Here is a 72,089-nt window from a genome sequence, read left to right on the forward strand (position 1 = left end):
AAATATACTATGATGTACATCTACTGTAAAAAGATACTATACTGTAATTATACTGTAAACAGATATTATACTGTACTTCTACTGTAAACAGATGATATACTGTACTTATAATGTAAACATATACTATACTGTACTTCTACTGTACACATATACTGTACTTCTACTGTAAACCGATACTATACTGTAGTTCTACTGTAAACAGATAATATACTGTACTTCTACTGTAAAAATATACTATACTGCACTTCTACTGTAAACAGATACTATACTGTACTTATACTGTAAACATATACTATACTGTACTTATACTGTAAACAGATACTATACTGTACTTATACTGTAAAAATATACTATACTTCTACTGTGCTAAGACCCTATAGGGGAGAGTGGGGTGAGTAGTGCCAATTTTTACTTAAAGTGCCTTTAAAGCAAGGGGATTACAGTAATGCCCCCAACTAAAATATGTACACATAGTTTAGGATGTTGTGCATCCCTGGGGACAATCACTTTGAATCTTAAATAAACTGTTTCAGATATATAGCTTTAGAAAAAAAGGTGGTTTTGTGGCACAACTTGCCCCCGGTGCGGGGTAAGTTGTGACATTAGAGAGAATACACTGGGGTAAATTGTGCCATTGATTGTAAAACAGATAATTTTAATCTCAAAAGCGGTAAAAGCTTCATCTCCTTTCCAACCTGACGTATAGTCTTCCCCTGTTGCACCTCTTTCACTGCTCTTTCCAACTTCTCAAGAGGAGTTGAAACCCTGTCTGTCTTCCGTTTGTATATCTGCGTGGCATGATGGATTTTGGTCTACAATTAAGAATATCACATAGTTTTAGTGATCAAATGTAAGAATACAATGTACAATAACAATACAATACAATAAAGTAATATATATATAGTTAATAATTATAAGCTGGGGCAACTTAACAAACAAAACATCTGGCACAACTTAACCCAGGCACTTTGGCACAAATCACCCCAAGCCTACCATTTTGAAAAAAAATCATCCCCCAGCTGTTTTGAGCTAGCATCATGCTAACTGTATAGACGCATGGTGTAGCTTACTAAAGCACTAAAACATGTGTGAACTGTTTTCAAAGTTGTCTATAATTGTTCAAACACAGCAATCAAAAAACCTTGATCATACAAATTTTACTTGAACTTAAATGTGCTTACCTCTCAAGCCAGGGCCCTCATTCATCAACGTGACGTAGAAAATGTTCTATTTCCACACGTAAGCACAGAATTTAGAATGTGTGTACGCACAGAAATATTGGGATTTATCAACCGTGCGTACACAGGTCCTATGCTCCTCCGTGTTGATAAATATGACTTTGATCCTACGTTTGAGCTCGTGCACTGTTTTAAGTATTTGCATACCAGAACCGCCCCGATTAACCATATACGGTAATGGAATACCCCCATGAAATGTGGAAAAATGGACTAAGCCGAGGGAAGCGTGTTATGTGACAGGCTGACAGACGTGTACACGTACGGTGATGTCGGATATTATATCTATTAACCATTGCTGCCTGGGCAGCGCAAACACTAATAAAGACCGTGCTGGAATATGACTGCCTTTTCCCGTTTTGTTTGATTAATACCCAGGGATTAAAGTTCTCCTCAATTTTATTCCAAATCGCGACGGATTTTCCGTCAATTTTCTACCTGCTGCATATGATTTCTAGAGGCATACAATCTATTTTGATGTCAGTATTGGGTAGCCTATATAAACAATAATACGAGAGCATATACAAGAACAATGAATCTCACTGCCATGTATGATGTAGCCTATACGACATGTGTAGCCTGCCTATATGTGATCAATACAAACTTGAACTTGAATTCCATCATGTCTGTGTGCGGGTCACTGCGGGAACTCACAAGGCTGTTGTCACAATGTAAATAAGAACGTGCACTGAAAAGTTACAGTATGTAGTTGGTTGATTATTTGTATGACAGTCAGTAAACCCTTGCGAAAAGTATCCGTTTTATTTAATGAATTGAAAACATGCAGCATGCCTTTCCTCCCGGCATGCAGCAACTATCAGGCAAATGCGCATCGCAACATTGACTGAGTGGAATCCCTTTCTATTCACATAACTGCATTTGTGATGGAGCTTTGACAGCTACAGTAACAGTCTATTGCTCGATCCATCTCCAATATGGAGAGGACTTGAATGAATTCCATCATCATTATATGTTGTGTCTGTCCACTATGTTTGTTACTTTGTTATTCCCCCCCCCCCCTATCTATGTAAAGCGACCTTGGGTCTCTTGAAAGGCGCTATATAAAATGAAGCTATTATTATTATTATTATTATTATTATTATTATTATTATTATTATTATTATTATTATTATTATTATTATTATTATTATTATTATTATTATTATTATTATTATTATTATTATTATTATTATTATTATTATTATTATTGTTATTATTATTATTATCACATCTGTGCGGGAGCTCACAAATAGACTGTTAGTCTCAGTGAAGTTTCAACGGAGGTCATCTATTCTAACCAACAAATTGAAGTAGAAAGCATTTCGTGGCCAATCTTATTTGGAAACATGACACACAAAATAATTTGCTTTTTATTTGAAACAATATTTAATCGCGTTTGGAGGTTGGTGTTCTGCGTCTGCCCCCCCGTGCCAAACAAGCAGGCCAACCTCTTGTTCGCGTGTGAGCCCGTTATAATTACACTACTGTCGCTATTTCACAATGAACTATAATGAATTACGGGTCATACAGAAGTTGAACACGCCAGTGTTGAAAGTAATGCACGGAAGCTTATTTCCGCGTTGAAACTAATGCAGAACTGAGGAGCGCTTATGCCGTAGTAACGATGTTCTACCACTGGGCGTCAGCTACGCATGCTCCGAGCTGTGCGTAAATATAAGCACGAAGTCAAGTTCATGTTGAAATTGATGAATCCCACTCTTTGCTTAGAAATGGTCGTACGCACAGCTTAAGCACATATCTGTGCGTAAGTCACGTTGATGAATGAGGGCCCAGGTGTCTCCCTTCTTTGCAGGTTGAGTGAAATGGATGCCTCTTCAAAAATATGTTGTCACATGACCAACTTCTTCTATGGTTTTCTAGATAACAGGGGTGGCACTACTTGCCCCTTGGCACTGCTTACCCCACTCTCCCCTACTTCTACAGTGAAAATATATTACTATTAGGGCTGTCCCCGACTAAGGATTTGGATAGTCGACTGATTTGCAAAAAAAAAAAAAAAAAAAAAAAAAGAGTATAAAATATATATATTTTTATCATTCCATTTGGGCTGTGGGGGGTGCCTAATGTCTGAAGGAGTCGACTGAAGGCTTGTTGTCCTCTGCAAAAGCATGGAATTGGTCCACTGATGGATACATCTTGATATTTGTCTAGTCTAGTGTGTTCATTAGATGGGTGAAATCCTCTTTCAGTGCCTCTGTGCCTGTTTTCTTAGGCAGTTGGCCGCTGGTATGCGTGCCATTAGCGTTAGCCACGCTTCTAAGAGGTTGGCAGTCGACTACGGCTCCTTTCAACCGATTAGTCGACTATTCGACTAATAGGGGTCAGCCTTAATTACTACACAGGACAGAATGTTGCTTACTGTTTACTCATCAGATATCTCTATACTCTGCGTCCCACAGAGCCCTCTTCACTAGCTGGAGCGACTCAGAGAAAGCAGTCTACCCGGGTATGATGTCCCCGGGTATGATGCAGCTCATCATAGAGTACTCCTACACACGCTTTGTGCTGGTGACAGCAGAGAACGTGGAAGAGCTTCTGGTGGCTGCAGACCAGCTTCTCGTCACTGGCATAGTAGGAGCGTGCTCTGACTTCCTAGAAGGCCAGCTGTCTCTGGAAAACTGTGTCGGCATCTGGAGGTTCACGGACATCTACTGCTGCCCTGACCTGAGGCGCAAGGCCCATCTCTTCATCGTGTGCCACTTTGAGGAGATGTTTTTTTAATTAAATTTTTATTATTTTACTTTTTCTTGTTTGTCTGTCTCTTGCCAAGGTCATTATGATTCATGTTACTGTTATTATTGTTGTCATCGCTGTTGTCATGTTATTATTATTATTATTATTATTATTATTATTATTATTATTATTATTATTATTATTATTATTATTATTATTATTATTATTATTATTATTATTATTATTATTATTATTAATTATTATTATTATTATTATTATTATTATTATTATTATTATTATTATTATTATTATTATTATTATTATTATTATTATTATTATTATTATTAGTAGTATTATTAGTAGTATTATTAGTATTATTATTATTATTGTACTGTTATGTTCTGTTTTATGTATGAAAATAAAATAAAATAAAAACATTTATTAAAAAGAAAGAAAAAAATATTGTATTACTGTGCATTACATTAAAACAACACTAGGTTCCCTAGTACAGTGGTTGTCAAACATTTGGGTCCAAACTGTTCCCTAGCAACAGAAACCGTCTACAACCGATGTCTAAGTTGTACCCGCTGTCTGCTTGTCTCTTCCCAGGTTCGCATGGGCTTGATGAGGCCTGACTACTTCAGGAACAACGTCCAGAACAACCCTGTGGTGAGGGACAGCCACGACTGCAAGCCTCTCATCCTCAGCGTCCTGAACCCCTCTGGCTCCGACAGGCTCCCAAACCCCCTGACTCGCCCACGCCTGCCCAGGGAGGTCCTATTGGCCATCGGAGGCCAGGGTGGCGGCAGCATGACCATGGAGGCTTACGATATCCGAGCCGGTGGATGGATGGACGTGAGAGTAGAGGCGGAGAGTCCCCGGATGTACCACGGCACCGCTTATCTCCAAGGTCTGGTCTACTGCGTCGGCGGCTACGACAGCGGGGAGCCTCTCAGCAGTGTGCGCAGGTTCAACCCCGTCACTCGCAGCTGGCTGCAGGCGGCTCCCATGCACTCACACCGCTCTGAGCTCAGCGTGGTCGCGTTGGACGGCTGTATCTACGCCATGGGAGGGTATGACAGACGCGTGTATCTGAACACCGCCGAGCGCTACGAGCCTGAAACCAACCAGTGGACAGTGATCTCACCCATGCTGGGGCACAGGAGCGCCGCAGGGGCAGCAGCCCTCCAGGGCAAGGTGAGTGGAACTGAGGGACACAGGGTGCTAGATGAACACAAGGAACGTTAGATCAGAAATCATAAATGTCTTTATTGCCAAGTAAGCTTGCACATACAAAAGATGTGTCTGGGTCCTTTGGTGCATCAACATTAACAGACAATTAAAGTAGAATGAAATCAAATGGAATATATAAACTAAATTAGAATATTCTTTATTATTACAGGTTTACATCTGTGGTGGCTTGAAAGGGGAGGAGGATCTGTCCACAGCTGAGTGATACAGCCCAGACACCGACCAGTGGACTCTGATCGCCCCCATGAGCAGCAGGCGTAGCGCAGTGGGAGTCGCTGCGTACGGAGGACAAGTCTATGCGGTAGGTGCACACAGAAACAAATGCTTTATACTAGATATTTCTATGTATCATTTGACTTGCAATGCTTCTGTAATGCCCTCATTTCCCTAAATGGATTAATACAGTGTCTGCCTGCCTGAGCCACACACTAAAACATTCCTCTCATGTGTCCTGTCCTCAGGTGGGAGGGTGGGACGGTAGAAACGTCCTGCGTAGCGCGGAGGCCTACATCCCCTTGACTGACTCCTGGAGCGCCCTGCCCAACATGCTCACCCCCCGCAGATACTTTGGCATCGCGGTGCTGGACGACCTGCTCTTCGTGGTCGGAGGCATCACTGATGGCTACAGAACCATCTCCAACGTGGAGCGCTACGACCAGAGCAGCGACAGGTGGACTGTAGCCGAGGACATGAAGATCCAGCGCTGTGGCCTAAGCTGCTGCATAATGCTTGGTCTGCCAGTTTACATGAGCCAGTAGGCTGCTCCCCATGGAGGAGGAGGAGGAGGAGGAGGAGGAGGAGGAGGAGGAGGAGGAGGAGGAGGAGGAGGAGGAGGAGCAGGAGCAGGAGGAGGATTAGGAGGATTAGGAGGAGGAGGAGGAGGGGCAGGAGCAAGAGGAGCAGGAGGAGGATGAGGGGGAGGAGGAGCAGCAGCAGGAGGAGGAGGCTGAGGAGGATAAGGAGGAGGAGGAGGAGCAGGAGCAGGAGGAGGAGGAGGAGGAGGAGGAGGAGGAGGAGGAGCAGCAGCAGGTGGAGGAGGAGCAGCAGCAGCAAGAGGAGGATTAGGAGGAGGCCTAAGCTGCTGCATAATGCATGGCCTGCCTAACATGAGCCAGTACGCTGCTCCCCGTGGAGGAGGAGGAGGAGGAGGAGGAGGAGGAGGAGGAGGAGGAGGAGGAGGAGGAGGAGGAGCAGGAGGAGGAGGAGGAGGAGGAGGAGGAAGATGAGGAAGAGTAGGAGGAGGATGAGGAGGAGGAAGAGGAGGAGGAGGCAGCAGGAGATCCATCTAAGAACCTTACACATTTATTAGACCAAAAGAAATCCTAAGAAATTAATAAATTACTATCAGCCAAAGGTGGTGCATTTCTTTCTTCTAGTAATTCAGACAATATCGGTTTTTAGTTTGTGTACCCGTCGGGCTCTATGTGTGCATGTGCCTTCTCGCTGTGCCCTTGAGCAAGGCACCTCAGCTTTAACCACTCCAGTGTTAGCTGCTCAGGGGCCAGTAGTAGAATGCCTGACCATAGTGTCTTTATACCTGTATCACTGGACATATAAATGCATATTAAATCAAATCAAATTGATTTGTAAAGTCCGAAATCACAAGTTCTGTTTCGTTAAGGGGCTCTGCTTGGCATCACACTGCACTTCCTCGCGTACGTGCACGCGCACTGAATAAATTCCACAAATGTACCTTTAATACCAGTATTAGTCTGACCACACCCCTCATCAGCTTACCTTCATAAGCAGGTGTGTGGTCACCTGCTCTCCTCCTTCTCGCTTTCACCACAAGAAAGTGCCTCGGTAGTACCCCACTTGACGTGTTGTTAGTGGAGAAAATTTTTGTTTACAAGGAAGGAGATACGTTGACATCATATCTTTATTTTCTCTCTCACTATTTTCGAGAAAATACGGCGATATTGTCTTCGTACTGGAGTGTCTGGAAGATGTTGATCATTCTAAAAATCCTCCACCGGTTTTCGTATTGGGAGCACGTCGCTGCATGCTTCTCAACTGCAGTTCCTTGCTGTGTTTGTTGGGGTGAAACCTGTCAGGCCACAGCTGAACTGTCGGACATGCCGCTGTTGTGAGAAGCGGTGCGTTCCAGGTTGGGTGAGTAGTGTTTTGCTGGCAGGCTCCACTTGTCTGTTAGTGCTATGGGGGCTACTTGACAATGTTTATGGAAACCGGCCCCAGGCTAGGGTCCTTTGTTCAGCCACCTAGGCGACAGAGGGCCTTGGTCTGAAGACCATTATAGTTTTAACTAGTGGGCCGCGACCATTAACACTGGTGATCCCTGTGTGTTTTGGACGAGTGGATTCTCTCTGTCACCGTGTTAAGGCCCCATCTTTCATATCCAAATGAGAGTATTCCTTCACGAGGGGATATGTGCATGGATGTGCGATAGCGGCAGATCCATGTTCAAAGTCAGCTACACAGGCCAGTTGGTATTGTGCTGATTCCGTCGGGTGTTGGTAAGATCACCGTTGTGAAGCGGTGTTGACATCTTGTTTTCTCTTTTCTCTTAAAAAGTGAGGAGAGGTTCAGAACGGCGGCCTGTCTGGGTGAGTGTTATGTCATTGTTACAGGTTCAGTTGATAGCTGCTTAGCTTACGGTTAGCCGGTCAGCTGTTAACTGCTGCGTTAGCCTGCTGGGATCGCTGCATGGTCTGCTCAGGTTGGGCCTACTGTTAGCCAGTCAGCTGTTAGCTGCGGTGCTAGCATGTCGTGATCGCTAGGTAACGTTAGCTTGCTGCTATAGGCCATGGCCTGGCGCGGGGTAGCTTAGCTTCTCGCGCGCCGCCGTGAGCTCGCTTCTGGTCGCGTGCGTCGTTAGCTTGGCGTCTCGCGAGCAGGAGCAGTAGCACCCGAACGGTTGGAGCGGCCGTTAGCTTGATGCTATTCTGTTGAACGTGCTTTGATTTTAACATGTTTTACACTCTTGACTACGACGTCATCCTTGACAGGGGATGTTTTCGTCGACCCTGCCCTGAGCCAGGACGGCAAGGTTGCATCAACAAAGGACTGTAGTGCGGGTTGGAGCGGCGACGCTGCCCAGTTCGAACAACACGGGAGCGGCTGTGTTCCTACGGTGTCTGTGACTGCACTTCGCTGATCTACGTTCCGGGTAGGAACAGGTTTGACCAGACCTTATAACACGTTTTCTGGTTTTACTTTTCTAAATGTATTGTGAATAACGATGTTTTTCCCAAAACGTGTGTTGCTGCAATGCATTTGGGATACGGCGCGGGTTATGTGTGAGCTGTTTTTGTCACTGGCAGTTAGCTTCTCCGTGCAAATCGGGATGTAATGATCTGGTTGTTGTGTGAGAAACATCATGGTGTTTATATGTACCGTGTACTCACAACTAAGGTAACTGACCTATGAAGCTATGCTTGGTGACAAGTGAGTGAAAGAATGTTCTTTTCTCAGCCTGTGATGACAATGAACAGTGTGTTCACATATTAACAGGTTTTCCTGTTTTAACTGGCCGTATTGAGGGTAAAATAAGAGGATTGTGTTTCCCCCCGGTTCCCTGGGGACTTTTTCATCCTCCTATCAGACATGTTGTGCACTATTTGTGTCTTTTGTGTGGTAGGGATGCGATGTAACTCTTAGCTTGATTGCTGAGGTTGTGCTAAAACTGCTGGAGAAACTTTATTTTCCTAAAAGAAAAAATGGTTTGGTCGCTGTCGTGTGTGCTTAGCAAGGCCTGTGGCCGATACTAATCGAGAATGATGTATTCTCTCATTGTGAAAAACGGCGTTCCTCTGTTGAGTGTTTTTGCCATTTTTTGTAGGTGATGATGGGTTGTGTGTGTCATGTGACCTACAACTGGGTTGGACTGGCCACAGAAGCACGTGTGTATGTTGGACCGGGGCTCTTAGAGCCCTCTCTATTCTGTGTTTTTCCTTAGTAAAAATCAGATAGCAGGTTAGCCCATGCGCTGTGTGGAGCTGTCAAACACTTCATAGAGCTGACTATGACTGTGTCATATTCTCTTTTTGTCATTACATCGTATCATGGGTGTGGGGTCGTAAAGGGGTGAACTGGTAACCTTTCCTCTCCCCCTTGTTTCTGTCGGTCAGGGGTACACCCCCTGTCCTTCAAGGTTCCCGTCACGTGGCGGTTCGGCACGTTACGGGGGGGGGGGGGGGGGGGGGGGGGGAGGGAGTTCCTGGTCCCACGGCCTGGTATATTGGGCGTGTGCACCGCAGGAATTCCCCCGCCATAGAGTACGTCACCGTGCGCGTCTCTGTTGGTAGGACTTCCGTGTGCTGTTCAGGTCCATGTGATGGATCTGTTTCAGGGGGGTGGTCAGGGCTCCTCCTCACCAAGCGCCTATTCGGGCCTTCTGTGAGTTCGGACTCCTTCTTCCATGTGAGGGAGCCTCCATCAGAGTACAGAGCCTTCCTCCTCAGATTGTCAAAGTGAGTGGACCCTCTAGAAGGGTCCTATTCTATTGTATATGTATTCGATTCAATTCAATTTTTGAGTGTGTATGGGTTCAGTGCCTCTTCCCCGGAGAGCCCTAAAACCAATTTTTTACATGGCTCAAGGTGCAATATATTCTTTTCAATCTGTACAGCTCGCGTGGGAAGTCTCTCTGGGGATCCCCGTCTCCTTCCTATGGGAGGGTGGTGGGATGTAAAAATGTGAACATTTTTTACCCCGGCTGTGTAGACTGGGATACATACTGTTGATGCTTCCTTCTTTTCTATTCAAAAAGTTTTGGAGTTAGGGAGTGTCACACCCCTCTTGTCGTTCCCCTGGGCGCCTTGGGGATTCAATGACAGGTCTAAATAGCCTGTTCATTGATGGGGGTGTGTCCCGACGCACGTATAGTGCTAGCTCGCTGTAACCAGGCGACTGACTGGCACGCCTTGGTTGCTTGTGGTTGAAACGGCGTTTTTATAAAGCAACTGAGATGGGGGTTTTTCCTCTTCCGACGACCAAATCCCTCGACCTGGGTTGGTTTTTCGACGAATTCTCGTTCATGTCTGGGGGTTGATGACGGAATGGATCTGAACATATGTAGAGGGGTCTCACGCCCTTGGGGTGGGCCACCAGGCGCGGTTTGGCCGAACGTCTGGGTGGCGCCTTCTTTTTCATGTTAAGATCGACACGCATATCTGCCCTTTCTCCTGGAGTTGGCATGTCGGCGTGGTTTGGACACGGGACTGGTTCTGGTCACGCTGGACCGGATCAGTTGAACCCGTTGTCCGCCGGGGATGCAGATCTGCTGTTCTGGTACCCCGGGGGTACTTGGGCTTTTTTCAGGGGGAAAAATGCCAGGTCGGTCCGGGTGTCACAGGGTTAAGCGCTATGGAGACCCTGGTTGGGTACGTTTTTACTCAGCACTGTCGTAATGGCTTACGGCCATGCCAACCTGTACACGCTCGATCTCGTCGGATCTCAGCCGCTACACAGGTTGGTCCTGGTTAGTACTTGGTTGGGAGACCGCCTGGGAATACCAAGTACGGTGTGCTTAGGGGCTGGTTCTCTATTATTTTTCGCTCCTCTCTCACGCATGGCGAAGAGGGGCCTGTTGGGGGTGGTCTTTGACCTCCTCTGGTGACCCTGTGCTTCCCGTATTGCCAGGCCCGGTCCGAGGTAATGTTCGTCGACCCGTAGGCCTGGGTTAACCCTTTTTTGAAAACTGAGACACTTGTACTGCGGTATAGCCGGTGTATACCCGCAGGTGTGTTTTGGATTCTTTTTCTTTTTTTTCTTGAGGGGTTATAGGAACAACCACCGCTTTGGGTAACACCAAGGTGGTTGATTCCCTGGTGTGTTGGAGCAGTGTCAACTCCCGGGTTACCCGGTTGAGGGTGCCCCTGCACGTTCATGACGTCTGCCAATCGTGTCAGCCTTCTCTGCCTCAACCCCTCTGGGTGGGGGTTTTTAAAAGGCTTGGTCATGCAACGACTCCAGCATACGCCCCTTCCGCCGGGGCAGCTGTGTTCAGCTGTCCCCTCTGGCGCCTGTCTCGTCCGCAGTCTCCAGGCTAGGGTTAACAGCCTGTTGCCTGGTTTTTCCCCGGTGCGCTGCCTGCTTCCGTTGGTTAACCTTTTTTGTGTGCTTACGGCCATGCTGACTGCCTGTTCTGCAGGGTCAGTGTGCCAGGCGGTGTACTATTGGGGGGACAGGGCCCGCTCGGCTTACGGCCGTACCGACCTGAACACGCCCGATCTCGTCCGATCTCTGAAGCTAAGCAGGTTCTGGCCTGGTTAGTACTTGGTTGGGATACCGCCTGGGAATACCAGGTGCAGTAACTGAGGGGCCTTTGTCCGAATACGCTGGCGATGTGGGGGGCGGGGCACTACGTGCCCACCTGGTGGGGTCTTGATGCTGGCATCATGGACTTCTCCGGGCCCCCATTCCAGGGAGTCCAGTCCTTTTGGTGGGTCTGGGTCTTCCTTCGCGTTCCGCTGCTACGGCCTTGCCACGGGGTTGGGTTTGCCCTTGACCCCGTGATTCTGGGGGCAGTAACGAGGTTGTTCCTCCGTTCGTTCCCGGGTGGCATGCGGGTTGTGCGTGTGTGTAGTCGTGGGGTCAAGCCACGGTCTGCTCACCCTGTGCGTTGAGTTGCTTGAGTGCCTCTTCGCACGGTCGGGTCCGTCGCCTTCCCGTGAAGCCCCTAATAGGGGGGATACCCTCCATTAGGGGGGGTCGGGGGGGCTCGGCCCTCCCTGTTCTGATGGTTTTGGGGGGCTGTCAGCGGGGTGTATTTGTCAGCCAGCGGCTCCGCTTGGCCTCCCCTTGTGCAGTGTGATGCCAAGCATAGCCCCTTAACGAAACAGAACGTTAGGTTATGGCTATAACCAAGTTCTGTTAGTTAGGGGTGACGCTTGGCATCAGACGGCCGCTGCAGCCCTTGACCTCACCTTGTGGTGAAAGCTTGGGAAGGAGGAGAGCAGGTGACCACACACCTGCTTATGAAGGTAAGCTGATGAGGGGTGTGGTCAGACTAATACTGGTATTAAAGGTACATTTGTGGAATTTATTCAGTGCGCGTGCACGTACGCGAGGAAGTGCAGTGTGATGCCAAGCGTCACACCTAACTAACAGAACTTGGTTATAGCCATAACCTAACGTTAATGTCCCCATGGGCCGGACAAGTCTTCTTTAAACTATTCAAGAAGAAACATCCCAATAAATCAAGAACAAAAAACCCACCATGAAATCCAAAATAAATGTAAAGTAATAAATGCAACACTCCCAAACATACCCCAGCGAAGGTAAGGAAAAACCTATATCAATAGGAAAAAAGCACCACAGGCGAAGTGGAGGAGAGAAACCTTAGAAGGGCCGTGCAAGGGGGGATCCCCCTTCTTGGATGTCGGTGATAATAGTGTTGCTATGGATGGGTGGAGAATAAAACAGGCGAATAGTTGGTATGTATGTACATATTAGGGCTGACCCCTATTAGTCGATTAGTTGACTAATCGGTCGAAAGGAGCCGTAGTCGACTGGCCAACCTCTTAGTCGAATATAATAAAAAAAATAATTTAATAATGAGTCTCATTCCCGAAAATTAAAAGAGTTATTCTGGAAGACTTATCTTGGAACCACTGAGACAGAATCAATGACAAGTTCACTCTGAGTCCCCAACGTGCTGGTAATATGTCTTAAGTTAGGGTGACCAAACGTCCTCTTTTGCCCGGACATGTCCTCTTTTCACGCCCTGTCCGGGCCGTCCGGGGGGGGTTTATGAATTCATGAAAATGTCCGGGTTTCACGGACCGTTTGCATATACTTAAATTGACTGGCGCATTGCACAGAATACTACGGTACTCTGTTGCGTGTGTGATGTAATCCCTGAGAAGCTTTGTGGGCGGCTCTACAACTACGCTCACAGTCACACACAAACAGGAAGGGGACAGAGCGGCAGCTCATTCACAATGCCAAAGCGCAAATGTACTTTTACAGATGAACTGCAGAAGAAATTCCAAATGTACCGACCCGTCGGAACAAATGGAAGGCGGAGTGCACCGTGTGCAAAGCTTGCACATACACGTGTGTCCAATAAAGGTGCAGGCGATCTTAAAGCGCACATGGACATGTGCAAGTTGAGAGTTTGTCTGCAAAGTTGACAGACTTCTTTGTTAAACCCGGGAAAACAGAGGATGCTGTAACGTAAATGCAGCAGAGGGTGCGTTTGCATTTCATACTGTGAAACATCACAATCTTGCTAAAAAAGGCATTTCCAGACTCTGACACTGCCAAAAAGTGCAGTAGTGCGCGCACTAAATCCGAAGCTAATGTAGCGCCCCACTCGATTGATGTCGCACTGAAGCACTCAAATCAAATTCAGTAGTGTTGTGTTTCTACAGACAGGAGTAACCACACGGAGCAGTGGAAATATTCCTAATCACAATACAGTACTTTGACTGGAAGAGAGGTGGCATGCAAACAAAATTAATCAAGGTTAAATATACCAAATGAGACAGCAGAAACCATTGCACAATATCTCATTGAAACATGGCAAAAAAAAACGATTTGTATGAAAAAATGCATTGCATTTACTGGCGACAATTGCAACACAAACCTTGGAGGAATCCGATGTGATGAAGGGGGAAAGAATGTGTTTGCAAATTTGAAGAGGTTTCTGCAGAACAACACTGATCGGTGTGGGTTGCCCAGCACACATATTGAATAATTGTGTTCATCATGGGGCAGACACAATAAATGTTGACCTTGAGAATATCATGTTCAAAATCTACCAGTAGGCCTACATCCACATTTACACTGTGCGCACTGAGAGCCTGAAGGAGTACTGTGATTTAGTTGAGAAGGATGCTTTCTCACAGCAAGACAAGGTGGCTGTCATTGGTCCCAGGCGTTGAGAGGATGATACAGATGTTGACAAGATACAAAGAGATATTTGTTAACTGGATTTTAAATTTTCTATTATTTCATATATTTTGTTATTTATTTTTCTCCAGTAAGACTTGAAAAGAGAGCTATTATTTTGTTACAGGTTGATTTTTAAGTTATTATTGTGCCATTGAGATTTGTCAGATAATTCTAGGAATAATCAAGCATGTTGATTGTTGAGTAACTTTGGTTTGGTGTGTCTTTGGTTATAGAGATATTGTTGTGTTTTATACAGTAAAATAATATAAATAATAATTGTACATCCATACAGAGGCATACTTTAAATATATTAAAACAATAATGCATCTTTGAGTAAACGTTGAGTATCATCAGGCATGCGTTGCTCATGGGACGGGGTTGCACGCCGTGCAACCAGTCTGTGAGCAGAAGCACACGCACGCACATGCACGGATGTGCACACGCGTGCACACGGGAATGCGCTGCACTCGACTGATGCGCCAACTCGCTAAGTACTACTTTGCATAACAATACGGCCGGTCGTCAGGTGTGTTCAAATACGTTCTCAGATACATTCACACAAAACTTGTGAATGAAATGTATTACATTCCATTCGTAGAGGCAATTAGGCACTGTCTTTAGTCTGTGCTATGCGAGGGAACATCTATGCGCATGCGCGGGAGCGTGCGCACGCGGTGTCATTAAAACATGGTGCAACCAGTCGTCCCATGAGCAACGCATGCCTGAGTATCATTAAGTATCTCGAGGCTGGGGGGGCATGTCCTCTTTTTTGAAAATCAGTACTGTATATGAATGAATGAATGAAATATAATATATATAGCCTACGGCGGGCGTAATGAATGAACGCAGTATGGCTTATTATTCCATAATTAAGCCTATACTGTTCATTCGTAGGCGCACACAAGACTTGTTATGGAATATTAATCAAATCAAATCAAATCAAATTTATTTATAGGGCCCGACAACACACGTTAATGTCCCCATGGGCCGTACAGGTCTTCTTTAAACAAGTCAAGAAGACAACATAACAATAAGTCAAGAACAGAACAAGAACACCATAAGGTCCAAACATTTTTAGATGAATGCAAATAAATGAAAGAATGCAAGCACTCCCAGACATACCCCATGCGAAGGTAAGGAAAAACTCACTAAAACCTAACAATAGGGAAAAAAAGCTCCACAGGCAGTGTGGAGGAGAGAAACCTTAGAAGGGCCATTCAAGGGGGGATCTCCCTTCTTAGATGTTGGTGATAGTAGTGTTGCAGACGGACAGTTGGTAAGCATGCACTCATGTGTGTGGTGAAACACAGATGAGTGCATGCAATAGCAACTGTACATTTTGAAAAATTAACGATAGAGCTAATAGCGATAGCAACTGAACATTTTGAAAGATCAAAGACAGAGCCGACAGCGGATCCACCCGAGGCACAGGGGCGGCGCAAAGAGGGTCACGTCCTCCCCGTCTCAGTCACGGGACATTAAACACTCCGGTCGTTGCTCAGGGACAGCCGGAGACAGGGAGATAGGGGGTGGCGCAGAGAGGGTCGCGAACTCCCCGACATCATCGCGGGACATCCGGCACTCCGGTCACCACTACGAGACCTCCGGAGACAGGGGGGCACGCAGAGGGGGTCGCAATCTCCCGGCCTTCGTCACGGGACGTCCAACACTCCGGTCAACACTCCAGGACAGCAAGTCATAGGAAGACAGGGAGACGGGACAGGCGTTAGACAGCTCATGAGATTGTAGTAGGCGGACATAGCAATAGATACAAGTGGTAGGCATATATGTGAATGGAGTAGATATATGAAGTAAGCGTATTATGTGAATAGAATAGAAGTACTTAACCCAGCAATGAAACCGCGTTGACTGTTAATCTGTTAACAGTCTGTTAATACTGTTAATCAGTTGACAGGACCACGGACAGACGGCGGTGAATAACTGATCCAAGGCCTCGGAGGTGCATGTAGAGCAGTCACTACAATCTTGGCCAAGACCCCGAGGCATCCATCACCTTAGTCAGCGCCAGGAGACGGGCACTCAGAGAGAAGGGGGAGGGAGGGGGGGAGGGAGGGAGGGGGGGAGAGGGGGGGGGGAAGAGTTAGAGAGTTCCCATGTTTGTGGTGCTGCAAAGGAGCAGACATGTAGTACCCTGTAGTGCCATGTAGTACCATGTAGTACCCCGTAGTGCCATGTAGTACCCTATAGTACCCCGTAGTGCCATGTAGTACCCCGTAGTATCCTGTAGTACCCTGTAGTGCCATGTAGTACCCTGTGGTGCCTTGTGGTACCATGTAGTACCCCATAGTGCCATGTAGTGCCATGTAGTGCCATGTAGAGCTATGTAAGCCATGTAGTACCCTGTAGTGCCATGCAGTACCATGTAGTACTCTGTGGTACCATGTAGTACCCTGTACCCTAACTAAACTACCCTATAGTAAACTACCCAGTGGTACCATGTAGTACCCTGTACCATAACTAAACTACACAGTTTTTATTTCCACCGATTAGCTTTAGTTCTTATTTATTTATCCACTGTCATTTCAGTGTTGGTGTATAGGCTATATAGCAGGGACGTGCACAGGACTTTAGAGGGGCAGGTGTTCAAAGGCTGAAAAGGGCACTACACTTGTGTGTATATATTAACCGAGCGCGCGCAGCGCGCAAACGTGATTTTTAAGGGCCCTTTTCGGGCGGGGGGCCCCCTTTTTATGCTTTTTGGGGGGTTTTGGTGATCAAATATTGAATATTGAACTATAATAATCAGTGCAGGAGCTCACTTATCCTTGAAAGACACTTTTATTACTGACTTAAAAGGCCCATACATCTCCATAAATGTTCAGGGGGGAGGGAATAAGTGCTTACCCTACAGACCCCAAGAAGTGCTGTATATTCTGTATTGTTTAATATAAATGCATTTTTTGCAGATTCCCAAATCCCATTGGACTTGACTTCTTCATGTCCCTCAATGAGTGTAATACCAGCATTCAACAGCGGTTTCTATCATCATCATCATCATCACCACCCACGCTATGCATAAAATATATAGGTCCGCGGAGAGGCCGTGCAAACTGCAATGGAATATGGGGCATCTCTCTCTCTTTACCTAATATTTTGATTCTATCCTGACATTTTTCAGTTGGAAGGGCAGTCTATATGGGTAACGGTAAAAAAAAAATATATATATATATATTTTTTTCAAAAAGGGCACTTTTTTGATGAGGCTCAAAAAGGCAGGTGCTCAGGCACCCCTTGGCCTCTATGTGTGCACATGCCTGGTCCTTGGTATCTAGGGACATCTGTGGATCGCAGGGAATGTGTTACAAAAACCTTTGTGAAACACTCATTTTCCATTGGATCTTTATAAACTCTGGACCTGTATTAGACTTCAGGCTATGGAACCGTTGTGTTTTCAAGCTCCTACCTCTCAGCAGTACACAAAACGACAGGTTATGTATATAACCTAGTTATATGAGTACTGGCTAAGCGTCCCGCTCTTAAGCCATACCGAGATATACCTCTCTCCATCAACGAATAAAAAACAATACACCTGCCAAGCCCTGCCCTAGTGGCGTACTATATAGTACTAGGCGTGGCCACCACTCACTCTTCCTCGGAAAATCGTTTCCAAAGAAAAGTTTCCCCAAGGGAACTCAGGGCACGCTAAGAGAGGGGACGCTTAGCCAGTACTCATATAACTAGGTTATATACATAACCTGTCGTTATATATTCGTACTGGCATCGCGTCCCGCTCTTAAGCCATACCGAGATATGGGGTAGAGCGGACGCGAGGCCTGACAAATGTACGCCCTGAGGACCCGTAAGCCCACATCAGGGGGGAGGGGAGTCCCGGCACCACATTCTTCCTAATGAAGAGGGGGCGGCAGTCAACTCCACCGAGTGCGAACAAGAGGGAACTAGAACCTCTTGAACGCACAGCACAGGCGGAACCACGTGTGACACACACATTGTGGCCCACACCCACACACGCCTGCTACCTTACCAAAGGACGGGAAGCAGGAGAGGCCACAGACCTCAGAACCGCTTGGAAGACAGATCCCCCGGTCATGTCCATGAGGTAAAACCTTACGAAGGGACCCGGTGAGGACCATGAAGCCGCAGCACAGATGTCCTCCACCGAGGCCCCACCCAGGAGAGAGGCAGAGGCCGCCACCCCACGAGTGGAGTGCGTCCTGACGCCCCCAGGGTAAGCCAACCCAGCCAACGTGAAGCAAAGGGCAATGCCCTCGCACAACCAATGGGACAGGTGCTGTTTCGACAGTGCCTTACCAGCACGAGAGCCACCGTAACAGACAACTGATCGGTAGCCCTGAGGCCCTGAGTACGGCTGAGGTAAACCCCCAAGCCCGGACCGGAGATGACAGGTGAAGGCCCGCCTCCAACTCACTAGCGTGAGGAGGCAGATGAAAACGCCTGAACCATAATATCCCTGGAGTGGAAAACACTCCAGATATTTCTAGGCACGAAGGCTGGATTAGGCCGCAGAGTGGCACCGCTATCGGAACGAAAAAACAGGCACTCTGGCCGCACCGAGAGAGCACAAGCACACCCACGCGTTTAGCGGAGGTGATGGCCAGCAAGAACGCAGTCTTGAACGACAGCCGTTCCAACAGCGCTTGCTCAAGAGGCTCAAACGCGGCCAAGGACAACCGACCGAGGACCAATTGAAGATCCCAGCTCGGAGCCAAGAGCGTTTCATCGGCTTAAGGCGTCGAACGCCAAGCAGGAAACGCTTCACAAGAGGGTGGCCTTACACCACTCTTGGAAAATACGCCACCTACCCGCGTAACCCGCGATAGTGGAGGGAGCATGCGCGTTCCGGATGGTACCAACCACAGAAGGATCCATCCTCTCCAGACTCACCCTCTCACCAGCCAACCCACCAGCAGCTGGCCCAGCACAGGGAACTAACACAGAGACCTGTGCGCTTGAGAGAGGGCCCGCGATGACCAAGGAACAGGCCATGACGGGATACCAAGAGCTGGATCAGGACCGGGAACCACACAGATGCGCCCCGGTCCGGCACAAATCAGGATCAAGGACCTGCGCTCCTCAACGTACCCGCCCCAACAACTGACCTAACAGATGTATGGGGGAAAGAATCCCAGGCGGCACGGCATCGGTCCCAGACCTGCCTGACTATGTCCGGACGTAATCCCCACCTGTCAGGGTGAGGACCGCCCTGCGACATTACACCTGTACCCACATCCACCCTGCCGGGGATGTGGAGAGCCCTCAGGCCGCGCAGATGGAGAACGCCCATAGCCAGCCACCCGCCGCCCGGTGCAGACAGGGGGAGCGTACTCCTCCCTGTCTGTCGATATACGACACTGACGTCGTATTGTCCGTCCTGACTTGCCTCTCACCGGGTCTATTTCCATACTGGAAAAGAGCCACCTCCGTAACCTCCTCCTGGGGTGAAGAGGAGGCCAAGAGGGACCACGGAATGAGCAGATGCCCTCATACCGAGCAGGCGTATAACGGACAGCGCCGTAACTGTCCTAGAACGGAACCTCCCGAGCGTGTCGCAACACGCTCTGAGAGGGATGCCCATAGCACTCCACCCGTTGACTGGGAAGAGGAGTACTCTACTTCCAGTCTACAGCAACCCCAGGCTGGTAGGAACCCAGCCTGGCATGAGACCTGACGATCCACCTTGACCGCCAAGGACCAGAACGTCGGCAGGGCAGAATACACTTCGTAACCCCTGATGATGCAGAGGCCCCAGTGCGGCCTCCACGCACTTGGTGAAGATGTGGGGAGCCAGAGAAAAACCGAATGGCAGCCCCTGGTACTCATACGCTATATATGATAGAACGTAATCGAGCTAAATTAATAGCAAATACATCAGGTTATAAATCAGACTGGGAGGTATATTGTAAATTAAGAAATGTTGTTACAAAATGTAATAAGAAGAAGAAGAAATTGTATTATGAAAATAGGTTTAATTATATAAAAAATGACAGTAAATTATTATGGAATACTCTAAATGAAATAATGGGCAGGAATAAGAAACCTACCCCATCCTTTCTAGAAACGGAAGGAAAATTCCTCACCAAACCAGTTGAGATTGCTAATCATATTAACAATTATTTTATTGGAAAAGTAGATAATTTAAGAAATAATATGCAAACAATAGATAATGAAAAATCTTATTTATTAATAAAGAATAAAATAATGAAAGATAAAAATTGTCAATTTAATTTTGATAGTGTGACTATAAGCACTTTGAACTGCAACCTCTGTATGAAAAGTGCTATACAAATAAAGTTATTATTATTATTATTATTATTATAAGTAATGTAGAATATATGTTAAGTACCACTAAAAACAAACCACCAGGTGTTGACGGTCTTGACGGGAAACTTCTGAAATTGGTCCCTGATTTAATTGCCCCTGCTATCTGTCATATTATAAATCAATCCTTTAGTGAATGTTTGTATCCGCAACAGTGGAAAACTGCCAAAGTAATACCACTGCCAAAAAATTTGAAATTGCCATTCTCAGGATCTAATAGTCGTCCCATAAGTTTACTGCCAGTTTTGAGTAAACTGATGGAAAGAATAGTAAGTGAACAGATTAAAAGCTACTTTTCTTTTAACACATTGACCACTGATTTTCAACATGCATATCGTGAAGGACATTCAACAGCGACTGCTTTAACCCAAATGACGGATGATTGGCTGAAAGAGATAGATAAAAAGAAAATGGTTGGAGCTGTCTTGCTTGATTTTACTGCAGCATTCGACATCATAGATCACAAATTCTTACTTAAAAAACTTGAATGTTACGGTTTCTCCTCATCTGCACTATCTTGGATGCAAACTTATTTAGCAAACCGGAAACAAATAGTTTTTTTTAATGGGAGTTACTCAGAAGTTAAAACGGTAAGGTGTGGAGTACCCCAAGGAAGTTGCCTTGGGCCTTTGCTCTACACCATATTTACAAATGACATGCCTCTTGTCCTAAATAAGTCCTATATTTCTATGTATGCGGATGATTCAACGATTTACACATCAGCCTCAACAGCCAATGAATTAAATACGGTTCTAAAGGCAGAGTTGCAATCAGTGATGGAATGGATAAAGAATAACAAACTAGTTCTAAACATATCAAAGACAAGTAGCATCATTTTCGGTTCAAACCATACTCTAAGAATGAACCCAGTCTTGAAACTTTTGATAAGTGATGTGGTAATTAATCAAGTCCAGGAGACTAAACTCCTAGGGGTAACATTAGACAGTAAATTGTCATGGTCACACCATATAAACAATATAGTAGTGAAAATGGGAAGAGGGATTTCTGTTGTTAAAAGATGTGCTCATTTGTTACCACTAAATTCTATCAAACAGGTAATTCAAGCTCTGGTTTTGTCAAATCTTGACTATTGTCCTGCAGTATGGTCGAATGTAACAACGAATAAACTGAAAAAATTACAAATGGTACAAAACAAAGCAGCACGTATAGCGCTTCGCTGTGAGTACAGAACTAATGTTGCAGCGATGCACAGTTGTTTAACTTGGTTACTTGTCAAACATAAATTACTCTGCTCACTCCTTGTATTCACTAGGAATATTCTTGTTACAAAGATCCCCTCAATTTTATATAACAATTTATCAATAAGTCTTGACAGACACAACCATTCCACCAGACATGCTTCTGCACGAGGTTTTACACTTCCAAAAGTGAGGTCGAATGCAATGAAGCGAACTGTCATGTTCCGTGGTATGCAGGAATGGAACTCTCTTCCCAGACATGTTAAGCAGGAGAATAGTAAATGCCGTTTCAAAATCGTGGTAAAACAACATTTTCAACCAAAGAAATTGACATTCCCTAATAGATAGTGTGTACGTAAATGAAAATGTATGTGTCTGATATTTTTATCTTGTATTATGAATTTGATTAGGGTTTTTATTGTTGTTTTAATTGTCTGTATGACATGTAAATGTTGTGAGTGTATAAGGGTTTTTATTGTTGTTTTAATGGTCTGTATGTCATGTAAATGGTATGAGTGTATAAGGGTTTTTATTGTTGTTTTAATTGTCTGTATGACATGTAAATGTTGTGAGTGTATACGTCTGTAACTGTATTTTATGTGTTATGGACCCCAGGAAGAATAGCCCCAGCACTGCTGTGGCTAATGGGGATCCAAATAAACTTAAACTTAAATACCCTAAAAGCTAACCCTGCAAAGGAAGTGTAGGTAAGCCCTAGGACAGAAGATCGGGGATGCGAACACGCATCCTACAGGTCTATGGAGGAGAACCAGACCCCCACCTGACAGTGTTCAACAGGTAGGAGACGATCCAAAAAATGCCGAACCTTCCGATGGTACAGGTCCAACATGGGTCTGACGCCCCCCCCCCCCCCCCCCCCCCTCCCGATTTCTCAGGCACCAGAGAACACCGGGAGGAAAACGCCACAACGATGGCTTGCTTCGTCCACAGAGATCGGATCTCGTCGACCAGAGCTGTCACTGCTGGTGACCCTGACAATAGGGTCTGTACCAAACCCGAAAATGGGTGGGGTTGTGTAATACAAGTCCCCGCCTCAGCGTTCTCTCCATCCACCTCGACATATGGTACTGCTGTAGCCATATGTGATGATACTCCCAACGCACCCGCTGCCATGTGGCGCAGGTCCGCTAGGTCCCGCCCGCTGTGCGTAGCCAACCCTGGACCCGTGCAAGCAGAGCGTTCCGTGTCGGGACATCTGACACTGACACTACCCACGAGGCAATCGCACCCAAGGGGGGACCCCGACAGAAAGGGCCGGTTTGATACGGGGGAAGCTGACATCAGTTCTCTGTGACAAAAGCTCCCCCACTGAACACCCCTCCAGGACATGCTGAGGAGTTGTTCTGCAGCCGGACATGCAAGGTGTGAGGCCCCCATGGGTTCCTACACACCGTAGCCCTACAGTGATATTACTACCACCCAAATCATGCGCGCCTGCGAGACCACTGCCAATCTTTCAGGAGTGGGAGGCACCAACATGATACCTGGCCTGGCGAAGGCGAGGTTGAGGGAAGCTCGCACTGTGTGCCTCAAAAAGGTTTCGAGCCCCCCTGCTGACAACACTTATAGTTGACAGACGTAACACCAGGCTCAACCAACACAGCTTATGGTGTGGGAGCCGCTTGACAGCACAACATTCTCACGGACAGACCCAGGCTCAGCCATTAACTGGGTGTCAGCCCCTGTCCCCATGAGAAGCGAAACGTGGGGCCGCACGCGCTTCAACGAAGGCACGCGGCCCGCAGCCAAAGGAAACAATCAGAGCCCCTTTTCCGCTGGTGTTGGGGGAGGGAGTGATCAGAGAGCGGGCTGCTCGCGGCAGGACGGCGACAGCTTGTATATTCCAAGCCGAGCTCATCCAACATGGCCGATCCCTCGGCCTCCAAGGCTGTCGGCCTTGTGGACACCTGTCGATTCAACGCCCAGGATACCTCTGGCGGGGGAAAACATGGCCGCCTGTCGAGGGCCTCGTCATCGCCGCTGACGAGGCCGTGCTCTCTCTTCTTCTGGCTGCGCGGTGTGAGGCGGTGTGGGGCCTAGGACAATACCACCCGCGCTCCAGCGGAAGACCAAAATCCTCTGCGGAGAGGGGAGCCCTGAGCGGTTATAGCTTGCGGCTAGGTCAAAGCTAATAACGTCAACAACCTCGCGCGATGTGTCGACGTCGGCTGGCCCTCAAGACCCCGCCACCAGACACAATTTTTTGATAGAAAAAACAGCAATTCGAACACAGTTAATAATTGCTGCCAATTCCATACCGTGGCGGTACAGGCTTTAGCAGCCCACCAGCCACTCGCCGGGCCGACCCACCTCATGGTGTCGGCCGGGCGGGGCACTGTTTCAACATGTCAAAAGCAAAGGACTGATGCTAACACGGAGCACCAGTGGTGGTTGCAACCAGCAACCTCCACTGTGGTGTGCACCATGAAGGGGTTAATGAATAAATGAACTAACACCACGAACATACTGTAGAATGTGCAAGCCCATGCACACAACGTTAAGGGGAGGCGGACCAGAGAGAACCAGTCCCGCATTCATTCATAATATTCACAACAACACACCAGCCCTAGACCTCAGCCCATTTACCCATGAAGGTAAACAAAGCCCCCCCCGCACTACTCCCCCAGTAGACACCGATTGACCGTCAGCATGAATGGTTGAGAGGAGGGAAAACTGTAGTATAGACAGACATTCCCGTAGCAGAGAGACAGAATAGAAACAGTAGCCCAATATAGCATAGCGTTCGACACTAATGTGGACAGAAAAACAGTCAGCTGAGCCACAACACTGGCCGCCGCTAAAATCCCATCCTGCAGCAGTATAGCTCTCATCAGTCCATACTGCCACCCGCCGGGCCGACTCGCTCTCAAGCATCGGCTTCCGTGTGGGACACCGTCCAACCCCGCCGGGGCACAGGATCGATGCTACCTGGCTACCTAGCCACGGCACACCCGCCCTGCACCCTGTTGTCAACCCATTTACCCGTAAAAAGGGTAAAATAGGACTCAGCAAAACCCCCCACATTAGCTACCGACTGACCTTCATCAATGAACCGGTTAAGAGGAGGGAAAAGCGGCAACATCCCACGGCGGGGAACATTAGAACAGTGCCCAGCATTTCAGCATTAGTGTTAGCATTAGCATTAGCATTAGTGTTTAGCAGCACGCTCCAGGATCGCTTGGAAACCGTCCACTTCAGGGGAACGTTCACCAAACCATCCCGCCCCTGGCACCGACACACAACTCGGTTGTGTAACAAAACAAACCAGCATTACTAACACTAGCATCAATGCCTGATGACACAGGGCCTACCTGTGTGCGAGCCGGCTCGATAGCCAAACCTCGCACGCTGTCCCTCGATCTGCTGCCACAAGACGAGGGAACATCAGAATAGACCCGACGTGTCGTTGGAACATACCCCGAAGATTCCAGGGGTAAGCAAATCTCCGTAAGCACTCAATATTATCTAAACTTTTCATAACAACTAGTTGCATAGGGTGTCATGCATCCGCTATGATGGAAACGAAAATAGAGGAAGAGTGAGTGGTGGCCACGCATAGTACTATATAGTACGCCACTAGGGCGGGGCTTGGCAGGTGATGGGTGTATTGTTTTTTATTCGTTGATGGAGTACACTAGGTACATGAGATGAGGTATATCTCGGTATGGCTTAAGAGCGGGACGCGATGCCAGTACGAATATATAACTTGTACTTCAGTGTGTTCAAACCTCTGTTACTCTATTTTATTAGCACTCAACGTGATTTTTCTTTATGGTGTAAGAATTCACTTCAGAATGTTACCTTTCAAAAGAGACCAGACTCATGCATGTGCTATAAGTATAAAGTATAATACATTGGGTAAAAGTACTTTGGGTATGCAATAAAAAAAAATTAAAACTAGCCCCATTTTTGCCCGATGCTTAAGTGGTTAGGTCTGTATCATATTCAATACCCCTACACCCCTTACCCTAAACCAGGCTAGTATCATATTCCCTACCCCAACACCCCTTACCCTAAACCAGGTTAATATCATATTCCCTACCCCAACACCCCTTACCCTAAACCAGGTTAGTATCATATTCCCTACCCCAACACCCCTTACCCTAAACCAGGTTAATATCACATTCCCTACCCCAACACCCCTTACCCTAAACCAGGTTAATATCACATTCCCTACCCCAACACCCCTTACCCTAAACCAGGCTAGTATCATATTCCCTACCCCAACACCCCTTACCCTAAACCAGGTTAGTATCATATTCCCTACCCCAACACCCCTTACCTTAAACCAGGCTAGTATCATATTCCCTACCCCAACACCCCTTACCTTAAATCAGGTTAGTATCATATTCCCTACCCCAACACCCCTTACCCTAAACCAGGTTCATATCCTATTACCTATGCCTATACCCCTTACCTTAAACCAGGTTAATATCATATTCCCTCTCCAACACCCCTTACCCTAAACCAGGTTAATATCATATTCCCTACCCCTACACCCCTTACCCTAAACCAGGTTCATATCCTATTCCCTACGTGTTGAACTCTTTAGGAGACAAGAGAGCCAAATGTATTTTATTGACTCAAAATTACATATATTATTTATCCAAAACAAATGGTACAATTTAAATGTCCCCTAAATGATCAAATGTACTCCTTGCAACTATTTTCAAGGTAAACCAGAAATGAAATGAAATTTAAGGGTAAAAAGAGAATAATTTACATCAGGCATCTATGTGGGCAGCATGGGAGGGCTTGACTGGTTTACCATCTGGCATATATGGGGGCAGCCCAGAGGACTTGCATTAAGACCCCAGCTCATTCAGTCCATGATTCAGTCAGTCATTGAGTCAGCTCATTGTGCTAAATGAGTTAAGCTGCAATCAAACCAGGAACGTGATGACCCAATGGTATGTTCACTTTTACCTTCCCTGCTTGCTTAGATGTGCATGTGCCCTGCTTGCTTTATGATATATGCTCTGCTTGCTCTGTTCATGTGCTTTGCTTGTGTTAGCATGTTAGCTCTGCTCAACATGAAATGTTTGTAGCATGTTAGCTCTGCTCAACATGAAATGTTTGTAGCATGTTAGCTCTGTTCATGTGCTTTGCTTGTGTTAGCATGTTAGCTCTGCTCAACATGAAATGTTTGTAGCATGTTAGCTCTGCTCAGCATGCTATGTTTGACATGCGGCTCCAGTGCACCCTGGGAAATGGTGTTTCTGTAGGCCTGTAATGTCTGGCATTACAACAGTTTTTGAATATATTGTTTGAACATTTTGATGCATGACATTCATGACATGGTTAAGTTTAAAGAACAATGTTGATTGGTGTAATAAATAAATAAGTAAATACTATATATATAATATAGGTTATATATGGTATGTTTTATATATATATATATTAAAGGTTATATGTGGTATATATATATATAAATAAATAATAAATAAATAGATAAATATATAAATAAATAATAAATAAATAGATAAATATATATATATATATATAATATAGGTTATATGGTATATATATATATATATATATAATAAGAATAATACAAAATGTCAAATGTATTGGTAAATGCTGAATGAATGTTCTTAATGAAAATGCATTTGGTAATTGTTTATTTGAATGAACTGATAATATAGGCTAAATGTATTAATGTTAACTATAATTTATGGTATTATTATAGCCTATGTATTTATGTTTACATTTACATTTACATTTAGTCATTTAGCTGACGCTTTTATCCAAAGCGACTTACAAGTTCTGTACGACAAGCCATCAGGAAGAGCACAACTCTATCAGCTGAGTAACAATGTTCATCAAAGTGTTGAGTGCTACAGTGTAGGTTAGTTTATTAGGACAAGTGCATGACAGTATGGTTAGTTAGGGTTAGATTTTTTTTTTTTTTTTTTTTTTAATTCAGATAATGGTTGAAGAAGTGAGTCTTTAGTCGACGGCGAAAGATTGGACGTGTTTCGGCTGTCCTAACTGGGGTGGGTAGTTCATTCCACCATTGTGGGGCAAGGACTGAGAATAGGCGACTTCTCTTTGATGACCCTCCCGGAGCTTGGATAGGAGTAGGTCTGAGGCGGCCAGAAGATGCAGAGCGTAGGGGTCTTGAGGGTGTGTAGGGAGGGATGTTGAAACATTTCCTTTCATACCCTTTCAGGTTTATAACCTGCTATTGTGACTGCTATTGTGACAACCAATTAAATGACAAACAAAGGTCAAAGAAGTCACAGAGTTATATCCATCCTTGATCACGTTGCCTGAGCCCTTCAAGTGGGGAAATTAAGAACAAACTTGACAGTTATAAACCACTGGCCCAAGCGTCTAGAAAACTGGACAGTTATAAACCAAGGGCCCAAGCGTCCAGCTGAATCTGCCCCGAAGAGTGTTGCCCGGAAGAGGGAGCGCCACGGAGGGAGGAAAAGGTCCAACAGGCCCCCTGCCAGTGTCGGAAAAACCTTGGACAGCTCTAAGAAAAGAGGATGGATTCAGCTGTGCTGGAATCCCTAAAGGGAAAGCGCGCGGTCGCGCAGACTGCCTTCAGTAAGAGGACCTACAGGATGGCTCTTACGATTCACCTGCTCAAGGAGAGGAATCTCATTGATGAGCTAAATGGCCTTGTTGTGGACTTTGGTAGGGTCAGCGACACAGGGACTGAATACGTCGATGCTCTCGAAGAGGAGGCAGAAGAAAACGACGATCCCAAGGTGATAGAGGAAGCCGAGAGCATAAAAGCGAAAACAACAAAGTGCTCAACCCGATATGAAGAAATGCTTACACTCACTGAAGAAGCACTATGGTCCAGATTCGCTGAAGATGACATCAAAGTGGATGCAGAGAAAGCGGAAAAGAAGTGGGCTGAATTAGAAGCGCTGGATCTGAAGGAGTTACTAGCGGAGGACTTTGATGTGCAGAGGGAGAGCCTGGGCAAGAAGATCCACAGGTTCGGGCAGAAAATGGCTGCTTGGGAAGGTCTTGTCTCCAGCACCAAGACAAAGGAGCTTAAAAAGCAAAAAGACGGGCTAAGAGACTTACAGAGTGACTGGGAGCGGAAATGGCGGCGGATGAACCTGAAGTCACGAAAGGGCTTTGCTTGGAGCAAGAATAAGGAGGAGGAAGAGGAAGAGGAGAGGGTAAATGCTGAAGTGCCAGCCAATCCATATCTGCCTGGATCCAGTAAAGATGATCAACCTCTCTCTCTCAGTGAGCCTCCCAGTGTCAAGAAGGAGGTCCGTGTGGACTCAAGAGGCCTGACTGAAGACCTAGCAACAAAGGATGTGGTCCTCAGCAACACCACTGCCACCAACAAGGAGTTGTTTGAGTGGTTCAAGTGGGACAGCATCGGAGCGGCTTGTGATCCGAAGTGCGGGAGCTGCAAGAGCAGCAAGTGTCCCCCAGAAGGCAAAGAGATGACCCTTGGAGAAGAAAGGGACCTCGAGAAAATAAAGGACTGCCTCACCTATGTGCTGGCAGACAAACACAGCAACACTCCTCTGATTGAGACGACCAAAGGAGTGGAAAATATCCTAAGAGCTGGCGGCTTCTCCCTCAAACCGTGGGTCTGGACGGGTCAAAGTGGGAGGAGTGAGGACTCCACTGACCCCAATAGAAGCCGCTCAACCTCGCCCAGAACCCTGATTCTCCCCAACCAGATGCAGGACGAGGAGAATAAGGTGGTGGGGGTTGGATACGAACCCAAAACAGACAAGCTCTGTGTTCTGACATCGATAAACTTCTCAAAGAAGCGAGGGAAGATGAGAACAGGGCTGGATCTACGGGAGGAGGAGATCAGGAGCAGCACACTTAACCCTCTCACCCGGCGCATGCTGTTAAGCCAGATCGCTGGTTTCTATGATCCCATCGGCCTTGCCTCACCTGAATCGGACTCGCCCATGAAGACCGCCAGCAAGATTCTGTTGCTGATCAAATCAAAGGACTCCAGAGGAAAGCATTCTCTGCAGCGGTCACCAGAGACCAGTCCAAACAGTTGTGAGGCCAGAGCGACGCGAAGTTGTGCGAAATTGTCGCCTGGACCAGACGAGCAGTGGAAACCTGGCTTGGTGGCAACGGCCAGGCTCCCGGAACAGCAAAGTGGGAGGCAGGCCCAATCTGCAAAAGAGAGAGCAGCAGCTTTTCAGGATTTGGCTCTTGTGGCCCTAGACGGTGTTGAGTGGAAACCTGGCTTGGTGGCAACGGCCAGGCTCCCGGAACAGCAAAGTGGGAGGCAGGCCCAATCTGCAAAAGAAAGAGCAGCAGCTTTTCAGGATTTGGCTCTCGTGGCCCAAGACTGTGTTGAGTTCTGTGACACTACTGTCACTTTCCTACTGGTCAGAGAAGCGCATGAAGAAAAGGCCAAGAATGGGACTGAATGGAAGTGGAAGTTCCACCCTGCAGATGCTCCCCATCGAAATGGGGCAGCGGAGGCTGCAGTGAAGCTTCGGACAGAGCGGAACGTCAAGGTCAGGGATCTTGTCTGGATTGCCGACCAGAACGCGCTGATAGGCCAGTTCCATCTGGGAAGAATCTTATCAGTATACCCAGACAGAAAAGGGATCGTCAGGGACGCTGATATCAAGACGTGTGCCGGCCTCATCGTCTCCCCTGCAGGTGGACAGAAGAAGAGGAGCTCTCCACTGCCCACGACCGTCATCAGGAGAGACGTAAGAAGATTGGTGGTCCTCCTCCCTGTGGAGGTCCAAACTCGTCTGCCCGAGCCGCCCTGATGCAGTTCCCTGCCCACACCCCTCACCCAGTTCATCGCCCAAGCCCCTGGATCTGGTCACCATCCATAACCCCCCCCCCTCTCGGCTGGTTGGTGGACGCCATGCGCTACCACTATATCCCACACTCCGCACATACATGAAGACTAAGAGCATTCATACCCCATGCCCCATCGATCTTGGCACCACACACATCTGCCAAGAGACGTAGCTGACTTTGTACTATGCTTGCTCGTCTACACACACTCGTCATACAAGAAGACTAAGTGCATTCATACCCCATTCCCACATCGATATTGGCACCAGACACACCTGCCAAGAGACGTAGCTGGCTTTGGACTATGCTTGTTCGTCCATACACACTCGTAAACCAAAAAGAAAAAAATATATATAAAGAAGACATTAAAAAAAAAAAAAAAAAAAAAAAAAAAAGGTGTCATTAACAGGGGTCAATCTCTGATGTGAAGTAAGTTTCTGATCAAGCCAAGCGATCAGGAACTTAAGTGGGAGGTGTTGAACTCTTTAGGAGAAAAGAGAGCCAAATGTATTTTATTGACTCAAAATTACATATATTATTTATCCAAAACAAATGGTACAATTTAAATGTCCCCTAAATGATCAAATGTACTCCTTGCAACTATTTTCAAGGTAAACCAGAAATGAAATGAAATTTAAGGGTAACAAGAGAATAATTTACATCAGGCATCTATGTGGGCAGCATGGGAGGGCTTGACTGGTTTACCATCTGGCATATATGGGGGCAGCCCAGAGGACTTGCATTAAGACCCCAGCTCATTCAGTCCATGATTCAGTCAGTCATTGAGTCAGCTCATTGTGCTAAATGAGTTAAGCTGCAATCAAACCAGGAACATGATGACCCAATGGTATGTTCACTTTTACCTTCCCTGCTTGCTTAGATGTGCATGTGCCCTGCTTGCTTTATGATATATGCTCTGCTTGCTCTGTTCATGTGCTTTGCTTGTGTTAGCATGTTAGCTCTGCTCAACATGAAATGTTTGTAGCATGTTAGCTCTGCTCAACATGAAATGTTTGTAGCATGTTAGCTCTGTTCATGTGCTTTGCTTGTGTTAGCATGTTAGCTCTGCTCAACATGAAATGTTTGTAGCATGTTAGCTCTGCTCAGCATGCTATGTTTGACATGCGGCTCCAGTGCACCCTGGGAAATGGTGTTTCTGTAGGCCTGTAATGTCTGGCATTACAACAGTTTTTGAATATATTGTTTGAACATTTTGATGCATGACATTCATGACATGGTTAAGTTTAAAGAACAATGTTGATTGGTGTAATAAATAAATAAGTAAATACTATATATATAATATAGGTTATATATGGTATGTTTTATATATATATATATATATTAAAGGTTATATGTGGTATATATATATATAAATAAATAATAAATAAATAGATAAATATATAAATAAATAATAAATAAATAGATAAATATATATATATATATATATATAATAAGAATAATACAAAATGTCAAATGTATTGGTAAATGCTGAATGAATGTTCTTAATGAAAATGCATTTGGTAATTGTTTATTTGAATGAACTGATAATATAGGCTAAATGTATTAATGTTAACTATAATTTATGGTATTATTATAGCCTATGTATTTATGTTGATGTTGAAACATTTCCTTTCATACCCTTTCAGGTTTATAACCTGCTATTGTGACTGCTATTGTGACAACCAATTAAATGACAAACAAAGGTCAAAGAAGTCACAGTTATATCCATCCTTGATCACGTTGCCTGAGCCCTTCAAGTGGGGAAATTAAGAACAAACTTGACACTACGCCTACACCCCTTACCTTAAACCAGGTTAATATCATATTCCCTCTCCAACACCCCTTACCCTAAACCAGGTTAATATCCTATTCCCTACTCCAACACCCCTTACCCTAAACCAGGTTAATATCATATCCCCTTCTCCTACACCCCTTACCCTAAACCAGGTTAATATCATATCCCCTACACCCCTTATCCTAAACCAGGTTAATATCATATCCCCTACTCCTACACCCCTTACCCTAAACCAGGTTAATATCATATCCCCTACACCCCTTACCCTAAACCAGGTTAATATCATATCCCCTACTCCTACACCCCTTACCTTAAAGCGATGAGATGTTAAAATATCCTCTCTTGCACCAGGAAGTAGCATTACTAGTAGTAGCGTTATCCTGTTAGCGCGGTGGCCTCACGGTGGCATTTGAGAGGAGATCGGGAGGTGGGTAAAGGGGGCGACGACCCCTTGCACTTCAGCAGGTCCAATTACCTCAAGATAAACACTAGTTTGAAACGCGTCGATCAGGGAGTGGTAGGTGTCCCCTCGCTCTCCAACTGTCTAATTACCTCCAAGATAAACACTTCCACAGACCTCCGTGGCCAGGGTTAGCAAAGATAAATCATTTGGCGTAAGCCTCTTAGCTCCTTCTATTGGCTACATGACCCCACCCACCCAAAAAAATAATAATAATAAAAGTTGTCACTTGGATGAAGTACTCAAGTAATAAGTTTATAAGTTTATTTGGATCCCCATTAGCCACAGCAGTGCTGGGGCTATTCTTCCTGGAGTCCATAACACATAAAATACAGTTACAGACTTATAGACTCACAACATTTACATGTCATACAGACAATTAAAACAACAATAAAAACCCTTTCATAATACAATACAACAATATATACGCCTTATGAATTCATAATACAATAATACCTACTCATAATTAATTCATAATACAATACAGCATAATATACTATTTAGCTTTTACATACATTATCTATATCAGACACATGCCTTTTCATCCATATATACCTATCTCTTTATCAGACACATACATTTTCATTTTCATTTCAAGTAAGAACAGGAGGATCCTACATCCAGTCAGTGCAGTCACGTAGGTAGCGTTGTGATGTATTCTTACATGCTTTTTCAAAAACGTTGAATATTTTGCAGAGGAACAAAGGCTTTAATAAGAGCATCCAAGAGATGATAATGCAAAGCAAATTGCTCTTTGTAGTGTGTGGCTGAAAGCAGCTGGTAAACAACAGATGTCGGTTTGTTGCAACATGAATCTCTCACGTTATATTTTTAAAATCTGACACTTCCACTAATACTATACCATAAACACAGACGTTTGTTTATTTATTTGTTTATTGTTATTTACACTTACAAAAATACATTCTGGAATAGAAGAAGTGAAAGAAGAACAGTTAAAATGTGCAGGAAAGGTAAAAAAGCCTTATAAGCGACCTCCCATCCTATACCTATATAGGATAACTACACAGAACCCCCCCCCCCCCCCCCCCACACACACACACATTATGCACAAACACACATGCACATATCCCTCTCTCATACACACAGATACATACAATACAGCATTATACAACAATTATAATGTTGAAAAAAAAGACTACTCACAAATACAAATACTACTATTCTTTCTGTTAGATTTTGTATATCATTCCACATCACTGCACCTTGATAAACAAATTTAAATTGGGCAACAGAGGTCCTACAGAAGTCATTATTTCTTTTTGTGAGATGTGCATGATAATGAGGATTAAACTCAAAATTACTTTGAAAGAAGTTAGGTAAAGATGAAGGAAGACCAATTACTTTATACATAAGAACCCCTGTTTGGTACTTGTTGACCTCGTAAATTGTGAGTAGTTGCCCCCACCGACGTCAGCCCCTCGTCGAAGTGTCTGATTGATTGATTGATTGAAAACTGTATTAACAGAATGCAGAATGGGTACAATACAGTACAGCTCAATGCACACAATTGTTAAGGGGATGCAGACCAGAGAAAGACTTTCGTCTTGTTTACATCAGGGTCCCCCATTTTCTGTTTTAAATCTTTTTATTTTTCATGAGGTTTCACATTCAATCGACAGATCTACAGAATGTTCAGTGTCACTCTCATGAACAATTTTTAACAATTTTCCTTGTGCTCCCCACTCAATCCATTCTCCCATCTCTCACTCACACTCACACACTGGGACATACACACACGTACACGCGCACACACGCGCATACAGGCATACACACACACACATACACTTGCCCACATACACACAAATAAACAATTAGACAACAAAAAAAAGAAAATAATAATAATAAAAATAAAGTAAAATAAAATAAAATAAAGGGACAGTAGGTAAATCATAAGTAAATAAGGAATAAGGAATAAAAGTGCAAATGTCGGTATTGTAAACAGTGACATTTTATAGCACCCAGTTGCTCACACCCGCTTATCGATAGCTACTCCGACAGAGAAGGGTCCGGGCCGCTGCGTGTTCAGCTCCCTTTCCCAGACCCGACCCCGTGGGGGCAGGGTTTGACAGCCATGCGCAGGCAACCAGGCACTTACACGCAGACAAAGAGCCTCAACAGATCAGCTAATCTAATCTGCTAAAACTCCACGTCTGTTATTTAGATATGACACATTTATAGGACTACATTATGAGTTTCCAGTTGAGTATAGAGTGGATTCCAGAGTTCTTGAAATAAGTGACCCTGGTTGTGCTTTTCAAGCGTTATCTTTTCTAAGGGAAGAAACTGAGATATTTGTTCTATGACCATATTGAATGTTGGTGCGATTTCATTTTTCCATAGAAGAAGTATACATTTCTTTGCAAAATATGTTATGTATACCAACAGTCTGCATTTCTTTTGGTCTAAGTGGCAGTTTGTTATATTATTTAATAGATAGACACATGGTGATAACTCAAATTCCAACTCCATGACAGATTTAGTAAATAAGTGGATCTTGTTCCAGAAATGCTTCAATTTGCTACATTGCCAGAACATATGCAGAAATGTTCCTTCTTTAATTTTACATCTTGGGCAATTTGGTGAGTTTTTTTTCGAGATTTTGTGCATTTTTACAGGAGTAAGGTAGAATTTATACTTACTTTCTTTGATCTTATTGCTTGTAAAGGGAAAGAAAGTTCGATCACAGATATCTTGCCAATTGTTTTCTTCAAATTTCGTTGCCAGGTCCGTCTCCCAGCATCTTAATAGAGCTGGGAAGACTGTTTGGCATTCATTAGTTAGAATTTCATATAGTTCACTGATTTTACCTTTAATTGTGGATGAGGTAGTTAGTTTTTCTTCCAATTCTGTCATTTCAAAGCTTAACTTGTTTTCTTTAGTAGTTTTTCTTCCAATTCTGTCATTTCAAAGCTTAACTTGTTTTCTTTAGTAAGTGAACTTAAAGTGCTTTGAATTTGCATATATTTTAAGAAGTCTGAGTTAGGAATGTTGTATTCTTCTCTTAGCTCCTGAAATGCTTTTAATTTCCAGTTTTTATGAAAAAGGTCTTTAAGTTGAGTTACCCCCAAGTGTCTCCACTTGTTTATATCAGTTGAATGAAAATATTTTTTTAGGTCAGGGTTTTGATGAATAGGTGAATAAACAGAGATGCATTTAGTTATGCCAAACTTTTTCGAGCAATCTTTCCATGCAGATAGGGTATTCACAACCGTGAAATATTGCTTTATATTTTCTATTTTGTCAAAATTCTTTATAAAAAAAAGAGAGTTTAGAGGTAAAGGATCAACCTGTCCCGCTTCTATCGTCTGGTCCTCCCAATGACCATGATACTATAGTTCGAAGTTGGGCTGACCAGTAGTAGTGTTGGAGATTGGGAAGACCTAGACCACCCATGGACTCAGGTTTCATAAGAGTCAGTAATTTAATCCTTGGTTTTTTATTGGACCAAATAAATTTTGAGATACGTTTATTCAATATGTTAAAATATGTTATAGATAGGTAGCAGGGTACATTTTGAAAGAGAAAGTTCAATCTCGGAAGGATATTCATCCTGATGACGTTTATCCTTCCTAGAAGGGATAGGGGTAGTTTGTCCCATCTACCTAGATCTGTGTTAATTTCAATTGTAAGAGGAGTGTAATTTTTTTCAAATAAATCATTTAATTGCGGTGTAAAGTGTACTCCCAAGTATTTGAAGCCTCCTGGTGACCATCGAAATGGGTAGGATTTCTGCATTTCTTTTGTTGGTTTCATATGTAGGAGACATGCATTAGATTTATTATAATTTATCTTGTATCCTGAGTACTTTCCAAATTGTTCGATTGTGTTATACAGATGTAATAAGGAGTTTTCTGGTTGCTCAATGTATAGAACAATGTCGTCGGCATATAAAGATATTTTGTGTTCAACCTTATCGATATACACTCCTTTTATGTTAATGTTGTCTCGTACAGATGCAGCCAAAATTTCTATTATTATTGCGAATAATGAGCTTGACATTGGGCACCCCTGTCTTGTTCCTCTCATTAAGAGAAACGGATCAGATGTATTGCCATTAGTAATAACTGCTGCTTTTGGAGTTTGATAAATTGCTTTAATCCACTGGATAAAATTTGACCCGATATTAAGTTTTTGCAGCACGTTAAAAAGAAAGTTCCACTCGACTCTGTCAAAAGCCTTCTCTGCATCCAGAGATAGGAGTAGAGAGGGCCTCTGTTTTAGATTCAAATGATTGGTTATATTTAATAACCGTCTGATGTTATCGGTAGCATATCTTCCCTTAACAAATCCAGCCTGATCTGGGTTTACCAATTTCGGCGTGATGGTTTCAAGTCTTTTCGCTAATGCTTTGGTGATAGTCTTATAATCATGATCTAAAAGACTTATAGGTCTGTATGATGAACAGTCTAGTGGATCCTTACCACTTTTATGCAGTACTGTGATGTTTGCCAAGCTCATTGTTTGAGGAAGTGCCTTGTTGCGTCCAAAGTTGTTAATCATTCCCATAAAAATGGGTTTCAAGTCATTCCAGTCCCCCATTTTCAATTCATCCTTGAGCAAAAAACGTAATGCCTTAACTGCTCCTGATGGCCTGAATTCTTTTACTAATGGATTTCCAGTTCCGCGTTCGCGTTCTGCGCTCTGATTGGCCACTGATGTTGCTGGTCGCGCCAATCGTGTGACGGCAAGTTCTGCCACCGGTTAAGCTTAGGCACTCTTTCGAAGTTGGTTAAGGTTAGAGTTTGTCTTAGAGCAGGGCGATAGAACACCAGCCCTGATTCCAAACTCTAACCTTAACCTGTTAATCTGTAGATCGTTTTCGCCTAAAAGTACATGCCTAAGTAAATGGAAGATTGCTTCACTTCTGCAAGGTCAATTTGCATGTTATTGGTATCTAGGAACATCTAGGGACCTGGGGGTATGTATTTCCAGTGTCAGAAATATTGTGTCTGTTACTAGGCTGAGTAAATTTTTATGAAGAAAAGGAGAATATGAATTATGATTTATGATTTTTGCATCCTTGATCATGTTAAATCTGCGGGGCACGAGAAAATGCTCACTGAGCTCATTCACCACCTTATTCAGATCATGTGTAAAAAAAATCGAAGCAAATGAACCACGGGAAGATGATTAAACAGAGGAATTTGTAGATACAGTAATTAATGATAATCGATTTTAATTATAAATTCATATTTGACCTTGAACTTGACCTTGACCTTATTATGGCCAAATCATACATCTATGTATAGGGAAAATGCTCCTCTTTCCAATGGCAGGGTTGAATCTGGATTTAGTAATTTCCTTGCGTTTTTTACGATAATTAGAATTTTCCCGATAAATTCGTATTTCCGATAAATCGTATAAAACATCGGTAAAAATGAAAATATACACTTTGACTACTGTTTTTTTTTAAACAATATGTTTATTGGTATTTTCTTTTTTTTTCAGTTTTACAGCATCAGTTCAACAGTTCAACAACCATACAAAAGGAAATGCTGCCAACTGCCCCCCCTCCCCCCTCCCTGAGTTACAGAAAAATAGATACAAAATAACCCCCCCCCCCTGAAATAAAAATTAAAAATCAATATAAAAAAATTAAAAAAAAAACTCTAGGCCAGACCCCCCCCTCCCCTCCCCCAGACTAGGACCTCAACAAATTTTTTTTTTTTTTTTTACACATTTTGAGAATTTAGTAAACCCAGTTACACCCGTCTAACAGGTGCCCATACTTCTACACCAAACAAATAAATATCTAACGTTACATCTTTTCTCTTCAAAGAGCAACTAATAACATTTACAGTATCATTCATTGCAATATATACCCATCAGAAAGACAAAAGGGAGCTTCAATAATAGCCTACATCGTCAACCTACTATGTAATCTGTTCTTTTTTTTTTTTTTTTTTGGTCTTTTTCCCCCTCCATTTTCCTCCGATTTTCTCCCATCCCAATGTTAGTCGTATGCCGATTCCCAGTCCCTTCCTGATCGCTGCGCACTTACCCCCCACAGTCAGATCATCTGGGAGAGTGGAGGCTACCACGTGCTTCCTCCGACACACGTCCAGCCAATCACCGCTTCTTTTCACCTGGCAGCGCGGATTCTCATTGAGAGGGCGTAGCGTGTGGGAGGACCACACTATCCCCCTCACGTCCAATCCGCGCTTAGCAGGCGCCCCGACCGAACTGTAGGAGTCGCTGTTTACAACGACCCGGACCCACCCCGCCAGCTTCTCCCACCCTCTGATACAGCCAATTGTATCAGTGCAGACGGCCAGCCAAGCTGGTGACAACCCCGGAGCTGTGAGCTGGATTCGAACAGGCGAATCGAGCTCACAGCTCCGGGGCTGGTGACGAACGCAATCTCCGCTCGGCCACCTAACCGCCCACTATGTAATCTGTTCTAAGTATTGCCTAAACCCAGCCCAGCATTTATCAAAGAGATGTGGTTTTTTCTTAAGATTGAACATTATTTTCTCTGATGCCATGTACGAAGAGATTTCACTAAGCCACATAGACATGGGGGGGGGGATTCAGCACTTTACCAGAGCATGGCAATACACTTGTTCCCTGCAATCATGGCCAATTTAATGATCCGCACCTTGCCTCTCTTATCTGGAGAAATGTCAGACATGTCTCCTAATAATGCTAATTTAGGTGTACATGGGATCTCAAACCCTGTGACCTCTTCGAGAATCTCCCAAATTGAGCCCCAGTAAGGTCTCAGTTTGTTACATTCCCAGAACATGTGGAGCAGGGTACCTGTTTCCGTTGAGCACCTACTGTAGGGCAAAGGTCAGAGATAGCATCATTCATCCTGTGAAGTCTTTCCGGCGTAAAATAGGTTCTATGGAGAATGTTAAATTGCATAAGTTTATGTCGAGTGTTATATGAAAAAGATAGTGCAGACTCACATAGTGATTCCCATTCTTGACTACTGTTTTTGATAGGGTTATGGTCTTTACTCTTGGCTACAATTTTTAATTTTTTTTACATTAACCTCTTAACATCCAAGGGCCCACATGTGGACGATTATTTGCCGACCTCTAGTGGATTGGATGTGCATTTATTTTAATACAATATATATATATATATATATATATATATATATATATATATATATATATATATATATATATATATATGGAATTAAAGCCCTATGTGTTGCCTGTCGATTGCCCTTTCAGGTGACAAAATCCATTCAGGTTCTCGAGTTACATGCCGATATGTGAGGCGTGCCCCAAAGTACGCAAAAGTACACATTACCACCCCCGACTCCCGGGGCTCTAGCTCCGTCAATCATTTGGCGATCTCGAAAATCTTTGCACAGGGTTGTAGCCAATGAGTGTGGCTTCTAATACGGATCTAATACGGTCTCTATTGATTGATTTATGATAAAGAAAAGCAGGGTCCCCCTATAGGGGGACCTTAAGGCTTAACAGTTAACCAACTTCGAAAGAGTCGCCTAAGCTTAACCAGTGATAAACTAGGCGTTAGGTAGTTTGCTGCTGTTCGAGGCGGAAATGGGCGCGTCACGCGATTGGGCGCACATGTCACATGACCAGAAACGTCAGTGGACAATCAGATCGCACCAGAAACGTCAGTGTCCAATCAGATCGCAGAACGCGAACGCGGAACTGGAAATCCGTTAGTAAAAGAATAGACGCCTCCCGATGAGCAGGTTGTCACCTTGTGTAGCACTTGTGTCACCTACTTGTAACAGCTATTCGCCACGGGCACAGTTCTAGGTACGAAACGAGGAGAGGAGTAATATGCACAATTTAAGAATAGTGGACCAGAGACAGAATTATAACAATGACCGGTTGTCAAAGGTCACAGCCAGCCGGACCAAAGAATGATGACCTCTCGGACACCTGAGGGAACACGCTCCTTCTCACCCCCTACTAGGTTTTGGTCTGAATACCAGAATCCCAGGCGGCCAAGCCACGCGTCAAAACGGAGAGGGTGACATCACCATGTAAAGCCCTACTCCAGAAACACTGAAAATTAAACATATATCTGTTTGAATCAATGTATTAGATTAAACTTGTTAATAGAATAAGTGTAACTGAGGGGTACAATTCCCTGACTGTATTAATAAGTATGGTATCATTAAACCACTACTGTCTTATGTACATTACTACTGGCCATACAGTACACAGGTATATGATATGAACACCTCCACAATGACACGGTTCCACAACAAATCTTGGTTAGAGTAATATTTATTATTATAGCAACGGTAGGTTACAGAATGATAACTATGAATTGCGCTTGTAAGGCGAAGAATGTGAGTAAGTCAAGAGCGTAAGTCCATTAGAATAGTACGCAGGAGATAATAAATACCACCTGTATCAATAGGAATTATATCTATGGTACACTAGTAGGGCAGCGGGAGATACTGGTAGGGTCCCTCCGGTTGTAGGCCAGCAGGGGGAGGAAATGTTCGAATGCAAAGTCTGGATCAACGGGGAATCAATAAACTCCAGCTACGGGAGACGGTACATTACTCCCTTGATCGGCAGACGAAAGCAGCAGCTGTAATCCAATTATGCGTGCAGCATAGGTGAAAGCCGGCCAGCCTCCCCTAGAGACGGGCTCGAGTGATGTTCCTCACGGGTAAATCCCACACAGTAGTGGGTGTAGACGATTCTCCTCCGCTCCAACAGCCACAGGACCAAAGCAATAATCCAGCTGGAAAGGGCTCTGCATTCACCGGTGTAGATTCTCCGGTGCGCGATACTTCACATTAACTAGGTCGAACTTGACGTTATTCCACTAAGCTCTGACACTTTACTATCCTATTCGCACGCGGTTATAAGTGCTCTATTTAGATGCACGGTTGCTCACTTCACTTGGTCGTTGACTCGTGATGAAGGCCTTAACGTTTTGAGGGTAACACGTTTCTAGGTTAACTTGACTTTAGGCTAAGTGCTGCTGTATCCACCTGCGCCATATTTATACGTTAGGCGAACAAACTAGTACAAGCCTTATTCCTGTCTCGTATTCTTGCGCAGAGCCGTTCATGTCCAGGCAAGCCTTGGCGGTGACTTTGAACTAGACCTTGGGGGTATGGCAGTGGCGCCTAAGGGACCGCTGTCCAATAGGAGAACGAAATATTATGGTCTGTACAAGGTTAAAGGGATATTCCGTGTATATGTACAAAGAATACACAAGGGATATCAGACGATATACAAATATTATGCAATATATATCAAGTAGTAAATATATATATTCGGTTTAATCTGAGCCTTCGTAACAGCCGCCTCCTAATTAGTCCGCACCTAATTAGATAAGCAGAGACAGATTAACCGCACTGTCCACTACTCAATGTCCGTTGTGAGGAGTAGGGCAATTCACAAAGTCAGTGGGTCATGGTCGTCATTAGGAGAGTCGGGGAGCCTTGGCAACTCTATCAGCCTCGCCACGGGTCGGGTGTATGTCCGCCCTTGGACGAGCACTTCTGCAGCTCTGACCTTTCCGTCGGCACCAGTGATCACTTTGCTTACGCGGCCGGCCGGCCACGCAGCTCGGGGTAGTGACTGGTCTATGATCATGACGACTGGACGGGATGAAGGGGGGCTTAGGAGGAAGCGGGCCTGAGACTGCTTTGATCTGTGCTTGGCTGTGCCTCCTCCTCCTCCGTCTGTTTCTCTTGTTTGCTCTGTACCCCGTCTGAGGAGGGGCCGGTTCCGGCCGCCCCGTCAAGGAGTCGCTTGGGGTGCTAGGTTCGAGGTCAGCTACGTCTGAAGCGCAGCTGAGGGGGGTGGAGTTCCGAACTCCCTCTTGTGCCCACGGTTCTCTCACAGGCCTCTCGCTTAATGTCAATAGCCTCTCAACGGGCTGTACGAGGGAGTGGCCGGTGTCGCTCGCCTTTGTGTGTAGGCAGCGTGTAGACGTGGGTTGACTGTCAAGTCCGTAGAGGGGGCCCTGGAGCGCCCACCCCAGTCGGGTCTGAACCGCGACTGGGCATCCTTTGGGTCCGATGTGGGCCGCCTCAATTGGGAGAATGAGGTCCGCGTGGTCGGAGCCGATGAGCAGGGTCGGTGTGGCGCCGTCGATAAGCGGTATAGGTAGTTGACGTAGGTGCACATACTTAGCCATCAGCTGTGGGATGGGGTAGGTGTACTGTGATAGGCCTATGTCGTGGCTGGTGAAGACGTTGGTTATACTATACTGCTTCTCGGGCTGGTCCACCGCTGCTATCTTGAAGGAGACCTTTTCACCCTTTATGGTCTTCTGGTCCCTTCTGATGGTGCGTATTGTCATGGTACCTTTGGCACCCCGCAGGCCCAACTGGGCTGCTGCGGAAGCGAGGAGGAGAGTCTTTTCAGACCCGTCGTCTTGGCGACCTTGGCGGTGACTTTGAACTAGACCTTGGGGGTATGGCAGTGGCGCCTAAGGGACCGCTGTCCAATAGGAGAACGAAATATTATGGTCTGTACTAGGTTAAAGGGATATTCCGTGTATATGTACAAAGAATACACAAGGGATATCAGACGATATACAAATATTATGCAATATATATCAAGTAGTAAATATATTCGGTTTAATCTGATCCTTCGTAACAATAAGTATGGCCCTGATTTTAAGCGCCGAGCTGGAAGTCAGTGATTATGAAAGATGTCTGTTGTATTCTTTTTCCCTACTTGTGTAAAACTGTAAAAACTATAACTATAGACTGTAGAACTGTAACTTGTGTAAACCACAATATCTTATACAACCCTAAAGAAATGAATAAGAGGGAGAACCTCTGGTAGCCTCTGGTATGTGAGCCGTCGGAATGGGGCCTCTGTAGACGACCTTGCAGATTACATGCAGGAGCCGAGAAGCAAGGCGGCACATTTTAACCCTTGCCTGCCCTGTCAAAAGGGAAAGCCATTATACATTCAGACAACTACATGTATGATGTATGAGGGTTTTACACATGTATGATGTGGAAAAACATTGTAACCAAGGTTTAAAACCCTTGAGAGTCCAAGGGCCTGTTTGAACCCGTCGGCGGAGAACAAAGGGATTTAGAATGTCTCAGAAATGCTCAGGAAGTCGCGCTTTTCAGAAATCGGTAAAAATAGAAAAATTACATTTTCTAGTGCTTTGAGATGTAATATATATGTCTCCTTACTTGCTAAACGTAATACGACTTGTAAATATGTTTAATTCTTGCTAAATTGTATAGTTCTAATTATCCCTGTATTCCCCGAAACTACAACGCGTCACGTACATGCACGCACGCACACACAAACAGCGCATAGGTGTTAATCACTGAGTGATCTAATATGCATATTCTTCAGCGCGAGAGGGGGGGGGTTGTGTTTCTCACTGTCTGTCGTTGATAATATAATCTGAAGAGGTCCTGCATTATTATTATTATCATTCTCGAGAATACACGGGACCCGACGGAACGTTAATTTATGTATTAAAAGTAGTCTAACATGCTTTTCATCCTCGCCCGTGTATATACCCACGTTGCGCTAAAACAACATAACTACTGTATGGCAGAGACAGAGTGCGTGTGTGTACGAGTTATGAGTTATCTCGCAGTTCATTCAAGCGCGCATCACGGTGATGACAGCTCTCTAGAGTAGAAAGGTGCGCTCACGGGCGTAGCTGGAGATTCTGGGCCCCATGAAAGAATCAATTTGTGGGCCCCCAATCTATTAAAAATGTGGGGCCCCCAATCTATAAAAAAATTTGGGGCATTTGCTGGGCCCTTGGAATCATCCTAACCCCCCCCCCCCCCCCAGCTACTACCCTGCACACACACACACACACACACACACACACACACACACACACACACACACACACACACACACACACACACACACACACACACACACACACACACACACACACACACACACACACACACACACACACACACACACACACACACACACACACACACACACACACACACACACACACACACACACACACACACACACACACACACACTCTCTCTCTCTCAAACAGAGAAATCAAAATAAATCAGTACATTACAGAAGGAATTTCTTGTACAGTGGGTGACAATATTGTCACAAGGAAAGATGAAATTACATACCTAGGTTTCATCCTAGAGGCAAATCTTTCCTGTGACAAAATGGAATCCAATGTAATAAAAAAAGTAGAGAGGTGAATACATACCTGTTTTCCAGTTGGAATGTTCTTATTATGATGCCACTGTGAAGCAACTTAGATTAGACTCTCTGCCCAGCATCCCTCATAGTCAGGCCATGGTTGATGACATGGTCCACCAAAGTTGCTCTTATATCATAATATGCCCCCCCCCCATAACTTTTGTTTGGTACATTTTAAAGTTAAATGTACCTATAGGTTTTAGGCATGGTCATATAATATGCTATCTAGCTTGTGTGTCAGTTTTGCATGATGATGCAGAAGCCCTCGAAGGCTTATGGCGGCACACAATGTGATATTTCTCTGAATCCATCCATGTGGTACTGATACAATAGTGCATATTCAGAGAGAGAAATAGGGAGAGGGAGAGAGAGCAAGACACACACACTCTCTCTCTCTCTCTCTCTCTCTCTCTCTCTCTCTCTCTCTCTCTCTCTCAAAATTACGCATAGCTGGGAATCCATTCCTTGTGCCGTCAGAACCATCTAGAAGGAATACTACATCCTTTCTGGCAGTGTCATGATCAACTATAACGGTGGTTGGTACAGTACTGTAAATACCATCTGAGTAGAGTAGAAAGTAGAGAGGTGAAGACCTGTTCTCTCTCTCTCTCTCTCTCTCATTCAAATGGGCTTTATTGACATGAAATTTGCCACACGTGCTGTCAGGGTCAAACCAGTCCGGATTGATGTTGTAGTCTGAAAAAATGCCAGGAAATGCTCAGAGAATTGTTGCATATAGAACACAAATGTTCTAGAATGTTCGATTATGACATCATACTGTGACATACTCCTCCTGTAGTGTGAAAAAACATGCATTCTCATAAATATTACGATCAAATCTATTTTGTACTTGATGATACATTTGAAATTGGTTTGGTTATGATCATGTTATTAGTGTGTGTGTGTGTGTGTGTGTGTGTAAAAAACGAATTAATAATATAATTATTATAAATGTCTCTCTCTGTATATATCTCTTTCTTTCTTTCTTTCTTTCTTTCTTTCTTTCTTTCTTTCTTTCTTTCTTTCTTTCTTTCTTTCTTTCTTTCTTTCTTTCTTTCTTTCTTTCTTTCTTTCTTTCTTTCTTTCTTTCTTTCTTTCTTTCTTTCTTTCTTTCTTTCTTTCTTTCTCTTTCTATTATATTACTATTATATATCTATCTAAATATCTAAACCTCTGTCTATCTAGTGTGTGTATGCATGGCATCAAATCAAAGTGTGTGTTGCTCTAGGCCTGCCTGTATTGATCAGTCACACTATACCCCCATTCAGCCGTAATTGTTCCCTGCTGGGCCTTTGTTTCATGGTGTGAATTAGTCATTGACATTGACATTGACATCACATTGCATTCTGGGAAGGAGTGTAGTTCCCTTATCATTAGCTGAATTCACTGAATTCTCTTCAGAGGCTCCTGCTGCAAATTGGTAATGACTGTACCAGAATGTTTGATAGGACATTGATTGAAAACTATCGCCTCAAATTTGACAATTGATGGCTTATTTTGAAGGTATGAATCTGTAATTTTACATTATGTAACAAAAAAAAAGAGAATATTCTGAGAAGGTGGAGCTAGAAACTCTAGACCTCAGGGGGTTAAAGTATACAAGTACTGTATTGCTATATATTTCTTAATTTTTTGCTTAAACATACAAGTGTGGTGTGAGGGACTTTCCCAACACAAATTAATTTGTTACTTTTTTTAGTTACAGTAACGGAAGAATGGAAGGAGGGGTTGTGATTACGTTTTGTACACTGATTGGGACTTTACTGTCCAAAGGGGTGTAATCTTATGACGTATTTCTGTATTATATAAACATCCCGTGAAACAAGGAGAGGTGACTTTTCCATTTTGACTTGATGCCTTTTTCTGATGTAATAGATCCTATGATAATTGTGCCTATGATAATTGTGCATTTCTTTTGTAACTCTTCTTTTTATAATTAAAACTTCATTTTTACACTGGACCATCTCTTCTCGTTATTCTTCCTAATACTGGTAAGCCACAAGCGAATACTTTTTTAGCACCTCATTCAATGTCATGCGGTGTAAGAGACTTGAATAGGTCATTTTGGAAGGATACTTTTCCCTCTGATGGTATCCTGTCACTTTTTTAGCACCTCATTCAATGTCATGCGGTGTAAGAGACTTGAATAGGTCATTTTGGAAGGTTACTTCTCCCTCTGATGGTATCCTGTCACTTTTTTAGCACCTCATTCAATGTCATGCGGATGATGCAGTGTAAGAGACTTGAATAGGTCGTTTTGGAAGGATACTTCTCCCTAGGATGGTATCTTGTCACTCTTTTTAGCACCTCATTCAATGTCATGCGGTGTAAGAGACTTGAATTAGGCCGTTTTGGAAGAATACTTCTCCCTCTGATGGTATTCTGTCACTTTCTAAATGTTAGATTTACAACACTGTACCTGGCGTTTCAGCTTATCTCTCAAAGAGAATAATATATAAAAGTATTGTCATTAGGGCAGACACATGGCATGGATCTACTTCATTTATTATGTATAGATCTTAGGTATAATATGTACAGATGTCTGTCTTTTCTCTAAAAATAGCAAAAGAAGTAAAGAAGAATCTGTAATCTATTGTATTCAATGTTAGAGGGGTTTTCCAAACAGCAAGCATTAGAAGAAATTACCTCATTCATCTAAGCTGTGAGATGTACACTCACCAGCGCCTATGACATATGAGGGAGGGATAATCACGTGATTGATGATAACCCTATTTGAACACACAAGTAGATTTACTAAGGAAAGAATTATCAATAAATCTTGCTTGTTAGAATAAAATATAGATCTTGCAACCCTTACCAATGGTTAACACCTTGCAGAGGGGGGACAAGGCGAGCATACGGTACGACCGGTCTCTGATGAGATCATCAGATTCATAGGGATTTGAAAGTTACGGCCTTGCAGGACGCTGTTTGAGGCCGAACGAGCAGATCACTGATTGATGGGCTTATCAAACTGAACGGGTATACCGGGGCTTAATACACCGGTTTATTAATTAAATGCGCGCTAGCTAGACATACAGACATATAGACGTAAAGTACAAAGTAGTTTGAAGTATCCCTTTTAGGTTCTTTCAGTAACCTCTCCTTTCGGGAGGGTTAGTTCAATATCAAGTCCTAGATTGATTAAATCAACACATTAGGTTTGGTTCAGACGTCTCTGAGGTTATCTCTAGCTAAAAGCTAGGTTCAAGATTTGGATATTGGATGTATCCTTTTATCACCAGTAAACTCTATTTCAGTTTATCATTTCACTAGGTAAATGTCTAAACATATCAATTTAAACCTTTAAATGTGCAGGGAACGCAAATACCTTACTAGGTGAAATGCTCCTTTAAACTCTTCCTTTGAAGGTGTAACACAACAAAAGTACCAAATGGAATATTCTAGGTTATGGGAATGCAAATGCCTTATTAGGTGAAATTACCCTTTAAACCTTCTTTCTTTACAGGAGAACCATCAGTGATTCAACTATAATCAATGTCATCAATGGGATATACTAGAATCCCATTAACTCATCCTCTTTACAAGAGAACATCAGTAGTTCAGATAACTTACTGGGTGTATTTACCTTTTAAGTCTCCCTTCCTATAGGAGAATATCAATGGTTCAAGTAGCTCATCAGTGGTTCAAGTATCGTACTGGGTGTAATTACCCTTTAAGTCTCCCTTCCTATAGGAGAATATCAATACCTCTACACTAAATCACTGGGTAACATTATCACGTCTCATGGCTTCTCATATCATTGTTATGCCGATGATACTCAACTCTTCCTCTCCTTCCCTCCCTCAGATATCCACGTCTCTGAGCGGATCTCGGCCTGTCTGTCCGACATCTCCGCCTGGATGACGACCAACCACCTCAAACTGAACCTAAGCAAAACAGAATTGCTCCACCTGCTGGCCAAATCCTCCCCCCTGTCCTAATAAACTAACCTACACTGTAACACGCAACACTTTGATGAACATTGTTACTCAGCTGATAGAGTTGTACCCTTCTTGCTGTCTTGTCGTACAGAACTTGTAAGTCGCTTTGGATAAAAGCGTCAGCTAAATGACTAAATGTAAATACCCATATATCAAATTAAATCAAATACAAAATACAATATCAAAGTAACAAAAGGTGAACAGGGTCGAAGCCCTTGGAATGTCCTTGTGTTCAGGTCAGTTCAATCCGTGGAAGTTCTTATGATTCAAGTTCAATCAGTTCAATCCTACTGGACTGTTGAGGTAACAGGAGTTGGGCAACAGGGGTATTCGAATCAGGCTGGCATTAGCCTTGAGCTATATCAGAGGTTCAGTGGGTTAGCTCGCCATCTTGTATCGTCCGGCACACCGCCTTGTCCCCTCGTGGGCACACGTGGTGATGGAGGTGGTCCGGAACTGCTTCCAGGGTGGAACGGGGTGCTGTGGTAACCTAAAAACCTGGCATGCTTGTGAGCAGGCATTCAGAAAATAAAAGCTATTTACCATCTTTTATCGCTTCATCATCTTTTCATTGCTTTCAGAATGAATAATCAATCAGGCTACTTTTAGCTATGCTAAGCCAAAGTAGGCTGTCTCATCCCAGCACGTGGGATCATATGCCACATGCTAATTTAGGCTAAAGTGCGCTAGCATGTAGCTGTTTCCCCAGATGCTCAACCCTGGACCACACGACAGATATATTCTAGGCCTAATCTAACCCTAGCCTGAGGGTTCTATAGTAATCATGCAAGCTCAAAGATTGAGCTCTTGAGGTGACTGGCCCTGCTCTATATCAAGAACCATTATCAGAGTGGCAACTGCAGGACCTGTATTTCCCAAAACAATGAATATCATGATTGAATGAGAGGCCATGGTAAACAGCACAGTGGATAAACAATGTGCAGTCCCCTTATATATATATATATATATATATATATATATATATATATATATATATATTGTTCTGGATAGAAGTGGGGCCAGGCTAATCTGCAAGAGCTCAACTTTTGAACAAGGATGGTCATCCTCTCACATAAGCTGTCCGGGGACGACTCGCACAGCTCTCTACTCTCTGGGCCCTGGACTGGACACCCCTCCACTGTACTAGTTACACATTACACACATACAAATGACAATAACACTATGTAACAACCATCAAATGCACTCACAGCACACACATCCACATGCACACACTCACTTTAAACAAACAACTCACTGCAGCACCCACTTTAGAACACCTAAACACACTTTATATTTATTGGCAAAGAATTTGCACTACAACCCATACCTCATTACACCTTACTGTAAATTGTACCTAAATTGTACCTCATCCCATTTCTGCATTGTACTGTATAGTATATTGTATTGTAACTCAGTTACTTTTCTACTCTGCATTGTACATTGTATGTATATATTGAACACTTGTCTACGTACTTGACTTCTATTTTATACTTATATATTTTTATCTAGCACAATCTCTGGAGCAAAACAGAAAGAAGCATTTTATATAAAAGTATTCTGTACTTCTGTATGACAACTAATAAAGAAACTTGAACATCAAAAAAATTACATTCTGTTCTCTATTCCAGGCTAGATCTGACCTTGACTCATGTTACAGGATTAATACACATTTTCTTACACCCATATTGCTAGTTTTCACCTGAAGGGCAAATTACAGGGCCAGTCCAGTAAAAACATACATTAATCATGTATCATTATGTTTAAAATAAATAGCATTTTGGTACAAACCTTTTGTGGTGTTTGTCAACTTTGCCTTCCTGCGGGCTATGTTATGTATATTAGCAAATTGCATATAGCATTCTCTTTGGTAGCATTCATTCTGTGTTTATTGTGCCATACTGGGGAATAATATTAATATTATTATGTCCTATTGGGGACATAATTTTAAATTCTGAGCAATTCAATCGTTTTTTTTTAGAGAGAGGACGTCTGACATTGATTGAAAACGGTTAACAGATTGCAGAATGGGTACAATACAGTACGGCTCAATACACACAATTGTTAAGGGGATGCAGACCAGAGAAAGACTTTCGTGAGAGACCAACAAAGTGAGGTAATACATTTAGAATCAAATTGTGGTCGGTTAGATCTAACGTTAATATCACGTTATCCATCTAATGGCTAGCAAGCTCACCTGATGTCGGTATGGCTTAATACAGTGTGAAATACAATCTTATAGTAAGAAATAAAACACAAGTTGAACATAGTTTTGAACGTTTTATTACAATAGTATTTAGGTCGGATAGATCTAACGTTAATATCACGTTAACCATCTAAAGCTCATCTGTGACGTCGGTATGGCTTAATACAGTGCGAAATACAATCTTATAGTAACAAAACAATACACAAATTGAACATAGTTTTGAACGTTTTATTACAATAGTATTTACTGTCTCATGTTGCAATGTATAATCCAGCTAGCGTTCCAGTCAGATCCATTCTGTTGTTCTTGTTGACAATTTTGGGGTCCCTATTTCCCGTTTCTGTATCATGATTGGTTTATCAGCTAGAGGTGTCCAAAGATATGCATGAGCAAACATTTAATTTAAATGTAAGATTACGAAAACCGATGACCACCAGACGGCTGGCCAACAAACGTATTTTGACTCAACATAATAACTAGATATCACACACAAAGAATTGTGTAGTCTCCCAACATGGATCAATCAAGTTCACTTTAGACAGACTCGGCCTGCCATCTAAATGATACTACTTATGTTCCTACATAATAGCCTTAACTATTTATGTTCTTATTCAATGGCATTAACTATTTACGTTCTTATAACTTAAATAGTTATGAATCTGAAACCTGGGTTACATCTGCACGGTCGCCTCGGCCATCGGTGTGTGAATGCGTGAGTGAACAGGTACAAATTGTGAGGGACAAATTGTAAAGCGCTTTGGTTAAAATCTGCTATATAAATGCACCATTTACCATTTTTATTTACAATTTATACATGCAGCATTTCTCTTTTTCTCTGAGCATGGATGGTACTCTCACACACACACACACACACACATGCACACGCACACCCACTCTCGCATGAAAGTGCAGTCTCCGTACAGTAAATAAGGGACCGCAGTTATGTGCATGAAAAGTGCACGTAGGTCCCTGTGCAACATTCAATCTGCAGCCAGTCCCGCGTTGAGGCCCGGTATCCATCGAGTCCAATAACGCCGGTGTCCCCTCTCTGCAACACAGGTCTTGCTTGGCGCGGCGGGAATGGAATCCCACGGATTATATATCAACAAACATCCCCGTAGACGTTTTTATAAGTCTGCGGTGGAACATAGGTCTGCATTTGCATAATGAAGTCCTCTGTTTATTACAAACCAGTGCATTCATTTCACCCAAGGACCATTAAACAAGCGCAAAGTAGTAAAGAACGCAGCGGAGGCTGTGGTGCAGAATATCAAGTCGGAATGCAAATGTAGCTTTAATCCTCGTTGTCTGGTCTCCCTGCTGGCCGAGGGAACAGCAGACACAGGCAGTGGCGGACTGGGACACAAATTCAGCCCGGGACATTCAGACGCACCAGCCCACACACCGGCCCACGCACCGGCCCCGAAACCGGCCCACACAACGGCCGTTATGAAACACTTGTCCAGTATTAAACAACCCAAGGCTGTGGCTAAGGAGTCAACATCAGGGAGACCAAATCTACACACCGCCCCTAGATGTGCACACACACACAGAGACACACACATACATATACCGTTACTTCCTGTCATTGGCATATGTTTTTTTTTTTTACTAACATCTTAGTGCCTCATTAGCCTAGGGATTAAGGATACATGAAGTATTAACTACACCATAATAATATTGAGGTTTTGATCCATAGAAAAGGTCTGTGCTACACAATTTCAGTTAGATTGGATTTATTGTCCTTTAATTTGGCACTCATGACATTAGTTGCTTGCCGTTTAATCAACATCGAAAGACCCCCCACTTGCTCCCAGACACCCATTCCAAGAGCTTGTTTTCTCTCTCTCTCTCTCTCTCTCTCTCTCTCTCTCTCTCTCTCTCTCTCTCTCTCTCTCTCTCTCTCTCTCTCTCTCTCTCTCTCTCTCTCTCTCTCTCTCTCTCTCTCTCTCTCTCTGTGTATGTGTCTCGGTGTGTGTGTGTGTGTGTGTGTCTCTCTCTCTCTGTGTGTCTCTCTCTGTGTCTCTCCCTCTCTCTGTGTGTCTCTCTCTGTGTCTCTCTCTCTGTGTCTCTCTCTCTGTCTCTCTCTCTCTCTGTCTGTCTGTCTGTCTGTCTGTCTGTCTGTCTGTCTGGACTGGGCTCTCTCTCTCCCCTCAGGGTCAGCTGTGCTGGACTGGGCACTCTCTCTCCCCTCAGGGTCAGCTGTGCTGGACTGGGCGCTCTCTCTTTCCTCAGAGTCAACTGCATAAGAAGAACATCAGCAATCAATAATAATGGCTTGAATTCATACAGCGTTTTTTAGCCTTTTGAAAACACCCGTAGTAGTAGTAGTAGTAGTAGTAGTAGTAGTAGTAGTAGTAGTAGTAGTAGTAGTAGTAGTAGTAGTAGTAGTAGTAGTAGTAGTTTATTCAGTCATCATCTCACACAATACAATATACACCATCATTTAACAATATTTGATTTTACAGTGACTGAGAAGGTACAGACTGAAGCAATGCTTATATAGCCTATGCCTGTCCTATATTCTTAACAAAAATTAAAAAAATTAAGACTCAAACAGTATTCTAAAAGAAAATAGCAAAAAAAAAACAGTATTATTCACTTTACAAACCATTTTCTTAAAAACCAAAAGCGAATTACTCATTCTTAACTGTATATCAGCATTGTTTCACAAAGCGCTTCACAGAAACCATCAAGCATTCACACTCACACAGTCATACGCTACTGGTGGTTGTGAGCAGCATCAGCAAACACAGCTTCCCTGTGGCAGACTGACGGAATCATGTCTGCTATTCAGCGCCAACCACCATCAACAACCTTCATAAATACATTCAACATTAATGGAATAGGCTAACTACCAACTTAGCTGTAGCAGTTAGCTGTTATATGCAATCACATTTGTTTAACTACGGGGTAGTAGTTGACCTAGTTGTTAGCTTAAGCTAGTTAGCTGTGGTTATCTACAAACATGTAGATGAGACTAATTGAGAACATGGCTAACTGTTGGGAATTCTAAGGTACATCTTATTTAAGCATGTAAAATGGCAACTAATCAATTCAATCAATTAGATTACCAATATTATATCAACATGAAAATTTGAAAGGGAACATATAGTATTTTATTTGAGTATTTACTATTATAATATTAGTAGCCAATTAATTTGCAGCCCGTCCTAGGTTCTGATTGGTTCTCTAGGTTAGCACTTTAGCTTCTGATGCTGTGGTGGGCACTAGTCCTAACATTGCTAACTAAACTTTTAGTCAGAGAAAAAACGTCACGAGTCACGACTATTTACGTCCACGTGCTGTAAGGAATCAGGAATACGGAAAGCACATTGTCTTGTAATAGAATGACTGAAATCACTGCAAGAACTAGTATAGGCTAGCTAGCCCTCATGAACCGGCACACACCAACAGTAGAATATGCACTAGGCTACTGCACGCACCTGTCATGTTACTGTTGGTTCCTTCCAGTTGAACTTCATCATCATTAGCAGCAGCAGCTACTCTAACGCCAGCCCTTCCTCTACTAAACATGTCTGTAATTTTAGAACATTGTTCTGCGTCTTTTACTAGCAATTCTAGCTTTTTCAGCTCCACCCTTTCTTTTTTTGCATTCTCCATTTCTGCGCTTCTAGGCCTACTCGCGGTTGGGAGGAAACGTGAATCTCATTCACTGATGTCTCATGTCTCATTCAAGACTGGCTAACAAAAGCATGTCTTTCACTTAACACCAAGAAAACAGTGTGTATGATGTTCACAAAGTCACCAGTAGAGGTCACTCACTCTAATGTGTTTCTGGGAGAGGCGGAGCTGGACATTGTACATTAATTCAAGTATCTTGGGGTCACATTGGACTCTACATTGACCTTCAAAAAGTAATGTGAAGAAAGTGACAAACACAGTCAAGTTTAACATCGAAAACTTCAGGCAGATCAGGCCCTGCCTGCCAGTTAATGCTGCAAGGATGTTTCTGCATTCAATGATTTTATCACACATCGAGTACTGTTTTATCAACTGGTCTCTTTCATATGTCACTACTCTTACACCAATAAAATTACTCTACAAAAAAGCCATAAAAGTATTTGATAGGAAACCAATTTCATTTCATCACTGTAATGTTTTAGAAAAACATAACATGCTAAGTTTCGAGAATTTCCAAGTTTTCAAATATACTTGCTTCATGTACAAGGTTCTGCATGGACTTGCCCCTCCCCAATTGAATGAGTTCATCCAACAGAAAGCAGACACTGGCATTACCACCAGGGCCATCAGTAGAGGGGACTGTAAGGTGCCTTTTCGGTATACTACCATTGCAAAAACTGTGTTCTCTGTTAAAAGTGGTAACTACTGGAATAGCCTACCAGTTGTGATTAGAGAGTGCCCTACATACTCCATGTTCAAGACCCATCTTAAACTGCATCTTAAGGCAAACCAGAACTGTGATCATTTTTAATCTGATTTAGTTTATGCAACTTGTTTATTGTTTTATTGCCGGCCCACACACTGGCCCACACACCGGCCCACATAATGGCCCACACACCGGCCCACATACGGCCCACACACTGGCCCACACACTACACCGGCCCACACACTACACCGGCCCACACACTACACCGGCCCACACACTGGCCCACACACCGGCCCACACACCGGCCCACACACCAGCCCACACACTGGCCCACACACCGGCCCACACACCGGCCCACACACTGGCCCACACACCGGCCCACACACCGGCCCACATACTGGCCCACACACTGGCCCACACACCGGCCCACACACCGGCCCACATACTGGCCCACACACCGGCCCACACACCGGCCCACACACTGGCCCACACACCGGCCCCCACACCGGCCCACATACTGGCCCACACACTGGCCCACACACCGGCACACACACTGGCCCACATTAGTGGCCCACACACCGACTCACACACCGGCCCACACACTGGCCCACACACCGGCCCACAGACTGGCCCACATACTGGCCCACACACCGGCCCACACACCGGCCCACATACTGGCCCACACCGGCACACACACTGGCCCACATTAGTGGCCCACACACCGACTCACACACCGGCCCACACACTGGCCCACATTAGTGGCCCACACACCGACTCACACACTGGCCCACACACTGGCCCACAGACTGGCCCACATACTGGCCCACACACCGGCCCACACACCGTCCCACATACTGGCCCACACACAGGCCCACACACTGGCCCACATTAGTGGCCCACACACCGGCCCACACACCGGCCCACACACTGGCCCACATTAGTGGCCCACACACCGACTCACACACTGGCCCACACACCGGCCCACACACTGGCCCACATTAGTGGCCCACACACTGACTCACACACTGGCCCACACACTGGCCCACACACCGGCCCACAGACTGGCCCACATACTGGCCCACACACCGGCCCACACACCGGCCCACATACTGGCCCACACCGGCACACACACTGGCCCACATTAGTGGCCCACACACCGACTCACACACCGGCCCACACACTGGCCCACATTAGTGGCCCACATTAGTGGCCCACACACCGACTCACACACTGGCCCACACACCGGCCCACAGACTGGCCCACATACTGGCCCACACACCGTCCCACATACTGGCCCACACACAGGCCCACACACTGGCCCACATCGATAGTCTATCATATGCGTCAGGACCTATAACTCGCATTTTAGGAATTACTGCAGAAAACCTTAAAAACATACTTATATTCACGAGGGTACTAACACGACAATGTATGAATGAAAAAATATAACGTTCCCACATCTGGAACGATAGATACCCGATGTTGAATGGGCCATAGTAATGTCGATATAGCTATAATATTTATAAAGTCGGGTGACTAATACTTTTTCTGTGCCTCACAGGGAGGACTTTACTGTGACGCTTGCTGACATATTTTCAGACAACCGATCACAGCCAATCATATTTACCGTGGCGCTCGTGATTGTAACCTGACACCGGAGTTGCCTGCCTGCCGTGTGAATATTTTCGGCAACCAACTTGTGTTTAGCGTTTCTCTGATTGGCCACTACGCCCATGTGACCGCGGCAGCGCGAGAGAGCTGCAGCGCGGAAATAGGCTGTCTATTGCCATTCTCTAAGACAAACTCTAACCTTAACCAGCTCCTTAACAGCGCCTAAACTTAACCCTTCTAACCTTAACCAACTCCGAAACAATGCCTAACCTTAACCTTAACCATAACCAACTCCGAAAGAATGCCTAACCTTAACCTTTACCATAACCAACTCCGAAAGAATATTGCCATTCTCTAAGACAAACTCTAACCTTAACCAGCTCCTCAACAGCGCCTAAACGTAACCCTTCTAACCTTAACCAACTCCGAAACAATGCCTAACCTTAACCTTAACCAACTCCGAAACAATGCTTAAAGTTAACATGCCTAAACTTAACCGGCGAAAGAATGCATGTTAAAAAAAAAATTAAAAAAAAATTGAAGGGAATCAAACTTGTCACCAACGGACCGCAGGATCCACAACAAGGCAGCACTGCCAGTTGAGCTAGTTGTCGATGGGTGCCTTCCTATCCACAAGAGACGGGCCAGGAGAAGCACAAATACACTAATAACTACACGAATACACTAATAAAAAGCTAATAAAAAGCAAAGGGCGAACTGTGGTGTCAGGCAATAACTATATATATAATTATGAATATACAATAAAGCGTATTAAAATATGCTATATGTGCAAAACCGTGGCAGTAAAATACGATAAAACGTTTTTTTTTCTCGCCACAAACGCTTCATCCCAGCACTACCAGCGCTCCGCCAGCGCTTTTCAGCTGAAAATATGCGGTAGGTGGATGCAAGCCCATATGGCTGTAGGTATGAGTAACGTTACAGAACCACACATAGTCCACAGTACACCACACAGGTGTCTGCATGCATGATGAAGACGCACATATTCAAATACACATTACATACAGATTAACCCCTCTGATCCAACACTCAAATTCACACACAACAGTCCTATTTACACATAAACACATGGATGAACCAATACCAAACAACAAGTCCATGACCAAACACATCGAGTCTGCCCAATTCTCAAAATCTGCATGTCACAGAAGTATAGTCCCCGCAGCAGTAGGGCGGACCATACTTTTTCTTTTTTGGAAAATCAATCGAGTGGGGTGTCTAAAATATGTGTTTTTTTGTGGGGAATTCAAATATGGGATTATTTTTCTAATCGGATAACTCCTACCTACATTGTTTTGGATTTCAAAATGGCAGATTTGACAATTTTTCACCCCTTGGCCATACATGGATGCCAACATGAATCTGAAGGAAATCCTAACATGCAAGGTGTCTAAATGATGTGTTTCTTAATGGGGAATTCAAATATGAGTTCATTTTTGGGATAGGATAAATATAACCTGCATAATTTTGGATTTCAAAATGGCTGATTTTACCATTTGAACCCATTGGTATTGTATTACAAAATTGCAAAGATAAAAAATATATGGGAAATCATTTATAATGACAAAGCCATCAAATTTATTAACAAGTGAACTGTATATAACTGGATACAACTCCAAAGATCAATAATAATAATAATACTAACTATAATAAATTGTATTTGTAATGCACACAAACACCTAAGTGCTAAATCTCGATCTCCTGACTTCTTGAACTTTGCCAGGTTCCAATATCTTGATTGGACTCATTCTTGGATGGCAAGATCTCCTACTGTACTGCTTTAGCCACCAACCTACAAACACAAACTTAAAGTCAACGTCAGCCATAAATAGGTGAGCTCTTTCCAGAACTACTCAGCAGAAACCTCTGTAACCATTTTAACAAACGTCTCAATGTATTGAGAAAATCCATGGGGCTCCATCAATCCTCTATCTTCTTAAAACATTGGAAAGGCAGGGGATGGAAAAGAAGGCAGAGAAAAGGAGAAGGGGCAAAGAAGAAAGCTTTGCAGCAGCAGACAAGGTTGCCAGGAAGGATGTTGAGAGCTTCCTTACAGTCCCTGAAGTTGAGCTCATTCCTGAAACTGACCCTGCAGCTTCAGCAAAGCTACGGAAAAATTATGATGAGATTCCAAACATCGCCCTTGCTAGTGTAAGGTATGGCATAGGTCTAAGGCCAACTGCAGCTATAGCAACTGCAGCTCTGATTGATGCAGGACTCATCTTAGAAGATGACACAAGTAAAGTGATTGATAAGAACAAGGTTAAGAGAGCACAAGAAAAGTTGATGCAAGAGCTGGGGGAAGAGTTTGAGGAGAAGTGCAGGGAGGATGGGGGGATCTCCTGTATCCTCTTTGATGGGCGGATTGACATGACCAATGTGATGATGGAAGCTGAGGGCAGTGACCAATCTTTTCCTGCAAAGATCAAGGAAGAACACTATAGTGTTGCTAGTGAGCCTGGCAGCAACTATCTGTTCCACTTTACACCAGAGAAAGCAACTAAAGAGGAGTCCCATGCAGAGAAGATTGCTAAGGTCCTGTTTGCCTGGCTGAAAGAGAGAGGTTCTGATAAGACCTTGTGGGCCATTGGAGGAGACTCGACCAATGTCAACACTGGAGTGAAGGCAGGTGTAATGCTGGAGCTGCACCTGGGGAGAAAGCTGGTCTGGTTGGTGTGCAACCTGCACACTGGTGAACTTCCACTGCGCCGTCTCATTGTTGAAGTTGATGGGGCTACTCTGTCTGACAACAAATTGTCTCGGCCAATAGGACAGCTCCTTGATTCTGTTACAGACTTGGAGATCAATCCTAACTTCACCAGGATCTTTCTTGGCCCTCCGCTGATCAAGCTGCCTGAGAAGATCATTCAAGATCTCTCAACTGATCAACACTATGGCTATAAGCTGGTCTGTGCAATCAGGGATGGAGTGCTTTCTGCAAGGCTGGCTCTGCTGGAGATTGGACCGGTAAACCACAGCCGCTGGCTCACCACAGCAAACAGACTCCTCAGGCTCTGGGTGTCAAAGCATCAACTTAAAAGAAAGAACCTGAATAATCTACAATGCATTGTGGAATTCATCATTGGAGTGTATTATCCATGTTGGTTCAACATGAAGGTCAAGCACTCCTGAATCGAAGGGCCTAGGCACATCCTGTTTCAGCTGGACTGCCTCAAGTCTCAGAGGAAGGAGGTGCTGGATGTTGTGATGCCAACTGTGAGAAGATCTGCTTAGTATGCCCACAGTGAAGCCATCCTCCAAACACTGCTGTGCTCTGAGGATCAAAAAGAGAGAATTGAGGGGGTGGAGAGAATCCTGGCCATCAGGGGAGAGGGGGATCCAGACACTCAGCTGGGAGACTCCTGTGTCAGGATCAGAAGAACACCTCACATCAATAGTGACGCTTCCAGCATTGGTGGCTTAATCAGCTGGTCAGAAGATTTGTCAGAGCCACCTCTCACCTGCTCCCTAAGCACTTCCGAGGTGAAGAACTTAATCAACACCCCCATGGAGGTTCTCGACTGGCCTTGCCACACACAAAGCATCGAGAGGGTTGTTAAAATGGTGACTGAGGCCTCTGCTAAGTACTTTTCACAAGAAAAAAGGGATGGAGGGATCAGGGCTCAGGAGACCAGCAGGAGGCTGATGTCCAAGAATGAATCCAAGCAGGACTTGTGCAACCTGATCAAATTTAAGAAGATAGAGGATTGATGGAGTCCCATGGATTTTCTCAATACATTGAGACGTTTGTTAAAATGGTTACAGAGGTTTCTGCTGAGTAGTTCTGGAAAGAGCTCACCTATTTATGGCTGACGTTGACTTTAAGTTTGTGTTTGTAGGTTGGTGGCTAAAGCAGTACAGTAGGAGATCTTGCCATCCAAGAATGAGTCCAATCAAGATATTGGAACCTGGCAAAGTTCAAGAAGTCAGGAGATCGAGATTTAGCACTTAGGTGTTTGTGTGCATTACAAATACAATTTATTATTGTTAGTATTATTATTATTGATCTTTGGAGTTGTATCCAGTTATATACAGTTCACTTGTTAATAGATTTGATGGCTTTGTCATTATAAATGATTTCCCATATATTTTTTATCTTTGCAATTTTGTAATACAATACCAATGGGTTCAAATGGTAAAATCAGCCATTTTGAAATCCAAAATTATGCAGGTTATATTTATCCTATCCCAAAAATGACCTCATATTTGAATTCCCCATTAAGAAACACATCATTTAGACACCTTGCATGTTAGGATTTCCTTCAGATTCATGTTGGCATCCATGTATGGCCAAGGGGTGAAAAATGGTCAAATCGGCCATTTTGAAATCCAAAACAATGTAGGTAGGAGTTATCCGATTCGAAAAATAATCACATATTTGAATTCCCCACAAAAAAACACATATTTTAGACACCCCACTCGATTGATTTTCCAAAAAAAAAAAAGTATGGCCCGCCCTACCGCAGCAGGCTGCTTCGCCTTCTTTGTAAAACCAAAATTGGTTAGAAGGCTTACTTCTTTGATATTTCGTTTAACTTTCGACATTATCCTGAATACCTGTATTTATTTTGTTTCATTTGTGCCTGCAGGCTGCAGCGCCGCCACGCACCGAATGGTAAACGCAAGAATAGCATGCATAATGCCATCTATTACGAGTAGGGTATATCTGCAGTGCCGCAACCCCATAGATTTATGCTATTGTCTATTACGGTGAAGTAGTGCGCAAATCATTAATCATACATCAAAATAGCCACATTTTATTATTATACACGATGATGACGATATAGAAAATTACAGAAAAATTTGAAATGCATGGCAAAAATAGCATTTATTGTCAGTATTTTAGAGACCCCCCAAAAATTCACAAATCATGTTTTCAGGGGGGCTGAAGTCTCATATAGGGGAGCCGTGGCTCGCCCAGCTCCCCCATGATTCGCACCCTGGGCACAATGCCAATCAAACATGTAATCACTTTTAATCAGTTCATTGTGTATTTTATTATTGCTTTTATTATTATGTTGGATTATGTTGTAAATACTGTGTTGTACTTTTAATGTTTCTGTTCTAGGTGTATTGTCGGTCTCATAACATCTTGCCTACAGGATTGCAGGACTACAGTTGCGAATTAGCCAGCTGGCTAAAACGGACACATTTACAGAAATGTTTATCAATGAGTACTGTCCTTTTAAAAAAAATTACTGAAACTGAAACCGACCGAAGGTGTAACAGAGTGGCTTTAACCTGCCTGGTAAAAGTGCGCCTGTCCCTTTATGGCTGTCAATTACGGATGCGCTCATATTGGCTCTGATAGCGGATAGGAGGAGAGACGTGACGCGGAAGTGAGAGCGGCGAGTTTGGATGTTTGTGAAGGAATGAAGGAAGACATACGGTTATCCTATAACCATAGTTATATGAGTAATAGCAGCGCTCTGTGCCTACTGGAACATATCCCATATCAGCCTATATACTGAATAAATGTCTCCACATGTACCTGTACACACCCATCCGCCTGGCCACACCCCCATCCGCTCCTCTACATAAGCAGGGGTGTGGCCATACTAACAGCTCCTTCCCAAGCCTTTCACCACCGAAGGCGAAGACCACGGGGTCCTCAGTGAGTCCGGCGCAGAGCCCCGCTATTACTCATATAACTATGGTTATAGGATAACCGTATGTTATATTACGTCATAGCTTACGCTCTACGCCTACTGGAATACAGGAGCTGAGCAGAGCGGAGCTCGACAAATGTACCCGCTGAGGCACCCCACAACCATCAGAACCGGGGAGGACCCGAGCCCCCGGACCCCCCTAGTGGAGGACGGGAGGGAATCGGATCCGACTGTGTGAAGAGGGTTTAGCAACTCAACGCACAGGGCGAGCAGACCATGGGACTTACCTTCCCACAGAAGAACCCACGACTACACAAGCGCGCAACCCACATGCCATAGGGAACGAACGGGAAGAAACAAAACCCCTGTTACAACCCCTAATATCACGGGGTCATGGTCAAAAACCCAACCCCGTGGCAAGGCAATAGCAGCGGAGCGAGAAGGAGGACCCTGCCCCAAGAAGGGACTGGACCCCCCAGAAAAAGGGGGCCTGGTGAGGCCAACGACGCCGCAGCATCGAGACCCCACCAGACGGTCACCAGTGACTCCACCCCCCACATCGCCAGCGTATCGGACAGGGCCCATCCAAGAGCAGGCCCTTCCCCCCTACAGCACGCCGCCCTGAAGCACTCAAGAGGCTACACCCCTATAGTGGGACCAGGCAGCGCACCGGGGAGACAACCCCCAGAGAGGTTGATCCCTCAATCCAGGTAACAGGTCAAAAAGGACAAGACCTGAGCCTGGAGCACTGCGGACTAGACAGGCGCCAAGGGGTCTGCTGAAAACAGCACCCCGGCGGAAGGGGCGGAAGGTATGCTGTGCACCATGTCGCAGCCTCCACAAAAAAAACCCACCCTCTAGAGGGGCCGAGGCAGAGAAGGCTGACACGATTGGCAGACGTCATGAAAGGTGCGGGGGCACACTCGCAGGCAGACGGGGTCAAGCCCGGCCTAACCCGAGAGTCGACTCCGCTACCAACACACCTGGAAACCAACCACCACCCAACAGGAGGCGGTTGTTGCTATAACCCCCCAAGAAAAAACTCAAACACAACTGCGGGTATACACCGGCTATACAGCAGTACAAGTGTTTCAGTTCTCAAGAAGGGGTTAACCCAGGCCAACAGGTTGACGAGAACGAGTCCGGACCTGGGCCCGGCGGACCGGGACATATACAGGGATGCCAGAGGGGTACAAGAACCACCTCGACAGCCCCCTCCCAGCCCCGCCAAGCAGGAGAAGAGAGGGGTGAAAAAAGAATGGAGAAGGACCAGGCTCCTTTAGCACAGCGCAAGGTACAACACAATAAGGACCAAGCAATAGTGAAGGATAACATGCAGTGATATAACCACGAACACCTCCATAACATCAAACCCTGCAACGCCCGGGCCAACACGGCATTTTCCCCCCGAAAAAGCACAAGTCCTTCAGGGTACCAGAACAGCAGATCTGCGCTCCGGCGGACAACGGGTTAACTGACCTGGTCCGGCGCGACCAGAACCAGTCCTGTGTCCCAATCACGCCACCATCCCCAGTCCCGATAGGGGGGTAGGTACGTGTGTCGATCCAAAACATCACAGAGGGCGACACCAAGACGGACAGAACATAAAGCACCGTGCCCGGTGGCCCACCCCAAAGCGTGAGACCCCTCTGCCAATGCTTTGATCTATTCCGTTATCACCCCCCAGAGATGAATGAGAATTCATCGAGACAAACCTAGTACACTGGCGCTCGGAAGAGACAAACTCCATCCCAGTTGCCCCATAAAAACGCTGTTTCAATGATGAACAACCAAGGCGTGCGAGCCCATGCGTGGTTCCACACAGAAGCACCCAGGGCCAGCACTATGTACACGTCGAGACCCAAAACATATCAATGGTAATTCTAACAAGAACCCAGATAACGTTCCCTCCAAGCCGCCTCGGAGAGAGGTAGGAAGCTGGCCAAGACACAGACATGGGTCCCATATGACGCGTCCGAGGGAAAACACCCCTGTCAACCCTGCCCTGTATAAAAGAGAGGAGACAGGGAACCCCCAGAGAGACCTCTCACGTGAGTAATAATTGAAAAGATATATGTAACATTTAGCTACGTGACCAAAAGCTTAAGACATATGTAACAGAGCGCAGAGCAGAGAACTTTCGTTAAGTTCACATGCACTGCAAAACTCATTCTGACAACAATAGAGGTCCACCACATGGAGCCTGAAAAGAACTCACGGAAGTCTCACAACCAATAGAAATGCGCCCAGTGATGTAATCTATGGAGGGGGGAATTCCGTGACCCACCTGGCCAAAAAAGGCGTGGAACCAGGGAACTCCCTACCCCCCCCCCTCTCCCTACCCCGTGCCGCGCTGACCAATCAGTGCGACAGGAAGCCCGAAAGACAGAGGGCCCAACCCCCTGACCAATCAGAAAAGAGGGAAGGAGGGGTTTATCAGTTCACCACCTCATGACCCCACACCCCGGATACGAAGAAAAACAACCATCAGCGATGATACCCGTGTAGCCAGCATGCTGTATAAAAAAGCGCATCCACAAGGTTAAGCTAAACCAACGCACGCCAGCCACAGGCGGCTGTAGGCTTATGTGCGAACACGACACCTGTGTTTCATGTTTTAAGAAAAACACAGAAGTTTAAGAGAGGGTCAAGACCTCGGTACAAGCTACACATACGAGCACTTCTGTAGGCTAACACTCCAACAAAGTTGTGGACTCGATGCCATGTTTCCAATGAACAGAATACACACAACCCCATCAGACAACGGTAAAACTTACCACTATAAGAAGAAACATATTTCTTCAGGATGAGGAAAGAAAAGTCCTTCGACCGAGTGCTAGCCACAGCGCCTTCCCGGCGGCTATCGCCTGCAGCTGAGTAAGGTGCAGGATGGCTCTAGCCGCCTGGGCGTGAAGGTATTGTTGACGGTCGTCCAACACCGACCCGCCCGCCATCATCCCCGACATGTAGCGCGCCAGCTGCGCGATGTTAGACGTCGCAGCCAGGCTCTGAGTCGCGGCGATGAACGCCTGATCACTCCAGTTAGCCATCTGCCTAGCCGATTTCCCCTGGGGAACCGGCTTCCGCAACGGCTCCCACACCACTTCGGGACAGAGAATGTATGTCATCTGGCTATCAAGCCGAGGCACCCCTGCCATGTCTGGCGCCACCATCCGACGCGGCTGATAGCCGGGCATCTCGTCTCCGGGTCGGAGGTTCTAACCCAACACCGGAGAACAAGGGACCCCAAGGAGACGCAAAACCCCCAGCCACACTCTGAGGGGGAGAGTGATACGACTCCATTGGGGCATCAAACAAGAGCGCTCCCGCTCCCTCCATATAATCCTCAGTTTCCATCGGAAACGGAGAGAGAGCAAGAGCACCCTTGTTCGGCTTCAGCACCTCCCCACAGCCAGGCCGTTCGCCCCTGCAGCTCGCCGCCCTACGATGGGAGCGAGCAGAGGCGAAGAGCCTGCGTCTCAAATCCTCAGACACCAGAGGGGCCTTTCGGCCGACCGTCCACTGGCGGGGGAACCAGAGCTGGAACTAGGCCATCTCACGGGAGACGGCCTTGATTCAACAGCCCCTTGGAGAGGCAGACTCCCCACCGGACGCCGCTCGGGCATGTCTGACTGCCACGACCGTGGAGTCAGAGCAGCCCCACGATGCACGGCGGGCGCGGCAATAGAAAAGTGCTGGTGAAGGGTGACATCGTCCGAACCCTCCGATTTAGGTGCAGACATTATGACTTAGCTTTTTCTCGAAAATTCATGAGAGAGAGAAAAAACAAGAAACAATGTCCACGCAGCTCCTCTCCAACAACTATTTTACACTAAGGGCGTGTTCACACCTGAAAGTCCGCGGATAGTCCGGACTTTCTGGTGGACCAAATGTGAAAATGATACATTGTTTGATTTTGGTCTGCGTTCACACTACCCTTTTTGGTGCGGATCTAATTTGCCAAGTCGTTCATCTATTGGACTATAGCACTCACAAACGTAGAGAGAGAGAGAGAGAGAGAGAGAGAGAGAGAGAGAGAGAGAGAGAGAGAGAGAGAGAGAGAGAGAGAGAGAGAGAGAGAGAGAGAGAGAGAGAGAGAGAGAGAGAGAGAGAGAGAGAGAGAGAGAGAGAGAGAGAGAGAGAGAGAGAGAGAGAGAGAGAGAGAGAGAGAGAGAGAGAGAGAGAGAGAGAGAGAGAGAGAGAGAGAGAGAGAGGATTAACGACCGGGCCGTTTGGGCCGCGGCCCGTGGGCCTCTAGTGGCAAGGGGCATCAAAAAAATTATCAAAATATATATATATTTTTTTAATTTTATTCTTTTTTAATTTTTTTTTATTTTGGAGATCGATGTCATGTGACACTGAAATGAAAAAATATTTCATCAGCTAAAATATACAGTACGTCACACCCCGTGCCTCTTCCTTGCCATCTGCAAGTGGCTAATCTTGAGTTTCCGACCCCCAAGTAAGCTAACCATGGATAAATCCAGAAAAAGGAAAGTCTGAGGAAAATAGAGGGTTTAATTCAGCGTGGACAGATTAATTTGCTTTCACGACTAACAATGCAGGCTTACCTGTAGCCTATGCCTGATATGTGGTGCGAAATTTGCGAACAACGAAAAATTAACTTTTTATTTGATAGATTTTCCACAAATAAGGGAAGGACTCAAATAGAGCTGCATCGTTCAGGGTTTTATTTCAATGTAGGTCTACAGATGCCAGTGTTTTTTCTCCTTTTCTGTGTTTTATTTCAAAGTAGGTCTACATATGGTAGTCTTTATTTTTTTTTAAAGTGGACTACTTTTTATTTTATAAATGTTCCACAAATAAGGGAAGGACTCAAATATACCTGAATAGTTCAGGGTTTTATTTCAAAGTCGGTCTACAGACACCAGTGTTTTGTCTCCTCTTCTGTGTTTTATTTAAAAATAGGTCTACACAGCCAGTATTTTTTCTCCTCTTCAGAAGAGTTTGAGGTTTTCCTTTGTTATAACAGGTAAAAACAGCAATAAAAAGTAAACTTTTCTTTTTGTTGCTTTATAATTCCATTAATGCAATAAGTATAAAGTATAATAAATCGCAAATTACTTTGGGTATGCAATTGTCAGGCGTTTTATGCTAAATGTGGGGTATGCTTGGGGATATATAAAACGTTATACACTGTGTTATCTTCATTTGAAGGGTAAATAGGTTGTGTGGCTCCCTGAGCATTTTATTTTGTGGGAGGGGGGAAAAGTGGCTCGTTTGATAGTAAAGGTTGCTGACCCCTGGACTAGATGTATAGGGAGGGTTGGAAATCTATAGTGCTCCCTCTGTCCTGTGGAGGGCGGCAATACGCCTAGACGCGTAGACCGCCGGAAATATACAAGAAGAAGAAGAAGAAGACTAGACGTAGAGTCTGCTGTCACGCCCAGGGTGCGAACCATGGGTAAGCTCGGTGAGCCATTGGCTCCCCTAGATCAGACATCAGCTCCCCTGAAAACATGATTTGTGAATTTTTGGGGGGTCTCTAAAATACTGACAATAAATGCAATTTTTGCCATGCATTTCAAATTTTTCTGTAATTTTCTGTATCGTCATCATCGTGTATAATAATAAAATTAGGCTATTTTGATGTATGATTAATGATTTGCGTGTAGTGGCTACTGGGACATAATTCACGGCATTCACTAGCCTTTTGTGGTGTTTACTACATCTCCCATGACCCTTAGCGGGGGATGACGTAGTTAAAGAGAGACAGACGAGTGAAAGATGAATGGAAGTGTTGTTTGTGCGACAGTAGCGTGCGTAATAAACTAGTGTTTTTGCATCGGAACATGACTCCGTCTACGCTATCATTACTGCATTCCCACATTTGTGACCCTGACGTGATCTTGGACGTATTTCGGAGATTATATCGAACATGTCAACTGAACAACAGAATGCAGATTGCAGAACTTTGAACGCAGTTTCACTCAAGCTGCGCAGAGTGGCAACGCTTGGTTTGCGCAAGCCGAAGCCCAATTCGCTCTCAGGGATATTACCACAGATGCCACCAAGTACTACTATGTGGTAGCAGCACTTACGAACTCAACGGCAGCGAGAGTGGTGAGTTTGCTGGAAAACCCACCTACACATGACAAATATGTGACTATAAAAACACACTCTGAGTTTTTAATTTTTTTAACTTAACTTTGGCAGACTGAGAATATAATAAATTTTCCTCAACTATACTTTCTCTCTTTCGATGGATAGCTGTTTGTTGACGTGTTAAAAACGCATCAGTAGCAGGATTACTGTCATTTTGATTACTGTAGTTTGCCTGGTATGTAGCCTTGGTTAGTGGCTGCCCCACCAATGTTTTACATATAAAAACGCCACTGTGCATGCGTGCGTGTGTGGGGGCCTCCACAAGAGTCTGGCCCAGAGGCCTCTGAATTCTTAATCTGGCCTTGGAAGAGAGAGACTGTCCGCGCGCGGCGCGAGTCTAGAGAGAAAGAGAGGACGAGAGAGACTGCGAGTCTAGAGAGGAGAGAGAGAGAGAGATAGAGGAAGAGTGAGACTGTCCGCGCCCCTGTCATCCATTTGAGTTGGGTCGTGCGCAAGCTGTCACTTGGCGCTGTCAAGTTGGGTCGCGCGCCAGCCGCCACTAGGCGCCTGTCACTCATTTGCTCTAGCTTAGGTACTATATAAAGTTTGATCGCGTTCACACCAACAGCAAACGCACCATGGTCCACTTTGAAACGAACCGAGTCCCAACTTTTCAAGAGGACCATGGTTTGGTTGTTTGGTCCTCAAAATAGTTCGGTTTGTGTTCACACCTGTACAAACGAAACAGACTATTGATCTAAAGGGACCATGGTCCACTTAAAGTGGACCAAACAGGGTAGGTGTGAATGCGCCCTAACTCAAGTGGTGTATACAGACACTCGCCATGGTGAAAATAGGGAAGGAGCTGTTAGTATGGCCACACCCCTGCTTATGTAGAGGAGCGGATGGGGGTGTGGCCAGGCGGATGGGTGTGTACAGGTACATGTGGAGAAATGTATTCAGTATATAGGCTGATATGGGATATGTTCCAGTAGGCGCAGAAGCTATGACGTAATATAACGTGCAGCCGATATAAAGAACAGTGAGAAAGGGAAACATATTAGATAATGTTGAAAACACACAAGTAAACCTTACCTGGCACGGGATGACCAACGTGGATTAGTCCGGACATCAACCTGATCATATTCTTCACTCAACGCGAACTTCGGTGCGGTAGGCTCAGTGGCGGCTCTGCCACTAGGGGCGCAAGGGCGCCGACCCACCTGCTGCCAGCTGCTGTTAAATCAGAGAAGAAGAAAATAAAACTTTTTAGTTTTTAGTTTTATAGCCCTATAAATAATATAAACATGTTTAAAATGAATAATATTTACTCATTTTAAGTATGTTTGTATTTCCAATGCACAATATAACGTTATTATGTCAAATAAAAAAACACTCGTTTTCCTGGGCAGGAAGTGACGTTTTTTTTAGACGCGATAGCGCTCTGAGTGCGCGTCACAGTTTGATCGCTGTATCCGTCACAGCCAATCAGTGCATAACGCGTTGTGCGTTGAAATATGACTATTATGTTGGAATCCGGGCGCGATTTGAAGCGGTCTAGCCAGTAGCGTCAAGAATTTCTGTAGCCGCATTTCGCGGAGACGCTCTCTGATTGGCCGACGCCAGTATTTTTTTCCGTAGCAGAATTTCACAGAGACGATCTCTGATTGGCCGAATCCAATTTCTAATGTTCCAAATTTCTAGCTTATTCCTAGGTTGGTCCGTGAGAGATAGTTGTGTTGTTGTGATGTTGTTGTGAGATGCAGGCAGCAGAGCGTGCCGTGACTGCAAGTTCTTTAGACTGTTAAGCTTAGGCACTCTTTCAAAGTTGGTTAAGGTTAGAGTTTGTCTTAGAGCATGGCGATAGAACGCCAGGTAGTTTGCAGGCTGTTCGAGGCCGGAAATGGACAAAGACACAGCTCTTCACTCACACAGCTTGTTGGCTAACAACAAGCTATATGGATGCGGAGGGACAACAATGGATGGACATCAACACAGGCTGGATGGACAATGCCATGGAGTGGATATACTTTATCAACAAGCCAACAACAAGGTAGATTAGCGATCTTAACTCTAGTTTAATAAATGATACGTTGTCTACTGATGCCGCATAACGTTGTAACGTTACAGCTTTCAGCTAACGTTAGCTACTGCTAGCTGTTAGCTCCGTTATCTTAGCTGGCCACTTTTATAATTACTTCATGGAAACGGAGTAACGTTAACGTTTAAACGTTATGTCGAGGTCATACAATACTACAGTCGACATAAGGTTAACGTTACCCCGTTTCCATGAAGTGTTTAAATAGCAGCAATCTTGTTGAAAATGTAACTTTACTAAAATGCTCTCTCTCTCTCTCTCTCTCTCTCTCTCGCTCTCTCTCTCTCTCTCTCTCTCGCTCTCTCGCTCTCTCTCTCTCTAATTTCGCCGCATGTGGGGCATAACCACTCAGACAATGAATGGTAACTTGTTTAAAATAACGAGCTTTACAAATGTGTTTATTATTGAATGGATCTGACATCATCTGAGAGAGAGAGAGAGAGAGAGAGAGAGAGAGTGAGAGAGAGAGAGAGAGAGAGAGAGAGAGAGAGAGAGAGAGCTGTGCGTGTTTGTGTTGGGCTATTGGAAACGTTGTTGCATTTGACTGACTGATCATATATTGATCGATGGCAATGGTGATAATATTCGCCAATGCGTGCCTTGTACATGTTTGCAAAATGTTTGGTATAGCGCCCCTAGTGGTGAAGTACCCACCGGCCGCCACTGGGTAGGCTACATGCTGCACTGTGTTTGTTTGCCCCTGTTCCGAGGCTGTGACGCAAGCGTCTCCGACTCCAACACAATTCCCCTCTCCAAGCTTCCTACAAGCTTCCTACATAGCCGACACCTCACGGTCCTCTCCAGGCCTAACCCAAATGCCCCCAAGCCCAAACGCCCCTCTCTCCCCCTGCACTCGCATCACACACAACACACACACACACATCTTTTCTTTTGATACTTTCTATTTTTGGGTCATTCATTCACTCATTTGCGTTAATTGCGTTCATCACAAACTATTGAGAGTCTGAACTATTGACAAACGCATACACATGATCACGGACTGAACTGAATTGAGTGACCTGACTGGTTTATGGGAGTTTAATACACATGCTGGACTGAAAATGAATTGTTTGTTTTATGAAATGTTTGCTTATGATTTGAATTGAATCCAATACATGGACATTTTGATTTTGAATTGAGCATGACTCTTGAGTGGTTTTTGAATTTATGAAAAGGTAATTGATTGTAACATTTTAGCAAACTAACCTATGATTTAGCTTGCTCAGTAGTCTAGGCCTACTATTAATGAAATAATTTGTCTACCTTTATGTGGTACAGTCTTATGCCGGAGCTATAGGCCTAATTAACCAATTAAAAAGGTAATTTGATTTGCATTGGCAGGGTTTGGCCCTGTCTGGCGCCCAACGGGAAAAATATTATAAGTAGACACCGCTACAAAGGGTGTAAAAAAAAAACAGATTGAA

This window comes from Notolepis coatsorum, assembly GCF_963971535.1.
Source record: "Notolepis coatsorum genome assembly, chromosome: 2".
Taxonomy (NCBI): Eukaryota; Metazoa; Chordata; class Actinopteri; order Aulopiformes; family Paralepididae; genus Notolepis; species Notolepis coatsorum.